This window comes from Salvia hispanica, chromosome 6, assembly GCF_023119035.1.
Source record: "Salvia hispanica cultivar TCC Black 2014 chromosome 6, UniMelb_Shisp_WGS_1.0, whole genome shotgun sequence".
Classification (NCBI taxonomy): domain Eukaryota; kingdom Viridiplantae; phylum Streptophyta; class Magnoliopsida; order Lamiales; family Lamiaceae; genus Salvia; species Salvia hispanica.
Genome location: NC_062970.1, coordinates 14,261,152 through 14,319,280, shown reverse-complemented (window position 1 = coordinate 14,319,280; position 58,129 = coordinate 14,261,152). Strand labels below are relative to the sequence as shown.

The window sequence follows — 58,129 nt, the reverse complement described above, 5'->3', positions numbered from 1 at the left end:
GCCGGGTCTGCCAGCCGCATCGTGCCTGAAGCGAAAACACAGATATTGACGTTCTAATGCCCCAACGATGCGCATAAACAACTCCCTGCGCATTCTAAAACGCCGCCGGAACATGTTGGCGGGAAACCGCGGGTTCTCGAAAAGTAGTCGTCGTATAGCCGCCGATGTGCGGCTACGTGATCCCGATCAATCACTGCTCGGCTGTGGACAACTCGTGGAGGGCGAGGTATCGCCTACTGTTCCACCCTACGCATGTACCGCTCCATCTCGCGGTTCATGTAGGCATTCATAGCCTCGTTCATCCTCCGTTCGTACTCCTCGGCATCCCCACCACTACCACCCGCGTTACTCATCGCGCGATGATGCTCTTGTACAGAAAGTTAGAGAAAGAGAAAACTCGTTAAAACAAGTGGTGCAAATGAAAATGAAACGAAAATTGCGTTTATATAGGTTTGTAAAAAAAATACAAAAATCGGCGCTGGCCAATCGCTGGCCGATCGGGCCGCCACAATGGCGGCTAGCCGATCGGCTAGCGCATCGGCCAGCGCCCACCAATCGGCCAGCCCACGCCGATCGGCTGGCCAAGTATACCGCTCGCCGCCTACAATGGTTCGGCTAGCCGACCGGCCAGCGCGAAGAATCGGCTAGCCGGTCGCTAGCCAACCATTGCGGATGCTCTAAGTTTCAGTTTCAGCTTTCTGCAATGTGGTTTACTGTGTGTGATTTGACTCCCTCCCCACCACACAAAGTTAGTAGTCATATTTTCTTCTCAAGAAATATTTGATTATTCTATCTGCTTCAAACTTAGTTTGGTTCTGAATTCTTTGTCAGTGATATTCCGTTATTCCCATATAAGTAGCATTCTGTATTTTATATTGAATGGAATCCCAAAGCTGCTATCCCCAGTACATACATAATTTATGATGATTCAAGAAAATGGTGTATTTTTTCCTTTTGAGCAAAATGATTATATGATCAAACCTGTTTCAGTTATGTCACAACTAACACGAGTGACTAGTGCTGGATCTGCAGCTATACCTATCGAGTTAGGTTGCTAGAAACTGAACAATATTGGAGAGGATGTTCTTCTCTAAATGCGGAGTAATTTTCAAATGTAATCTGTTAGCATTATTTGTTGAAGACTTCTATTCTTTACTTTTATCTAATTGTGGTTTTTCACTGTATCCACATTAGTACTTTGCTGAAGTTATTGGTTTCAGGTATGAAGGTCTTTTGGAAAAGTTTTTGGATAGTCATGTACCATATATTTGATGCCATACTGCAAGTGGTTACTTGTGAATGAGAAATCATTCAGACACCCGAAGAAATTTTTGATAGAAGAAATTTTTGATGCTTCATAAATCATAATCAAATCAGCCTTACTGAATAGGTAAATTGGAAGGTTGAGAACTTGAACTCATAGTAGTATTATTTTAACAGCTACACAATATTGACTTTTTGTTTAGCTTGAGATGAATGACAGACAAAAGTCTCATCCTAAAGAAATACTCCTAGAAAGGAATAAAAAGAAGAGGGTTAACTGTTCCAAAAAGTAGGAACTTTGGTATTTTCCATCAATTTCAAATGTTGCACCGAAAATCACGAACTTTGTCTAAGTGCTCCGATTTCCCAAGTCGGATTTTTCGGCTAAGTAGTGTGCTGACGTATGTATATATCTGACGTGGTGATGTGGATGGTGATGTGGATGGTGACGTGGAATAAAAATTAGAATAAAATTAACACATCAGTGTTACTCCATTACAGCAAATCACATTCGGCAAAATTACATTCGGCAATTAAAGCCGGCGGAACATCAGCGTTACTCCATTACGGCAATCTCGCGAAATCGGAATCAATCGATTCAGCAATGTCGAGAGTTGCGGTAGCGGAATCGGCAAAGAGACAGCCGCTGCTGACAACGGCGGCGGCGTCGCCGAGCCAGCGCGGCGGCGCGAAAATCAGAAGGAGGGAGAGCAAGATGGGGGAGACGGCGGGGGAGTGCGCGGCAGTGTGACGGGATTTTGGGGATTTCTCTGTTTGGTATCTCCGTCGGGCGAGGGAGATAGCGGAGAAGGGAGACTCTCGGTACTTCTCCGATGGCGGTGACGGGCCGGCGGTAGATGATGGTGGAGGTGGAAGGCGACGGAATTGGGTGAAGTGAAGTGAGGAGAGTGGAGAAGGGAGTTGACTGATTTTTTGAATTTTTTTTTTCAAAACACAAAACGACGTCGGCTGCCACGTAAGATAAGTTTACACCGGAAAACTATAGGGTCGGGTTGGATGGGAAATTTGCACAGCCTGGCAAAGTTCGTGATTTTTGGTGTAATATTTGAAGTTGATGGGAAATACCAAACTTTTTGCAAAGTTCATGCTTTTTGGAGCAGTTAACCCAAATGAAAATACTAAAATCGAACAGCTAATATTCGTCCGCTCCAAAAAGACGCGGCGACACGGATCCGATCACATCCATAGTTGGAATCTGGTATTCTCATTCCATCACTCCTTCATGTCACATCATGAACCAAATACTCGTTTGGCTGGTTTCTAGCAGAATTGGATTACTTAGAGCACGGAGGTGGGCCCAGACCCACTTTTACTCCTTGTCCTTAGGCAAGAGCACAACACCCACATCCGTGCTCTTCCGCAAGAACAAGCTCAAGGGTCTCATTATTCTATTATTCAATTTAAATACTTCAATTACTAAAAACATTTCTAAAATATAAAATTATATTAAAATATAAAAATTACATAATTAAATTCTAAAAAATAAAAATTACATAATTAAAATCCTAAAAAATAAAAATACATAATTAAAATGTGAATTTTGGGGGAAAATTTTGAAAAATAAATTAAAAGTGCGTAGAAGACGGATATAATTTATTGAAAAGTGGGAAAATATTTTTTTTTATTTAAAAATGATTTTTTAAATTAAATTCGAATTTTTTAAAAAAAATTACAAAAAAAACGAAATTATCGTTGGCCAATCGCGTGCCGCCACATAAGGCAACTCAGAGGCACGGACGGACGAACTGCAGTGGCGGACGGACGTGTCCTTACCAGCGGCACGGACGGACGAGCATGCCGCTGCGGATGCTCTTAGCATTATTTATATTTCAATTACTATTTTGAATTAAGATAATTTTTTCCCAGGTTAGGAATTTTTTTCTAGCAAAATTTCGTCTAGTCATTATTAAGTGTCCCATTTTACTTTTATCATAATACTAGTATTCAGTAAGTGGATTACATATTTCACTAACTTATTCCGCTCACAAATATTATAAAACCAATGGACTAATTTTATAAATAATTGCAAAACTATTGCACTTATAATATCATTATTAATTTGTATAATAAAAAAAGTATTATTACTTATTTATTTTCACTAATATTAAGTATAATTCATAATTTTAAAATTATATTTTTTAATCAGTAGTTATAAAAACCGGGAATAAGAATCTTGGAAAAATGAACTAGTATTATTTTATCGTTATTCGGATTTTGATTACTTTTATTGTTTGATTAAAAGTTAAACAAATATTGAAATTTAAAAATAAAATAATCAGACTACTTTCTAGATAAAATCCTACAAACAAATACATTACAAAAGATTTACTATCATTTATAAACACAAAAAAGTAGATGCAATAACTTATATTGGAAAATTTTGAAAAATGTTTATATAATTATGACGCAAAAGAAAGCCTCCATAATTTTAGTTGAACCACCATGAACACAAATTAGCATGTCTTAATGGCATGTCCAGCAATTTTTTTGATATTGAGATGACTTAGAAAGAATTTTATTGTAAAATAAAACTAGTAAATTACAAAATTAGAAGCTAAATTTCCATCCATGATGCCAACCCTAGTTATTTTTAAGGAGTCTATAAAACCCCCCCAAACCTTACACCATTGTTCTCTCTCCTCCTTTTTGTTTGGGTTGAAGAACAAAAAAAGCATTTATTTAGAGAGGCAAGATGAGCTGCAATGGGTGCCGAGTCCTTCGCAGAGGCTGCAGCGATGAATGCATCCTAAGGCCGTGTTTGGATTGGATCGAATCCCCTCAAGCCCAAGCCCAAGCCACCCTCTTCGTCTCCAAATTCTTCGGCCGCTCCGACCTCATGTCCCTCGTTGCCGCCGTCCCCCATTCCCAACGCTCCGGTAACTGCATGTTTGTTAGCTTAGCTCCCTTCTTTTACTAATATACTTATTTGTTTGCTAATCGATCAATCGGCAGTGCTCTTTCAATCGCTCCTCTTCGAGGCCTGCGGCCGCAAGGTCAATCCGGTCAACGGCGCCGTGGGGCTGCTCATCACCGGCAACTGGCACATTTGCCGGGCGGCGGTCGAGACCGTGCTCGCCGGCGGCGTCATCACCCCCATTTCCCCGCCGGATGGGGTCGTGAAGTGCATGGAGACGGAGGCGTCGGAGATATCGGAGGTGTCGCCGGAATCCGGTGAGAGTGACAAGGAGCCAAAGCTGCTCAACCTTTTTGCTTAATCATGGAAATGTATGGAAGGAGACTTGATTAGTTTTAATCATCCTTTTTCTTTTACTAAGTGGGAGTGGGACTAACCTTTTTTGGACCAAGTGACTAGAAAATTGACTTTTCTTTAGTCCATGTTTAAATCGGAAATTGTACTATCCCTTTTTCTAGGAGAGTGCTATTTTGATAAATTAATAAAAATATTTTCTCATATTTGTGTTTGAAAATGTTGTGATACATGTATAATTGTTTTGTTGTCATTGAATGTAACGAGAGTAGCCGAATCTTCAACTTTTCTCTATAGAAAAATAAAGTAAAAAACGTACTTACAACATGTGAAAGTGAAACCGAATCCCGTAGTTAAAGAATCACTATGTGTTTGTTGAATGAAATACCCATATTTTAGTTATTGTTTCTAGATTAATTATTTGCTTAAGTAATTAATTTAAAAAATTTGATAAATGGTGTGACAGACTACTCTTCCAACCTAAGACGACCAAATATCAGTGTAAGATTTGTAGTTAATTTAAAAGACAACATTGGAATATGTATGGAGATATTGAAGGGAGTGATGTCTTCTGTGGCAGAGTATTTGCTTTGGATTTTGTGGCCAGTATTCTATTCTAGCCCCCAAGTATATGAGAGTACTATATACTATATTCTTCATATGATATCTACTTTTACCATTTTTTAGGGGGGTGACAATTCTTTTATTGTAGTATATGTGGGATTGTAACAACTTACTTTTGTTCTCTAATTATTATTACAAGGCTACAAGGTTGGACGAATCAAAGTTAAAGGTTTGTATGTCAAAATTGAAAAAAAATACAAAATACAATATGAATAAAATAATTTTAATAAATTACCAGGGTGATCATCCGGCTGTACCCGGGCCGGGGGGATTATCTTTATCCCTGGTGAGTTTATACTATAATTAAGATTGCATAATTATTTCTCATCTAATATATGGAATCCAATTTTACAAGATTGTATTTTCTTTCAAAAGACTCATTTATACCTACCAATATATAGGGTTCAATCCAAATCAGAAGTGGGTGATTTTCTAAAAATAACGTATGTAATGTGGACAATGAAAGAAAGAAACTTACCATGGTTTTTCTATTGTTCTTCAAATTAAGGTGTGGTAACTCAATCTCTTCATCTTAATTATCTTATTGGATATTAAAGTATTAATGTTGCATTCTCAAACTTCCCCTGCAAAAGCGGGTGTTTTTATGTTTGAACGCAATAAGTGTTTCCTTACATATAAAATAATAGTAGTAAATAAAAGGGAGTAATTAATTGCTAACTCATTATTTAATTGTTAATTATAACTAATTTAAGGTCATAAGATTTTTGAAAATGTGTGGTCTACAATTTGCCATGTGTAATTTTTGTTTTTATTAATTAAATCGAAAAAGATATAAAAAAAACTCCAAATTAGGATTTTGGATGAAAATGTCAATATAGTGTTCCGAAAATATCAACACAATGCTTTGAGAATGTCAACACAATGCTTTGATTATATTAACACATTGCTTATATTGACATTCTACATGTATTATATTTACATACTCCTATTTTATATAGTATGTTGACATTTCTGTTGTATGAAAAAATTAAAAAAATTTGATTTTTTTTTCAAATTTTGACGTCGGAAGATATGCATGTAGGATATCGTTGGAATTCTTATAAAATTATCTTTAATTTGATATGTGTTATATGAATTTAAAGTTTTGGGATTTCTTTTAAAAGTTAGTTATAACTAATTTTTAGTTAATTGACATTAATACCCCTATTGATATTTTTTGGAATTAATAATATGGCCTTATTGACGTTTTTTGTTGATCGTATTGACATTTCAGAGTTGATGATCTAGGCCTTTAGTTTGAATATCTAATGGCTATTATTTAGTTGTAGTTAGCAATTAAGTATTGAGTTAGCAATATAACACTCCCCAACAAATAAATATATATTTTGTTCATAATTAAAAACAACACATACTACATAATTATATAATGATTTTTAAGAAAATTATGTCAATGTATATTATTAAAATAAATGTATAAATCAAATGTAATATTTACCTATATTGTTTTAATGAAAACAGATATATAAATATCTGTTGATTACATAAGACAAAAGCTCAGTTACATCCTTACATCCCATTTTATGCTTTAATATAATGAAAGGCGTGTGAAGGGATAACATTTTCCATCTGCATAATGAATGATAACAAAGAGTTACGACCTGAAAATTGAAAAAAAGTCGGTCTATTTTGCTCGTTAGAGTTTCTAATGGAATATGGCCTTAAATTAACATCAACTATTTGAGATGTCAAAACATACACATGAAATTTTACAAGAAAACATATCTCTTTTCCTCTCATGAGTTATATTTGCTTGACTGATAATTTCACATGAATTTTGAAAAAATTTAAAATACTAGTAGTAAAATTTTAAATAAACAATGTCCTAATATGTTTATTACTACTATTTGTTTTAACGACCAATTAATTCAGAACATAATTTTGCCTCAATTTTTTTTTAATCTGTCCATAATATGACATTTTTTGGGACAAATAAAATATTGCAATCTAGTGCAAGTGTAGATAAAATTTTAGTGGTATTGTTGTAATTAAGTGTAATTACTGGGGTGTGAAATGAGAGGAGGAAGAGGTTTGGGATCCACGTCATCAGGGCCCACAGAAATGAGGGCGTCCACTAGGAGTGGGATCCACGTCATCAGATGGGTATAATTTCATTCTTATAAATAATGAGGAGAATGGGTTTCATTGGTTCATTTATTTGTTCTTGTGGGGATTAAAAAGGAAGAGGGACCCGCTTATATTGTTGCGTTTCTCCGCATCTGCACTTTTTTTTTCACTTCATAAACTAAAAAGATTCCAATTTTTGTTTAATAGTAAGAAAAAGTATGAAATAGATATTTGTCAACAAATGTTACTACTGGAGTAGTTTTTTAAAATTATGTTCTTATATAAAAATTGTGGATTAGATAATGATGGACAAGAAGATTTTGAGAAGCTATCCAAATTATATTCCGTAGTACTACATAGATTGTGTAAATCTCTAATATAGTACTAGTACTAAATACTACTCCATAATCTCTATGATACTTTAATAATGTCTCAAAAGGTATAAATTAAAAGGATGCCACTTATTAAATCACTTGGAATTTTAGATATTATAAATAAAATAAGATCCACTTATTGAGTCACTTGAAATTTCAGATATTATAAATAAAATAAGATAACCCAAAAGTGATTTTAGGAACATTACAAGTTAGTTCTTGTTTATACTGAGGGAGTATATATTATTGTGATTAATATTATTATCATATTTATATATAATCATAATCAACTTTTTACAAACATCACATATTAAGAATTCTTAGATTAAAAGACAATTAATCTCAAATAATCTTAGCTCAATTCATTCTCAGAATAAATCATATATTGTTTTACTTGCGTCTCCTGATTTAACAAAGATGGTATTTTCAATATAGATGAGAACATGGCATTTATTCGACACATACTAGATAAATCACACCAACAAAGAAGCAATAAGCAGTTACTTCTTTTTGGAAAAAATCACCAAAGATATATGCTGATCTCTTCTATACTATTTTCTTGTCATATTTTGTGATTTAGACTATTATTGGATCTTGTATAGTTGTATTATATCCCATCAATTACTAAAAAAAATGATGGTTTAGGAAAAAAATACGGGTAGAACAACCTCAAAATTAACATAGCTAATTCGCCACTTCACATTTCGTATATAATTTTAAGAAGTTTGTATGCATAAAGTATTACATGAGAGAGTTCATTAGTGATTACCCTTTATAAATGAGATAATATACAAACTATTCCATACATTTAAAACCTCAAATTCATCAGGTCAATTAGCCAATAAGAATATTTTTTTTTTAAACCTCAAATTCAAAATTTTGTAAATTTAGCCTTAGAAATCTCATCAAATTTTGTTTTTTCGCCCACCCCTGCAGGCTGCATATAGGTGTGACTTATGATTTTCGGCATAATACAGCGTTAAAAAACTTTACAATGAACATATGCTTTTCTATTCCAAGCTTATCATTTGTATACCTAATTATGAAATCTAATTGTGTCACCTCACCTATATAGCAAGTCCACCACTTCAATTTGACTGCTGAGAAATGAGTGAGTCGTGTTTAACAATGCACTATTTTGGGTGGCTAAGCTTGAAAGAATTGTTCCCACTTCCCACTATACATCCATTTGCCGCAAAAGTTGGGATGGTCTTGTCTTATACTGTATGCACTTTCTTAACATATCATCTCACCTTTTTCATTTTCTCTGGCACAATTCATTGCTAGGACTTAGCTAATAATATGATGCATGCATCGTCTTAGATTTATGATCACGAATTTAGGTAAGACGTTTCCTCTCTAAGACTAAAAGGCTCAGGACCACGGTGATAAATAGGGAACCATTATCACTTAATGTAGTACTACTATATAATATATTCATGTCAAGATGGGTGAAACATTGTTCAGTACAGAGGATCTAAAAGATGGTCACTGTTACACATATTAGTGTGAAACAGATGTGCCCTGTACAAGGATTCCTACGAGATGATAAGCATCCGCATCAAAGTGTAATACCAAACTTATAGCATGCCTAATTATCCTTCATCTATAGAGGACATAGTCACTTAAGGAAACTCACCGTCCTTCGTTTCACTGGGAGGAGGAGAAGGCTCCGGGATGTAGGGCATCAGAGGAGTGCCGTGCTGGATAGGACCGTGTCTTATAGAAGCTGTTGAGCTTGGAGTTGGATCAATAGGGTGGTAGTCTTCCAAATGAGCACTGCCCTCAACGTCTGCCACTTTGCTAGGATGATCTATGCCTTGCTGCTGATCATAACCAGAAATGATATTAACATATTCTGAATCTACTTTTATTGGTTTATACCAGTATATTAAATAATTTGAATGATCTTGGCTTAAGCAATTGTACCTTGACCTTCCTTCTTTTCGTCGTCAAAGCCATGACATTCATGCTGCCTATTGAAACAATACCTAAACCCAGTGGGAGCAGTGTGAAGGAAACAAATTCTAGAATTCACCACTCAAATTAATTACATAAATATGCTGCATAAGAGTGCGAAAAATGAAAAGTGCATTTCTCTCTTTATGAAATCAGCTTATGCATCTAAGTGATTGACAGATCTAAGCATCCCAAAAAGAGAGTTGATATCTGGGTTAAGTTCAATCTTGTGATTATCTTTTCAAAATACAACGAGGCATCCCAAATAGTATAGTTAAAAATGTATATTCAAAATGAAGTTAGCAATCACCTCAGAATGAAATTTTAAGATTGGGATATAACAAGTATTGACATAGGAACTGCAGAAGCCACATATGAGCTTAGGAAGGGGTTTAGATAGGGAGGGAACATTCAAAATTGATCTGTATTCAGTATCATGCAACTGCATCTGCTAAGTCGAGTGGTTTGCCAAAGTTAAGCGTTCTTGATGTTTGTATAGAATCCAAAATACAGTTAAAGGTTTTCTTATGCTGAAATTTGCAAGGTAGTAATATGCAATGACATAACAAGTTTTTCAAGAAATTTATATTTCCATTTTTCACTCAAAATTATAGCTTCTCCCATGATCCAAGATGGCCTTATGAATAAGATATCAAAACCAAACATTTTAGAAACTCTTGAAGCGGCTAAACCAACAAAGACAAATTGATCTGTTCATAGTTCGAACCTTATATCAAAGAGGCCAATTACATGAACAATATACTAATATGATAGAGACATGGACCAAACTAATTACTCAAATTGCTCTGCTTAACAAACATGTTCATACACATTGATTTGTTCAATCTTTAAAAGCTCAAAATGACGAAAACAGTAGGTTTAGCTTACATGACAAAATTGTTAAATGGAATTGAATTCATGAATCTTTGTAGTATGCAGTATTTTTACCTCATTCTTCATAGATACTAGATTCTGCATTCACCCAAAAAAGGTTTACCTGGATCAATGATAGTTTTTTCTTTGCTGGGAAAACTAAGGTACAAAGAAGCAGCTGCTCCAATCAACAACAGCATGAACAAGAAGCCCAAATTCCTCATTATTACAGGAGTAAATGGCTTTCAATTTCTCTCTCAAAATCCAAATGTGAACTCAAGCTAGATGGGGAGAAATTGTGAAAAAAGGAAAAGGAATGGAAATATCCTCAGCAGCAGTGTTTCGTCACCGTTTCTAAAATTCAGAAATCCTACCCGAAAATCCGAGGAGATAACAAAATAAAAAATTGCTACAATCCCCAAATGCACGCATATATACAAACATAAAATACTGAGATGCACAATATAATAAATTAAATAGACGATCGGAACATAATAAAATAACATAATTTAGCTGAAAAATCTCATGTGCGATCGTTGTCATTGCGCCGTTGCTACAGTGAGGATGGTAAATTGAAGAGTAATTGTTGCTTAGCTGAAGAGGATGAGTAAATGCAGCAGAGAAAGAAATAAATGCAGAAGTTGCGGTGGAATGCGAGCTCTTGCTCTACGATTGTCGCCACTGCCTCCGCCAACACTGTTTCCTGTGTAATCCATTCCTCAACTTTTCACTTTAAAAAAACAAATTTAATCAACCACCATTTTTGAAATGTGGAGTAGGAGATCCATTCCGCCATTTTTGGGAGAACATATCTAATTAGGAGTAGTATTTGGTCAATTGCCATTTGCCACCGATAATAGTATTAGGAATTTAAGATAATAGCCATCTAAAATTATGGTTTGTCCTTGGAATATTAAATTATAAAGTTTAAATTTTTTTCAATTATTATATCTATGCATAAATCAAATTTTTTTATGTTGAAAATGAAAATATTTCAATAAAATAAAAGGAGAAATTAGAAAATACATTAATTTAAAAGAAAAATACTTATTTTAATGAACACGACGATTTGAATAACATTAATAGATGACATTTTATGCATGAAAGAGCCAGTTGAAAAAAATGAAACTTCGTGATTTAATATTTACATGAAACTGTGTGACTTAAATGACCATAGACACAATAATATTTTATCAACTTTATTAAGATTGAGATACACATTATCTAGTGATAAACAAAAAACATAATTCATGTTAATTAAGTTATTAAAAAAATTTATGACAAAACACAATTAAATGTCCTTGTATTAATATATTATTTCATTAGCTCATTCTAAAAAATTTTGGTTAATTAGGTCTTTGTACTGCTCAATTTTATTTCATTATGTTCTTTTATACAAATTTTTTATTTCAGTAGATCCTTATACTAATACATTTTTTAAGAGATTTTATATTTTTATATTAATTTAGTTAGATTTTTATTCAACAGACAATTATAGCCTTCATAATTTAATTAACTTTTATTCTACTTATATTTTTTGCCAGAATCTAAATTATTTTATGTCGTTCCATTAGAAAAAAAGGAATCGTAAAAAAACAATAGCTCCAAATATTAACTCGCACCGCGTTATTGGCCGGAAGGGATCACCTCATACATTTGCATACTACATTTTATAATACACCATTAAATAGTTGACAAATGGATCTTATTTTATGATTAAAAAAGTTATTCTACAAATTATTTCCTTCACTTTCTTATATACCATATTTAATTAAAATAATTTTGTTAACTCTTGTTAAAATAATATCATAGGTTAAATTTTACTTTTAAAAAAGATTTATATAAAATCAACGTCTCTCTTATATAAGATAAACTAAAGCTTTGACCAAATTTTATGTTTTATGTAGCTATTATCTCAATATAAATACAATTTTTTTTATTATATATATTCTATAAAAATAATTATAAAATTTTATTAAGTTAAAAAAGTTGGCATAATTAGTTGACTATATTTTTTTAAAACCCGGTCTCATTATAATAGAATCAACTAATTATGTCAAACTTTTTTTTAATTAAATTAAAATTTTGTAATTATTTTTATGGAGTACTATATTTTGTATATTATTTTGTTTATTGATAATAGCTATATAAAATATGAAATTTGGTCAAATTCTAGTTAAGTACATTTTTATATAAGATCGACATCTTTTACAGATATTAAAAATTAAACAATCTCAATAAAATTAGAAAAAGAAATTAAAAATAATTTTTTTAAAATTTTTTAGAATACATAAAAATTTAATCTTTTTATATAAATATTTTGAAGTAAATAAAATTTGACTTATTAAATATTTTTAACAACAGTTACGTAATATGATTACATATAATAAGCAAAATTGCATGAAATAACAAAACTATTTTGATTTACTGTAGTAATGAGAAAGTCCAGGAAAATTTTTAGAAATAACTTTTTACCATAACATGGGATCCACTTGTCAAATATTTAGTAGTGTATTATAAAATGTTGTATGCTTTGTATGAGGTGATCCCTTTCGGTTATCGGCTAATGTAGGAAGCCCATTTATGGGCCCACAATATAAGGGTGGAAGCCCGCCGCTTTTGCTTCTATGCAAACTCTTAAACAGATTTTATTTTTGAGCGCGCAGCAAATTCCGGTTTTCAGCTTTTCTGGCCAGGTTAACGATTTTTGACAATTGAAGCAGTATATTTATTTTTTCCGATTATTTTAGGTGTTTGGTTTATATAGTTATTGTGTTTCTCAGCTGTAAGCTAACATCAATTTTAGTGCCTCGTTCCCGTTTGTTTATGAGCTTGAATTTGTTTATTTGCTTGATTTAGTAGCTAGCTCGACTGAATTTCGGCGTTTTTTTGTGATGTCCTATTGGATTATCTCTGTTGCATGAATGGAATTGGTATCTTAAGTTGCCATTTTTGTTTGGACAAATAGTACTCTACTGAAGAATTTAGTGTAGCTAATCACAGTTTTTATGAACGGTTTAGGGCTCTGTGTGTTGAAGTGAGTGGTATGGTGTCTGTTGGTTTTAGAGCATTGGCATTGAGAAACCATAACTCACATAATTCATCTCAGAACGGCTTGATTACCGACCAAGGTAAAACTTCGTTTACGCGCAGGAAAATGGGCAGGAAAGGAAGCAAGAAAGATAGTGGATTTCATCGCAATGATTCAAACATGGATGAATCTGGCGGTGCAACGGGAAGAGCTCGGAATTTTTCACGGGACAAGGGAGGCGCAGCGCCTCACGCTGAGTCTCAGGCGTCGTTTGTTAGGTTGCTTTTCTTGTTTGGGGATTTATTCATGTGTGCTATTTTCATTGTGTGCGTGCCTCATTTAGATGCATTATTGTGAATGATTTTATTGTAGAAAGCAGGTTGATCCAGAGACAGCTAAGTACTTCTCGGAGATTACAAATGTTATAGAAGGTACAGAGGTGGACATGGAGGAGCGATCTGTTATATGCGGTACTGCATTGGAAGAAGCCAGAGGCAAAGAAGTGGAGCTTGCAACTGATTATATTATTAGCCACACTATGCAAACTCTTCTTGAAGGCTGCACGTTGGACTGCCTTTGTTCTTTTCTGCGCAGCTCAGCCGGTGAATTTTCCCAGATTTGTATGGATAGGTCCGGTTCCCATGTAGCTGAAACGGCTCTCAAGTCTTTGGCCAGGCACCTTGAGGATACCGAGAGCCACCCTATCATTGAAGAGACACTATCCGTATTGTGCGAGGTATTGCTACTGACATGAGTTCGGAGGAAATGCCCTATGCTTAAAATTTAATTCCTTTACTCTTGGGAGGCGGTTACTGTTAATACGAAGTAATAATCGTCTTGCATACAATTAGAGATGCATTTCCTGGTGAAATATAGAGCTAGCTGATAGCATTTGCAACATTAGTATCAAAGTATTTAAATGGTTTCTCATTTATATTTCTTCTTACCAGGCAATTGTGGCAAATCCCGTTGATATAATGTGCAATTGTTACGGATCTCATGTCCTTCGGAGACTTCTTTGTCTCTGTAAAGGAGTTCCCATGGACTCGTTGGAATTTCATAGCACAAACCCGTCTGCCGTGCTGGCAGAACGTTTGAATCTGCGATCATCTCATGCGGACAGTCATAACGCACCACAGAACCAGCCATTCCCGAATCAACTAAAATTTCTCATATCAGAGATGGTCGATCCTTCAAGGGCAGACATGGCAACCCTACAAGCTAATCAATATAGTAGTTTGGTTCTGCAGGCATGTGTTTTTTGCTAAGGTTCCGTTTTATTGCAGAGGAACGGTGTTGACACGTTAATGATTTGACCTTTTTTGTGCAATCACTTTGTTTCATATGCACCACCATGGCATCCACTGCTTTTATGTTATTTTTGTTCAATAGTTTCCAGATCAACTCGCTTAAATCTGATGAAATACAAATCTTCAAATGGCAGACTGCTTTGAAATTATTAGCTGGGCAAGAGGAGGAACTGTTCCGTTTGATTCCCATTCTCCTTGGCTGCCCTATCGATGCTGTATCAGAAGAAAGCTTCATTGAAGTTAAACGTTTAGTGGAAGAAAATGCATACAGTCATTTGATGGAGGTAAGAACTTTAACACAATTTACTTGTGGGACATGTCATTTTGCTCTGTACTAATGACCTCTCCTCCAAATTTTTTTATCACCCATATTTACAGGTCATCTTGGCAGTGGCACCTGATACAATTTACAATGGCATATTCACAAAAATCTTCAAGAATTCTTTATTTAGACTGTCATCGCATTTCTGTGGAAACTTTGTCATACAAGCATTGATATCTCATGCAAGAGGGCAAGAACATGTAAGTTGATTGGCTATTGAAGCTTCCTAACAAGTTTAGATTCTGTGAAGTTCTAAATCAACCAGCGTAGTTACTATATCACTCTAATCTAATTAATGTGCATGTCTAATCATTGTAAAATTTGTTACTGTGGCATCTTATTGTCTATTATCTATAAACAATGCCACACAGAATTCTTTAAGATACATAATGTAGGAATAAAAATACTCTAAAATCGGAAAAATTATTGACAATGTCAACGTAAAGTCTTTATATGGAAACCATCTCTACATTTAGCATTTCATTGATGTGACTTCACAAAGCATGCAATTTTTTTTATGTTTTTTATTTTTTAATTTTTATCATAGTCCTATTCCTTAACTTTCAGTTTTATTAGTATTGTAATCTAAATGAATGCTTATGGGTCCAGATAAAGTTGATATTTGAGGAACTGGGGCCGAAATTTAGAGATCTTCTTGAGTTGGGAAGGGCTGGAGTTGTGGCAGCTCTTCTTGCTTCCAGTCAAAGACTTCAGGGCAATCAGCATGAGGTATTCTTTTATATATGTATGTGCATAATTGTTCATTTCATTGAACACAGCTCTTTGCTACTCTCATTGTTCATTAATTTTGGTTCTGTTATTGATTCTGACAGTGTTGTCAAGCCCTTGCTGATGCTGTTTGTTTGAGTGCCGAGTCTTCTGTGTGCATTGTTCCGCGGCTATTATTTCTTGAAAATTACCTCTATTCTGTAGATAAAGACAACTGGGGTTGGCCAAGTGGTTTAAAAATGCATGTTTTGGGCTCTTTGATGCTGCAGTCGATTTTCAGATACCCCAGTGTAAGTGGCTTATCTCTAATAATATTTTCTGCTTTGAATTAACAGCCATCTTTGACTGTTTAAAGAAGCCTAACCAGCTAAATCAATATTTTCCTGATGAGATAAAACTTATAACATGACTAATAAGTAGCATTAAGATAGATTAATGACTAAAGAGCTAAGTTTTCTATATTTGTTGGCCCTAAAATTGGCTTGCTTGATTTTTTGTTGTCATCTTAAACGCCCCAAATGTAAATTTTTGTGTATATGGTTATTCGCACCTTGTATTAGTTCTTTGACTTTTTATATGTTTTCCTATGATTTTAAAAGGCAATACAATTGGTTGCTTCTGTATTACAGGAATTCGTAAAATCATATATCAACAGTATCACATCTTTAGAGGATAAACATGTTCTCGAAGTGTCAAAAGATCCTGCTGGGGCCCGTGTTATCGAGGCTTTTCTTGTTTCAAGCATTTCTGCTAAGCAAAAGTACAAGATAGTTGGCAAGTATGATGAGATTATGAGAAGCTGGATTATTTGTTTCCTTACCCTAACCCTAGCCTGTTTGTGCTGTTTTAATTCAATGCACGATCCTCACGGTGGTTAGACGTTTTTATTTTATGTGTGACATTAATCATATTTTTTTCTGCTTGTAATTGAAGGCTTCGAGGACATTTTGGAGAGCTCGCTGTGCTTCCATCAGGCGCATTTACCATCGAGAAATGCTTCCATGCCTGCAACTTGTCTATGAAGGAAACAATTGTGTCGGAACTATTATCTTTCAAAGCAGAGCTGTCTAAGAGTAGACAGGGCCCGTATCTCTTGAAGAAACTTGACATTGAGGGGTAAATATATATGTTAAGTACTTTTCTAGATTGCATGCTCCGTCTTGGTATATTTCGTCTTCATCGTTCGTGCTCTTATCTTCCTAACATTTTTTCCTGCTTCCTCGATTCACTGGATGTGAAATACCATGACAGCTTGTCTCGTTTTATATATATGACTACATTTTTTGAATTTGACAAACAAGTTACTTTGTTGGTATAATGAACCTTATTAAGTTGCTTTGTTAATAGATTTGCAAGACGACCAGAGCAATGGAGATCTAGGCTAACTTCCAAAGAATCCGTCTTCAACGAATTCTACGAAGCATTCGGACAAAAGGATGCCAAATCTTCTCGAGGCGGCAACTTTCTTTCGGATTCTTATAAAAACACTCAGGCGGAAAAGTTCAAGGGCATAAGGAAAGAGATAGATGATGGCCTTTCTTCCGGTTCTATTTCTAAATCAGGCACTCCCTTTCTGGCTCATCAGGGGTCAACTAAAGTGAAAAAATCAGGGGATAAGAAATCAAAAGTTCGAGGTTTCTCCCAAGACAATAACGATGAATTCTCAAAAAGCAAAAAGCATAAAACATCAAAAGATGGAGACAGTGCTAGGAATGAGAAGAAACGACGTAAAAAAGATGGATTGTCAGAAACTTCGAACAAGAAGCTCAAGGCTGGGATCAGTGATTAACTTAATCTACTCTCTACAGGTATTTATTTATTTATTGCATTTTGTAGCATATTTTTTGTCACATTGAAGAAACGGAATCAACTGGATGAAAAGCTCTTGTATTCACATGTTTAAGCTAAGAATTACTTCAGAAAAACATATTGCAGTTACAGCAAAACTGGTTGCAATCCGAAGTTGCAACAAAGTGGTCCTCTCCTAGAAGAAACGGCGAATCCTAATCTGTCAAAGACAGGTTCTATCTTCTCTACCCGATCCTTTGGACACTCATCCTATGGATGATTAGACCTGGCATAACAACACAACACATCTGAGTGAAACTCGGTGTGGAAAGGAAAATGCTTTTACTCTTTTGGAAGTTAGAAGTTACTTATTTTGTGTGGGATTTGATCTGCTAGGAGGTATTCTTCTGAAGCTCGACTTCTCGTTCTTGTATGGAATCTTCTGTTTTACATCCAATCCCTTTAAAGACTTTGTAGCCGAGGTAGATGCACTCTCTCTCTCCAGAAGGGTTCTCCTGGCTCGAGCTCCTTGCACGTTGGCATGCAAAATCAACACCAGTGCAAGAAGCAACGATGCCACCACACTCAGGTTGGACTTCATTGTGTTGCAGTGTTTGTTCGCGTGGATACAATAACGATGGAGTTTGGCTTTTGTAGTGAGATTTATAGTGTGGTTGAGCTCATCCAGTCCATTCAGTCATATATATGTGTGTGTGTGCAAGATCTTGTTGGAATCATATGCATGTTGGATCATGTGATGTTTGTTTGACTATGATGGTGTGAGTCTGACTTGCAGATTAGTTGTTGCAGTTTCGGTGTGACCATGTGACTTAAGCACGTGATCATATATTAATCCTGCCAAATTTAGTACTCTAATCTCTCTTTTTTTAATTTTTTAAAAGTATATTTAAACAAATTTGATTGAAAAACACAACTTCGTATTTGCTCCAATCTGTGGATTCTAAGATTTTTTATAAAGTAATCACAACTGGTACATCTTTCACAGTCGTTTTTTTAACGTGTCATTTGTAGTGGTATAGTATATTTATAAATTACTCCATAAGTAAGGTGTGACGTGCTTTTTTTTCAATGTCTTATCGATGATGATCTTTATAGATAAAATACAGTACTTGCAACTTGTATCGTAGATTTGTGGAGTAGTAACTATCGATTGGGAAAAGGAAGTTTTTTTAAAAATTTATCAATATTAAAAAGTGTCTGTGACACCTGTAAGAATTTAGTAGGCGGGAAGTTGGAAAAATTCAAAAAATGTTAGTAAGAGTTCACATAAAATTTATTTTGAAATATGCTTATACTCTCAGGCCTTTTTAATCTTTAATAGCGTCAAATAGTGGGCTTAAAATGATGAGTGCAATCTGAGTAGAAAAATAGTTGGTTCCTTGTTATGTTTTAGAATGCAGTGTTGGCTAAATGGAATACTACTATTTTCCATTAATCGTATGACGATTTTCTTCAAATTTTAATCGTAAAGATATTTTCATCGAAGTTTAAGACAGTTAATTCAAAAGTTGATTTCTATGACTAAAGTAAATCGTGGTGTACTGCGCTGAGGTTTACAAAATATGAGTAAAAATTAAATATTCAACTAACAAAAAGTGCAATCCATGTGCTTTTGATCTCGACCATTCATTTCAAAAATACAAACCAATCTTGGTCATCTATTAAAAGTATAAAACACAAAAGCACAATCCATGTGCTTTTGATCTCACTCATTCATAAAAAAAGGTACAAATTAATCTTAGTCGTCGATTCAAAAGCTCACAAATCATTTCCTATATCTATAAATACAAGAGCTCACAACATCATAGATTCACAAATACCTCAACTCCAACATTTTCACACAAAATGTCTTCTCGTCAAAAAAACTATGCAAATGACGAAGACATCCTTTTATGTCAAGTTTATATGCAAATTTTACAAGACCCAATTATAGGGACTTATGAATCATCAAATCTATTATGGAAGCGTGTGGAAGATGCATTCGTCAAAGATAAAGACCCGGCTTGGCCACGACGTACGCAAAGATCTATGCAGGCTCGTATTCAAACCATCGAGAAAGCAACAAAGAAATTCCGTGAATGTATTCAAGCAGCTGAAGCAAGAAATCAAAATGGAGCTTCATACGTAGACATAGTGAGTACTTAATCATATTTTAATGTATATTTTTCTTTTTTTCTGAGTTATTTATTCATTATAACTTCTTGTAGATGAAAGAAGCTGCACAAACACTCAAGGATGATCCAAATTCAAAATTGGATTGGAAATTTTCTCATGTTTGGGAAGTGATAAAAAATTTTGAAAAATTTCAAGATTGTGCAGAGAGCTCTAGACAACCATCACATGAAATTCAATCTTCTGATTCAGAAAGTCAGACTCATAATTCACAAGCCTTACTAGCTTTATCTTCATTTCCTATGTGTTTTGATAATGATGATGACGCACAAGCCCGTGATGGTTCCTCTTCATCAAAGTCCAAACGAGTAAAGAAAGCAAAACAGAAGACAAAAATATTTGAAGATACGACATCTGTGATCATGGCTCTAGAAAAACAAAATGAGCTTCTAAGGGATGGCATGGAAAAAGCAAACTCGCAAATGAATCTATTCTTGGAAAATCAAAAGGCGAGCATCAAACTCAAGCAAATGAAGGAAGAAAATAAAATATTATCTATGAATTTGAGCTCCATAACCGATCCCCAAAGTCGTGCATTTTTTCAGGCTGAAAAAGAACGCATTTTACGGAAAAAAGCTCAACAAGAAGATCAAACAAATGACTATGCAGTTAGAACATATTCTTCGGACTTCAATGATATTAGAGGAGATTTACCGGATTATTAGATTAGGTTTTTATTTAGTCACTTGTAATTTTATTTTTAGTACTCCTATTTGAAATGTGTTTTTTAATTTGTAGGTTTATGTATTATGCTCTGTGTTTTTTTTAATTATTTTTTTGTTAAGTACATATGTAATTATATATAAGTGAGGTTAATTAAATTCATTAGCTCAAACCCATTGATTGAATAATTTGAAACAAGTGCATCCGACCACAACCCAAACAATTCTAACGCGCTGCCATCTTCTTCGTCGCTGCAGTTCATTTTTCCTGGTAAATTTCCTTCTTTCTCTTTTCAAATTTATGTTTTTGGGTTTGGATTTGGCGCAAATTTGGTTTTGCGTATCTGTTGGAGATGGTCTGATGCCATGTTTAGAGTTAACGAAGGGAAATTATGGTTAATTCCCATCAAGTGTTCGACGAATTCAGAAGAAAAAGATTGTATTTTACAATTTCTATTGAAATTAGATTCGAGCATGTATATGACGAATTAGCTAGGTTTCGAATAAATGCAGGGAAACTGTGATTTTCTCTTTATACTCCAATCTTACAAACTCACAATATTACTAAAAAATAATTCTCTGTTTAGGGAAATTATGGTTAATCAGGGAGGAGGAGGAGCAGTAGCCGTTGCGCAAATACCAACGAGCTTTGGGCATGAGCTGAGAGCCTGCCTTCGCTGCCGGCTTGTCAAGACCTATGACCAGGTTGGCTTAACCTCCAAATGCAATCACTCCTTTTACTCTTTCTGTTGATTAATTGCTATTAATATGAGATATGCAGTTTAGGGAATCTGGGTGTGAGAACTGCCCCTTCTTTCAGATGGAAGACGATCATGAAAGAGTTGTTGACTGCACAACCCCCAATTTCACAGGGTTCTTACTCTAACTCTTTGCCTCAAAACAATAGCCTCACTCAAATTACAACCTCGTTTCTAAATCTAGTAGTATTAATTTTGACTGGGTACAGGTTAATCTCTGTCATGGACCCGACTAGAAGTTGGGCCGCGCGTTGGCTCCGTATTGGTATGCTTCTTTAATTGTTACTGCTCCCTTTCAACATTGCTAGTTCATTGTGTCCCTGTCATGAATGAAAATGATGATCATTCTGACTTCTAAATATGTAAAACTATGAATCTTATCATTCTTATGACATGAAATGTGTGCTTTATATTTGGAAATAAAAGGTCCTTTTCTGACTGATAATATTTCCTTGTCCAGTCATTTTTCGTGCTTGAGATTTTCATGTTTTTGCTACACCCTGCACGATCTACTATATAATACTCCCTCCGTCCACGATTAAGTCCCATTTTTAAATGGCGCGGGTATTAAGAAATGTTAAGAAAACTGGGTGGAAGAAAGTTAGTGGAATAAGGGTCCCACTTGTATATATTAGTTTTAATGATATGTGAGTGGAATTAGTTAGTGGAATGTGGGGTCTCTTCACCATTTATGGTAATTATGTACTGGGACTCTTATTCGTGGACGGACCAAAATGGAAAAACGGGACTCTTATTCGTGGACGGAGGGAGTAGTATATTGATTTTTTATGTTCGAGAATTTATTTTTACCTATTAGTTGAGCACCGTTATTGTTTTTAGCCCTTAGGAGCATTTCCAGAAACATTATCCCAAAACTGCAATTCAAGGGCAGGTATATGCCGTGTTTCCTGTTCGCATCTCTTAAGGTTGCAGCCCTTTCTCTATATTGCTAATGCTGGCTTCAATATGAAATTAGATAAGGCTCATAAGGGAATAAAAAACTGCTCTGGTTTTCTTTAGGCAGGGCTTTCATCTGATTTCAGTTGTATAGATTAGTAGACAAAATATGTTAATGTGTCTATGCTTGACTATCTACCCGCATGCAGCTTCTGTAGTTATTTGAACTGGCCAGTGGCATGCTTTGAATTATACAAATATTTACATTGTTAGAAGTCTTGGGTAACCAAGATAAACACAAGGTTATCAATAATTAATAACTTAAATAATGTGGCAGTAATAAAACTGTGCAGATGATGACGCAGTTCTAGTAAACTTGCTTGAAGGATTATCTCTGTGTAGACAGCTGTATTATTTGATAATCACTTAATTGTCAATAGACAAAAGGTGTTTTCATTGTTTGAGAACATGTGAAATTTTCTGAGTTCAGTTCTTTCATCCAAGATTCATTTTTCGTAGATTTTTAGACTTTGACTGCAGATAACATACTGACTCACAGATAATATTCTGAATATACACTTCCTTACGTGAAACGATTCTTTAAAAAAAGTGAATCCATTTTCATTTTACATGCCTATATGCTATAGTTCCATATGCATGAACGATATCGCAAAACACCATTTTAAACCCATTTCGGTTGATTCCTTGTTATTGCTCAAAGGGTCAGTAATAGGTAGGGAAGGCGGGATTTGAACCTGTGCTATTTTAATCCAAAACAAGTGCGCTACAGAGCTGTGCCACATCCCTTCAATTGTTCTACAGTGTGTTTTAAATATACCTGTCTAGTATTCTGTTGTTATTATTGAAGATAAAAAGTTTGGACTCTGATCGTCTCAATCAACATGTATCTGTTCCAACTTGTTCAGGAAAATTTGCTCCTGGTTGCTATACGCTTGCGGTCTCTGAAGCACTGAATCCCGACTTGCAGGTAAGCTATTTAACATCCACCTTCAAGAAAACTGAATCCCACTGCATTACGTTGTTGTTACCCTTCTATCTCTCTGTCTCATAAGCATCACAATTGGAATCCCCATGTTGAATCTGAAGCTCTTCATTGCAGCCTTAGCAGTGTGTTTTTTCTATATTGCCTGTCTCCATTAGTATGAATCTGCACCCAATTGTTTTCGATCTCTACTGTTCGCAGATTAATAACCAACTTCATGTCTATATGAAAGCGAGCATATTTCTGATAAGTAGTGTTTTATGGTGCAGAATATATGTGAAGAAGAGCACGTGCCTTACGTTCTTCCTAAACGTGTCTGACTCGCTACTTGATTGTGCGTCCAGCTGATCTTCCTTTCCCCTAGTCTGTCTACCTGTTTAATATGCCTTCCACCCTCTCCCTAGAAAACTCAACGTAGAATATGATAGACAGAGACCTGCTACAGTGTAAACATTTCACTATCGATGAATTTATCTTGTGATGTGTGGATTTGTAGTTTTTGCAGATTGAGGTAATTTGTGTCAAGTTTCAAGCATGATAGGTTGATACTGATCTCTTTTTGACCCTTACAAATGTTTCAGATGGTTCTATATATCCATGTTTCAGATGGGATATAGTCCATTTTTTATTACAAGTGTCATTTTTAGGCTGATTAACTAAAATTACCTATATTTATTGGGTACGAGCATTAAGGAAAAGATGAGCAGTATATTAATTATCAGAAAACTTAAACTTATACAATTAAAAGCTCTTTCTATTCTAAAATGAAATGAGACCTTGGAAATAGAACGACTCAATTGACTTAGTCTAAGTTTGTGTACCATACATGAAGGAATATAAAAACCATTTTGATACTACTAAGCTAAAAAATTGTGTACTAACGAACATAGTTAGTGCAGTGGTTTAGCAAATAAAAATAATTGCGTTTTGAGAAATTTTCCTGTATATCACTTCTTGAAATTTTTTGTAGTTGGAAGTTGAGAGTATAATCAAAATTTCAAAACTCCCATGATAAATATCTATATATTAAAGAAATCAGCAGGGAAAGTTGAGAGATGAGATGATTGAACATATACCAATACCATATAAAGTTTCAAGCCACTCAGTCAGTACAGTAATCTCAGAACCAACACCCAAATAGCTTCATACAAAACACATTGACAGAACATAAAAGGGTACCAAAACCCATCTTTGGTGATAAAATTAATAAGTTTTGCATCATTTCTTGAGGTGGGGAAAACAAGTGAAGAGGTCAGCTTTCGGATGCTTTGCTTCAGCATGCTCCTTGCATTTAACCTCCGACGTCGTGCAGATAAACGTTTGCATGCAAACCTTGCACTGCGAACAAGATTTGAACCGCAACAGTTTAGAAAAGACGGTTGCGACACAATACAAGCTTACAGAATAAAGCATAATAGGACACAACACTATCCGTACACCAAAGATGGACAATAAGTATGGGCGATGAGCTGCTCATTTTCAAGTACATGCCATTTCACATGGTAAAAGTAATGCTTGTTCTTTTTCTTTCCTGATTTTCAATCATTTGTTTGAGATATTTACATATTTCAATGAATCCCTAAAAGTCTTCTATGTGATCAAAGAAGAAATTATCACAAGCATAAATTTTCAAGACAAAGTGACTTTCATGATTCGTACTTATTCAACTAACTACATCAGATATCTGATTCAAAATAAAAGATCAGACTGATATTAATTATAATATCTGACTGACAAACATACTTCACATTGAAACCTAAAAATTTAATTCATTTCCGCAAGCAAAGTTCCACATGCACAGCTCGCTGATGACTGTTTATTAAGTATTAACAAAGTATTACTCAAGAGAGAAGGATGCGTTCCCTAGATAAGTAGTCAAGACTGGTGAAGAGCACACTTATTAGTATTCACATTATTAATGGGAAACACAGATCACAGACAATCGTGTTAACTCCATCATCACCAAGTCTAAGTAAAAGCTATGTGATGAAAAGCAGCTCCATTCCAAATGCACATAACACTGAATCCTTCTATTACTATTCAGGATCCTGTAATTTTTTCAACATATGGATTCTTCAAGCATAACCCTTTCAACAAGATATGAATCAAGAAAGTTATCTCAAACTGTAGAGATGATCAAGGGCTTTAATATGTGCCATGTTTTATCCCATCTTGCTAAACACCAAATTCAATCTATGTAGGGGCTATTCGGTTTGCAAGATTATATCTCGGGATTAAATATGTATTGTGTTTGGTTCATGAGATTGAATCTCATAACTCAAGCCTAAGTGGATAATACATAATTAGTCATAGCCACCCCTTCCAATTAAAATATCATAACTCAATCCTAGACTATATCTCGTGATTATTTTGTCTAACAAACTGAACAGCCACGTAGACTATTAATCTTAAATAGAAAATCAGGAGTGATGTTGACAAAACGCATGTTTGTTACTGTATGTTCTGAATAAAACCCCTCCCCAGAAGCAGTGAAATCACCACTTCATCTCCTTCAAATCACATCTCTATCATTGATCAAAATCACAAATTTACAATACTTTTATCTCTCCCAACCTTCTAACATTTCCTCTTGATAATCAGAATGAAAGTAACAACAGTCAGTTTGAATCACATGCTTTCATAATATTAAACCAAGTTTAGATGCTGAGCAAAACCGAAAGGGGAAGAACAAAACAAAACAGCCAATAACCCCAAAGCAACCCAAGTTCAAAACTGTATTAGAAAAATCTGGAAATTGGGGATTTAAACTTATAGGTGGAGATAAACAAAAGAAAACAACACAAAACATGAAGAGAGAGGAACCTGAATGCTCATGGCCTTCTTGTTGGCGTCAAGTTGACTTCCTGAACCTAAACCACAGACGGAAGTTTCAGTACATCCACCTAATCACCCCTTCCGATCAAACAATACATATCAACGAAACAGAAATTGGGGAAATAAATGGAAAATATACCCTTTGCGCCTTTCATTTTTTCCTGATTCTTTTCCCGAGCCATTTTGGTTTTCTGGGCATTGCCACCTCCCATCCTTTCTCCCTACTCTCTTGAAGCCTGCGCGGAGAAGCACGAAATTCTGGTAATTGGAAACCCTAATTGAATGAGAGAAAGGTAAGTGATTTGGGGAAGAAAAGTTACAGTGCAATACGCGTGAGCCACAAATCAACGTGCTGACTGCTGACGCAATACTTTCTTTTCAATTAATTTATCATGAATATATCATAATTAACTTAAATCCATCCTACTTCCTACATCTTGTAATTATTTTTTATTTGCTACACACCAATTTTTGGTGAATTACAAATAAAATGTTAAAAATGTGTATTTATTGAAAAAAATGATAAATTAATTTCATGAATATGGAAAATTATCTTTGATAGGCGATTAAGTTCTAACCTATGGTTGCTCCCCCTATCCCCATTATTTTCCATGTATATAGCTTGGTTTCAAACTTGTATTCACCAAATCCCTTCTACCATCCTTTAAGTAAACACAATTATTACATTTTGTATTTATTATTAGTTTAATCAATATTTTACGAGTAACTATTATAAATTGGATGGCTATAGTGTATATGTATAGCGATACAAAACATGCATATATTGTCATTATTTGTCATACTACATAATTGAGAGAGAGAGAGAGAGAGATTGATCATGGAGTTTTTGCAAGAACTGATTTTTACTGCTTTTTTAGCTCTTTTGTTATCTTATCTTGTTGCAAAGATTATAACTTTTGTCATTTCTAACACAAGCCCTGATGTTGATTCTGTTGCTAGTGAAGGTATAGCAGAAAAAGGTGTGATCTTGGAGAGAGGTTTAGAGGTGGTCAGTAGAGGGAAAGCCGAAAGGAGAAAAAATAGTGAAGTTTGTGGATGAGACTGTGATCAAGAGGGTTGATCGTTATGAGGGGTCGGAAAATCTTGTGTTGTTGGATGATGTTGAGGAGGTTATTGCTAAGGATGAAATGGTTGATCAATTTGGGGGTGATGTAGATTCTGGAGTGAGAGAGAGTGAGGAAGAATGTTGTGATGAGAGAGAATTGGATGAATATGATGCCAATGTTGAAGGTTGCGAGAAAATTGAAATGCTGCTTGAAACAGAGGGATTTGGAGGTGATAGGGATGGTGAGAATGTTGTGAAATGTGTGGGTGATGATATGGTGATTCATGAGAGAGAAGGGAATGAGGGGAAGAAAGTGAGATGTGAGAGTGATGATGATTGGGAGGGAGTGGAGAGGAGTGAGTTGGAGAAGAGCTTTGCAGAAGCTGTGAACTATGTGGAGTGTGGAGTAAGGGGAGAGAGGATGATCATTTAGTTGATCATTTGGTGAGATGGGGGGTGATATTCGGATGCAGCTCTATGGGCTGCACAAGGTTGCTCTCGAGGGGCCTTGCCTCGAACCTCAGCCTATGGCGCTCAAGGTCTCTGCTCGTACGAAATGGTACTTGATCTTTAAATGGATCTTATTTTACAAAATTATTTTGTAGTATGACTGTATCCATGTTCTTGAGCATTTCTTGTTTTCCATGTGTACAACTCTCACAATGCTAAGGACCTTTTAAGTAATGATCTATATTTGGAACTATGCTATTACTAGTTTTTAAGGCATTGATAAATACTGTAGGGCATAGCTATCTCGTGTTTCCCTTGTTGTCGTGAATATCATTGAGCACTATATACTATATAGTGCTCTTTCATTTCGTGGAACTGTGATTTCTTTGTTGGTTTCTGGATTTACAAGATATAAGCCGGGCGTAATACAACCCAAAAGAAGGAATACAAATGAACTAACTGAATCGAAATTACAACGGAAATTTCGAAACAAATAAACCGTAAAAGGAATTTAGCCGAGTCGAGGAGGCCTCTTTCCGCAAGACAAGATACGCCCCGGTAGTGCTCTTCGGATTGTCGCTTCGTCCCCAAAGATAAAATGACTGCGTCTGTCGGTGAAGCGAAGCACCGCTTATCAATGAGCTCCGCGAACTGGATGGAGGAGAGGGCAGAGCTTCGACAGAAGAACAATGCAGAGAGAGGAGAGAGTATATGATGCAGAGTGTGGATTCTAGTTTCTGGTGTGTAGAATGCTAGAATGACTAGCCTATTTATAGGCTCAGTCCACTGTAGGGGTCAACGCAGCCTTGATGGCCGTCATCAATGTCAGACCATAACGGTCGTCGTTTACGAGCTATAACGTTCGGGCGACACGCTCAGAGCTAGAGAGGTTGAATCTAGACGCTTCTAGATTCAGCTCATGACGTGGACTGTCACGTGTCAGCCACGTTGGCTTACCGCGTCATACTGACGAGGTGTCATCCCGCTTGGCTCGCTGACGTGGAAACGGTGGTGGTCTAAAAAAGAATTAGACCCTAGACCCACTAGCCCAAAGACCAATTGCCAAGATCCAAGTCCAAGGACAAGGGCACGGGCTCGAGGCTGGCAAGCAAACATCTATTGCTCTTTGGGGAATGGTAGAAAAATGCTCACAAATTTTCCTTAGCTTAGTTTTTCCATTGAACCAAATTCTTGGGGCTCATATCATGGTTGGGTTACCACTATGACAATTCTTTGTTTTTGGATTTCAAACCCCTTCCCCTAGCAACTTATTCGTCGATCACCGGTTAACCCTGGTTGTATCCGCTAGATTATCTATTGACTTCACATAGTCAATTGTAATCACCCGGATCAAAGTTTTGTTATGGCCCCAATATGTGAGACTTACCATTTATAATCAATTATTTGCCCCCCCGATAGCAAGCCCTTTTCAAAGAATAACTCGGAGGCCCCCTTAAACCCCCCGGAATATCCTCAAAGGAGTTTTTAAACCATTGGCTTTTCCCCCCCCTTATCTAAATAGTTTGATTCCATAGTTGAACGGGCATACATGTCTTTCATGGATTTCCCGGAAAAGACCACCCCCAATAGAAAGCGATCCCTTTTGAAAGTGAGTCCGTTTGATATCCCAAATTGATCCGACCCCCGAGGGGGATCTCAAAAAATGTAGCCCATGATTTTGAGTATGTTTTTGATATCTCAAAAATCTTAAAGAGCTCTCCAATGCTCTTTTTTTGGGTTCTGTAGCGACTAACTTTTTCCCGACAACGACATCAAACAAAGCCTGGCGTGGAAAGGCGAAGGTTCCGCAAAAATCCCTCGATGACTGGCCGTTCGACTCCGGGGACCCGGCATGCGTATTTGTTCGGTTCAACAACGACATCAACGTTCCGCTCGCCTATCTTCAATGATGAGTGGGGAAGAGGGTCGGAGATCTTTAAACAAAGGGCAGGTTTGGGGGAACTTTTTGGGGGAGGGAATATCCCCCTTTTGGCCGTTTGCCAAGACCCGGGCCCCCGGCGGGCAAAGAGACAATATTTTGGCGAAAAAAAGAGGCGCTAGAAAAGATGTTGAGCGAGTTTTTGGTGTGCTCCAACCGAGGGGTCATTTTTTGGGCCCGAAATTTGGCCGAAGATGATTTTGTATTATGGTAGCATGTATCTATTGAAACATGATAATAGAAGATGAAGGATTTCCCCGGAACGTTGGGCGCCGAAAGATGGGCAAGTCATGGCGTTCCTCCGCGTTTTGGATGGGTGTACCACGTAGTTGAATATCGTCACGTTTCGATTAGCGGGAGCCGGCCTGCCCAAACCGGGTCTTTTGTTTAAGAGTCGGCACGTGGAGGGGGGGTTTTTTGAAGAACATGTGTGATTTTCCGTAGATAAAATTTTCGTTGTAATTTCCCTACCCTTTTCGACGAAAAATTTTGTTTTATTTTTAAATTTTTTTACGCCGTTTTTTTTCTTTTATTTTTGTGATAATTTTAATTGTAATTGAATTAAAATATACAAAAAAAAAAAAAAGTGAAATTTGTCAAATAAAGTGCCCCTTATTCTGGGCCTTTTTTTTTGGTGAAATAAAATTGGGCTATGGACAAAAAATAAAGTTGTCCACCAACTCACACCGGTGATTCTACCACTAGCCAGAGCTCTACGGATAAGGTAACTACAGCTTACACTGTAACGACGTTCGCTTTAGGGTCTTCTTAATAAACATGCTACTACTGAAAATTTTTCTCTGATATCATCTTCATGTTTTTCTGATGTATTTCAAGCATAAGACTGATAATCTTTCATGTACAGTGAGAGTAAATTGTTTGTTAGTACTTATCAAATAATTTACTTTCGAATTCTCTTAGTATTATGTTTTGTATTCCATAAATTGAATGATTTCTACGGTATCAAACAATCAATAAACAGGGTGAAGGGCCCGAGATTTAGTGGTGGCCTTGAAGTATCTTCGTCTTTTGCTATATTTTCTTCCATGTAAACACTTGTGATATTGCCAATCATAATTAGACACACGCTTAAGCCATAACACAAGTCATAATGAATTTCAAAGACTCATTATTAGAAATTCATTTTCCCACATCACATAAACACAACCAAAAAGATATGGTCAACAGTTCCAATCCGCAGATGACTCTCGATATTTTAAACACATTTCATGTCTCTATTCAACAATGTCATTTCTATATTTCTATAATATCCAAGAATCCAAACTATCTATATAAAAATAAAAATAAAATAAGAAACAATTTTACAGTGTCATAAAAATCATTCAAGTGTCATCCACGAAATATTATATTAAAGTAAATCGGAAAAAACCCCACAAAGATACAGAAGAAAACAATTAAAATAGATAGTACTCCCTATAATGGAGTGTATAAACAGAGCAAAGGAAAATCGCAATCAAGTAATTTCAGCATGAACAAAACTGCTCAAAAAAGGGAAAAGGGTTTCATTCTATTTTATCTTTTTCCTCCACAAATCAACAACGACATAGTCAATTTCCACACAAAATGCCGAGTAAAAATTGACACACCGAAATGCAGGAAAAGAAAACCCTGAAAACAACAAAAAAATGTTCAATTTAAAAAAAAACAGGGAGAGGAAACTAACAATAGGAGTATCTTTAATAGAGAGGTGCGGCAGAGGTTCGTTGTTGCTAACGTGCACCGGCGCCAGCGGGGCGCCAAGCACACCGAGGAGCAGGCGCAGATCGGACTTCGAGCAGCCCGAGCCGGAATTGGAAAGCGTCGGAGCCCTACAGAGCCAATTCGCCCAGCTATCAGCCCTCGGATCACCCGAATCATCCGGACCCTCCCTCAGCGGCGACAGAGCCTCCGCCCCAGGCCTCACACTACTCGATCTCGACACATACATTTCCGGAGGCGCGACGCTGCTTCCCCTCCTCCGACGCATTAATCCCGACCGCGACGGCGACTGGCTCCGCCCCCTCCTGGACCGCGATGGAGACAGTCCCCGCGCCATTTCCTCCTTCAAAGCCGCGAAAAAACCTTGCTTCCGCTCCATCACTGTGGAGGGGAAGAATTAACTCAAAATTGAATCAAATTGGGGACAATTGATGAGAACGTTGGATGAATTGAATTGAACTCGAAATCGGAGAGGCGAAGAGATAACCAAAAATTGATTAAAATTTGGTGAAAATTGATGAGAATGTAGGAGGAATTGAAGTGGAAATCGGATAGGCGAAGAGTTGCTTGAAAGTTAAAACTGAAATTGATCCGAATGAGGTAGAATTGGTGAGAATGTGGAGGAAATGGAGATGGAAATCGAAGCGGCGGCGAGCAGAATCGGCAGTGAGCTGCTGTTGGAGGATGGGAGGAGACAAGAGAGAGAGAAGAGCATGACGTTAAGTTGAAGCAAACTTTTTCATTATACATAGATCGAATTAAATTTATAAGCCATGTTAATGATTTAAAAACTTATGTGATTCATTTTTTTTCATTTAATATGTAAGTAAATAAAAAAGGGTTAAAATTAGTAATCTACACTTTATTCCTCTAGAAATAAATGCTTGTATGAATTTTGTAGTTACGACAACCAAATAAAGTAAAATTTTCTCATAAAAACTAAATTTAAGGCATCTTAATTTTTTTTTGTTTTTCAATTTCTCAATCAATATCATTACTAAATAGGAGTACTGCATTAGGCTATGAATGCATTAATTTGTAATACGGAGTATTAAAATTTTTTAAGTGCACTAATAAATTTATGGTAATACAGCTAAACTGTAATCAATCTGTATATGCGAGTAAATAAATATTTGTATTATATTTACTACTATGTGTGTGTTCTTGGTAACATAATTTGGGTATTTTGCCTTGGAAATTAATTAAATTGTGAGTATCGTTAGAGACTTAGAGTACGACCACAGGCAAATGTGGTTGTTGAGTATTTTGCTTTCGAAAATTGTTAATGCAAATTTCTTCTCATTACTTGCAACTTACTTTGATTTAATTTCACCTAATTTTCATTTCACAAAAATGCACTCAGTTATTTCGGTAGTTGTGTAGTTAATTAATGTCCAATGAAAATTATTGTACTAATTCAATCAGTTTTCATTATCAGTTGAGCTTAATAAAATTCATTGACTTGGACATATATAAATTGTGAGAGAATATCAATAACAAACTGAATTGCAGTGTCGTGAAAGACTCCATAGCATTCCATAAATGATTATCATAATTCATTCATAGATAATGTTTTCAAATATTTTATCATACTCACAAATATTTCCTTTGAAAAAACAATTCATATGGTCGAAGGGACGAAAATATTTTATCATTCTCATAAATAGTTATTATTTAAATCCATCTACAATCAGGAGTCTTGATTTAGTTTTATTATACTAAATGATAAATAGATTTTACATTTTTACTCAAACATCCATTTATTAAGTACTCCTTCCGTCACATTAAAAATGACCCACTTTCCTTTTTAGTTTGTCCCAATTAAGATGACCCATTTGAAAACATCTTTATCTCTACTTTATTCTCTCTCTCTTATTTTACTCTCTCATCTCAACACACAAAATGAATTTGCATAAAATCTCGTGCCGTCCAAGAAATGAGTCATTTTTCTTGGGACGGAGGGAGTAAGAAATTCAAAGTGTGTACTATGTACTAGTGATACTAGTAGTATGGAAATAGCACTATACCAAATTCGGGTCATTTGATACGTTCATAAAATTCAGTTAACTTTTTTATAGGCACTATCCGCAATATTATTTCTAAGAAATAAATTATTTATATTTTCTATTATTTGATTCACGACTATCTCTACAGTGTATTTATTACTCCAAAAGGTTAAAATAAGGAGGGGAGAATGAAGAAAGACAAAAGTTAATTATGCAAAAAGAGAGCCAGTGGGCAAAATATATAAATTTCCTGTGTTGGACCCTTGTTAATTGAGTCTGCATTGACCACAAGTGACCACTGTCCCATTTCGAATTTTACACCAATATATTTTCCTTTTTCTGATTTCAATTAAATTGTTCGTTTGAATACAAGTTTTATGAAATTATTAATATGTCATGAAGACACCTTTCTCTATATTCATCATATCCGACTGGAATACATTAGAAAATATAAATAATTTATATGATTCATACGTAGATTCATACGTAGATTTATAAACAATATTATTTCATAGACGCCTTGCGTGTGGAGTTCAATAAATAAATGTGATGGAAAAATGGCTCCAACCATTTCCCCACATCCCATTTTATTTAATAGAACTCGACTGATTTTTTCTTACTTTTCTCTAACTATATTCCAGCAACATATATTCCATTTCATTTTAAAGGAAAAACACATTAACAAAGTAAAATGTTGTTGTTTTATATTTGAAATAATTATAGTCGCAATTTATTGGATAGATAGTGGAGAAAACACTGCAGCTAGTTGTATCCGTTAATTGTTGCGCCTATCACGTCCCTCGTTTATATAGTAGCCGCTTACCTAATTTTAAAAATATGTGTATGAATATTCGAATGTATTCAATTATGAGTTGCTAACACATTCTATCATCTTAATTAAAAAAATACTGTGATACAATTCTTGAAGGCCTTGCTCCAGATGATATTTTCGTTTGGGTTGTTTGATTTTTTTAAGTTCGCTTTCTCTTAATGTTTTTTTGTGTTGGTGTGATGTCTTGGTAGCTTTTGGATATTCTCTAGTTGCTCATTTTATTGCTTCCACTGATGAAGTTTTGCTAAGTTGGATAGCCTTTATACTTAGACTTACTGCTTCGTGAACTTAAACTCTTCATTCATTCCTTTTATGAAAAAATATTAGCAATTCATATTTATGGGGGATCCAAGATCCAGTTAGACCGATTACAACATGGGCAAGAAATCAATAGACATAGGCTCAAGATATGCAAGCAAGCCCATTTAAGATATATTTGTCGCCCACGGTTCCTCATTGACTACTTGGTCCAATTAAGGCCTTCGTTTAAAAATATTAGTAGTATGAAATTTATGCCTTATTAGATTGTGGACTGTTTCCTTTATGTATAGGAATATTTCATTATTGATAAATGATAATGAATAAATAGAGATTAATTTTCATAAATGAACTTAATGAAAGGATGTGACTATTTTTAATGGTAAGTTGTGTTGATAGTTTATAACTGTTCGACCTTTTAAATTAATTGTTAGAATATTTATGAATTTTAATTAACTCTATTTTTGCATTTTTATAATTGCTGCAATAACAACTCCACTACTTGATTAGTATCAAAATAGACATTTCAATCTAAATCTTCTTGAGTGACGTTCGGTTTAATGAGCAAGATAATAATAAGATACTGAGATAAATGTAAGATGGATAATGGAACTGAATAAGAAATAATAATAGGCATGACCTCTAGTCACTAGTAAACACGATAATTTTATACCCCCTATAAGTCTTTAACGTCGTCCAACTCATGTTCAATTCAACTATTCAGTTTGTTCGAATGAAAACTCAAGTGCGGACGTCTAAAATAAAACTCTATGTTTCAATACATTTTTCCATTGTATTGAATGTGATGTGTAATCTAATGAGTACATTAAATTTTAATTTTATAAACAATCAGCAGTGGTCGAATGTAGTAATCAACTTCCCGCAGGTTCTGGAGATAAAATTCCTCCAAATGATGTAATTTCCCAAATCATGGGGAAGGACAAACCAAGTCATGTAAGGATGATGGGTAAAGGAATCTGCCCCACAGATGTATGGAATGAAACACCTAGAAGCACATCGAACCTTCTACTAATAGAATATAAAGAAAAAAAATTCACGACTAAAAGCAATGCTTGCAACACAACAAAGACCTCATGCTTCACAAGTAGACACAAGACGAGATGTGATAAGGGTGTTAAATTGTTATTGTTTACTCGTGACTAAAAGTCATTAATATATCATGGCAATTGAACCCCCCTATTACATCTCGCCTTGTATCTACTTGCGAAGAATGAGAACTTTGTTGTGTTGTACCATTGCTTCTAGTCGTGATTTTTTTTCTTTATATTCTATTAGTAGAAGGTCCGATGTGCTTCTAAGTGTTCCATTCCATACATCTGTGGGGGCACACTCCTTGACCCATCATCATCACATGACCAGGTTTGTCTTTCCCCATGATTTGGGCGAATACATTATTTGGAGCAATTTCATCTTTAGAGTCGTCGAAAAGTTTATTATTGCATTCAAGATTGTTGGATGTCTATAAATTTATAAATTAATGTACACATTGAAATGGCATATTACATTTAATACAAATGGAAAATGTATTGAAACATACAATTTTACTTTAGACATCCTTACTTGAGTTTCCATTCGGATAAAAAAACACGACCTAAATAGTTGAACGTCCCTGTTTCTCTTTGTCTATGAATATGTATATTGATTGGTTACTAATATGTCATAAAATAATGAAGAGCTTAAACATATAACAAACAAGCATTACCCAAATGATCTATACAAGAGGCAATCTAGAAAAGACCTTTGCATCTTCTATTCTCTAATAAGCAAGAAGTTTGATTACTATTCTTCTAAAACTCTATCATCAAGTAATAAATACTCAGCCAGCTACAATATTTTGTTTCAAGCAATGCTGCCAATTTCTCCATTTAAGTCCGATGAAATCCAAAACTCACTTCACAACAATGCTAGGGACATTAAATCATAACTACATAATACATAGCCCGACAATATTGTAAATACATATATATGATTGTCAATGACTAGAATAATAATAAAATTGGTCCAGAAGCATCAAATGTATAAAAACAAGATTAATTAAATAACCTTAACTCTTTTCATATGTAATAATCTTTATGACTAAGCATCTCAGTTTTTTTCACCTTTCTCATAGCATGCCAATTATTAAAATTTATTGGGCAATATTTACTATTTCTTTGCTACAGAACCTTAGAAATGGCCCAGCTTGCTATTTTCACCAATTATAGGTTGACCAACCTCATTGTATTCAATATAGACGAGTGGTAGGTTTGGAGAGCGGCACCCAAATATTAGTTATAAAGGTAGGGCCTCAACTTTCCATTTCAATATTTTTACCTCTTAGCAAAAAAATAAAAATAAATATATAATTGGTCTATTATTTAAAATATTATGCAACTTATTATAATGTTTGATTGTCCATTACCTTTTCCATCTTGTTTGGTGCCAACTCTCATCTCCTCATTTTACAATGGTCCGAATGTGTGACCATGTATATTTATGCTATAAATTCTTCTACTCAATTATAGTTCTAGGTGTGAAACTTGTAAGTCATTATAAAATTTATATTAAAATACATAATACTTTACTGTAGTATGCTATATGTAACTCATATAACAGCCTGAGTGTTGGCTTTATTTTAAATATTCATAAGTTATGGGATGAATTGGATATTTATAAATATTAAGCCTAATCAATGTACAAAATTTTGTTAAGAATAAATAAGATGTAAATGGAGGTTACAAATCTTTACGATTATAAGAGGACTATGAATCAATGTACAATATTTTTTTAAGACCAAATAAGATTAAAATGGAGGTTACAAATCTTTATGATTATAAGAGGACTATGATTTGTAACTTCCAATCATATCCATTCATTTTTTTTCAAATGCGTAACTGTCAAAAAGAATTAGGTTATTGACAATAATAAATGTAAACCAAAATTTTCATATTGGTGAATGTGTGGAATATTAAGCTTTCTATGATGTATACTCCTCATGTTATCTTTTAAGATTGTTAATAGTTGTGTTCACTTTGACGGGAGGTTGGATTGATAATAGGTTGAACACAGTCACTATCTGTGTAATAATGCCTAGTCAAGTGTAATAATGCATAGTCAATAAACTCTTTTATGTCGTGCCACTATTTAATTTGTATTTCATAAATATTATATATTTTTATAAAGTTTATATAATTTTATTTGCTTCATAAACCATGAAATTCAAAAATATTATGGGACATATTTGAGGAAGTATGTAAGTTGAGGAAGTGCGTATATTGTAATGATACATGTCGTAATTAACAAATATTTTTATGTTGTTCAATTTAAAATTTATTTATATCTATAATTATTTAACATATTATTCTATATAGTACTATATTTTTTTTATTTTTTACTCTTATGTAATGATGATATTTTAAATTTATTTAATTTATTCAAAATATCTAATTAATAGAACAAAAATATTATGTGTTGCGCATAGCGCATGGGCTAACACTAGTATATATAAAAATCGACTCAATCTTTTATTATAGAGAAACCTTAACAACTAAAATACCTACTCCTAATTATGAAGTCTTCTTGTTCAAAATGAAAATTCTAATATACGATTAAGTATCAAGAAACATAACATGATTTCCCTTTCCTACAATCATCTAGAAATCGAGCATTTTTTACCTTCACTAGTTGTCAATCATCTTGCAAACGAGCACTTTTTTTTACGTTGCTTCTCTTATTTAGAAACCATATATAACTGCACACATTGGAGTGAAAATAAGGGATATTTTTTGGATAAAACAAAAAATGATATGGTAAAACTTGAGATCATTTCATCAAAGGGATAAAACAAAAATTACTTCAAACTTGAGCACATCGCATATTTAAATTCAATTAAAACCTATATTTTGTAAGTGATTAATTTTTTTTTTGAGATTTAGGATAAAGAAAAGATGATGATGTGTTGACCTGAGAGAGAGGAGACAAAGCACTATTGTTGGGTGGCGGCACGACAACCCTTCGAAGAGAGGAATTGGTTTCATTTGGAGTCAAATAGAATGATAGATAGAGAATGATATAGAGCAGTCGGCAGAGTGGGTTAAGCCTAATTTAGCGGCTTCTGTTAGGGTGATTACGTTAGGGCTCACGTAATTAATGTAACTTTGACAATTTGCTATGAAGCCCAATATTCAGAGTAAAAATTAACATACCAAGTGGCAATATGACTTGGTATGTCCAACTAATAAAATTTTGACAACTTGAACTCTAAAAATGTTATATTTCATATGCATATGGTAAGTATTGGGTGGGATGCTAATTAGAGCTATTGTCTTAAATTATGGAAATTTCTCCAAGATTTTCTAAACCTTCCTCATATACACGTATATAATAATATCCTCCTCTACACATTATGCTCCATATAAACTAAAAATCTACACAGTTAATTAAATATGACCGTAAATTAAATTTTATAGTATTTACTAATATTTATTAGAAAAATGTTTTATAGACATAATATCTTCAACCCATAATGTCATAATGAGGTTAAAATAGTCATTTTAGATTGTATTATATTTTTATTTAAATTTATGTTTTATACATATACCATACTACCCTTATGCATATAAAACATTTATTTGTATTTAAGAATTAATTATTTAGAAAAATTGGGATCGTGATTTCTCCTTCCTCCACATTAACCAACCTCTCATCATCCGTCACCCACCTTTTTTTTTAGACTCAACTTCATTATTTCTCTCTCATCTCTACCATTTCTCTTTACAAAATTGATGCTCCAGATCTCATTCTCTTCTTTTTTCCTTTTCCCTCTATCTTTCTTCTCACTTAATCATTTGCTTTGTCATTCTTATTGTGAATTTCCAATAATTGTATACCTATCCTTTAGCACACTTTAGCACACTTCCAATCATTGTGAATTTCCTTTTCCCTCTTTCTATGTGAATTTTAAGCTTTTCTATTTTAATCCTTTAGCACACTTCCATATCTCCATATTATGTTTCCTGGAGTACTTTTTTTTTTTTTACGACAACCTTCAACTGCTACCTCTCTCGCTTTCTCTTGATGAATTGTGGTTTAAGAATTAATAAGAAAAATTGGAATTCAAATAGAAAGATGAGTGATAGGAATTGTGATTCAGTGAAAGTTTGTCTATTTGCCATATTTTGCATCTTTTGAATTCGGATTTCAATGGAGTAGTAGCCTGAACTTGGAGATTTGGTGAGATTTGTAAGACAATTATGTTATATTTCTGCTAACTGTGGAATGGAAGGATAAAATCTTCAATTTTGTAGAAGAATGGTGGAGATAGATTATGAAGAAAAATGAAGATTGCGTTTCTTGATTGAATAAAATAACAGTAGTGGAACGGTGTTGACGGAAGGTGAGGTAATTTGACGGAAGAGTGGCGCTCACAGTCACTCAAAACTTTTCCCTCAACATATCAAATCTAAGTAAATATATACTCAAATCTTCAAACAAAAGTATTGACTTTAATTTTACTTTTTATTTAGGAAGTGTACATAAATTTTGAAATTTTAATTACTTCAATAATGCTAAATTTTGAATTATTCTTTATTTTTTGTTTAGGAAGTGTACATAAACTTCAATCACGTAATATTAGTTTATTTAAATATAATTTAATATAATGAATTAACCTTTATTCAAGGTAAAAGAGTGTAATTTAATATGAGTTTGACTTTTGATAATAATTTGATTGATGTATATTTAGATAAAAGATATTAATTTGATATGAATTATCTTTCCTTTTTATGATTAATTGATATATATTCATTTATTTAATTATTATTTAATTTAAAATAAGGGTATATTAATTCATATTATAATTGGATTATGGCAAAGTGACATAATACCCTTATGGCTTGGAGACATTATGTCTCTAAACCACTACTCTATTTATTAATTAATTTCAGTTTTTGGCTTTTTCATAGCTCTAAATATGACTGTAAATTAAATTTTATAGCTCTAATTAGCTTCCCACCCGATACTTACCATATGCACATGAAATATAACATTTTTAATACATTTTCAGTAGCATGTCAAAAATTCAAAAAATATTCAAAAAAAGAAAATAAAATCATCGAAGGCATGGAATATTCATAAAGTCTTTATTGTAGAATAGCTAGTATATACAAATAATTAATTTGATTGATAATGATGAGATGGTTTGATACCTTGTTGGAGTACGTAATATTTAAAAAAAAAAACAAAACAAGAAAAACCTTAGTACATAATATTTCAAGTTATGGCCACATGTATTTTTCATTCATATATATATAACACATAATAAAAAAAAATAAAGGTACGCATAAGATCCCAAATTAAGAGTGTATAATTGCATATCAGTATAAAAATTGTACTCCCTCCGTCCCAAGATAAGTGACCTATTTCTTTTGGGCACGAGATTTAAGGAATGGTATTTAAATAAGTTAAAGTGGAGAGAGTAAAGTATGAGAGAGGGAAAAGTAGAGGAGAGAAGAGAGAATAAAGTAGTGGAAAATAAAGTAAGAGAGATGACTTTTTGCTAAAAATGGAAATAGGTCACTTATAGTGGGACACCCCAAAAAGGAATACAAGTCACTTATCTTGGGACGGAGGGAGTATAAGGAAGACCCGGCAATTTTGGGAGAAGTTTCCATATTAAAAAATAATGAATCTATTTATATTTACACTAATTAGTTTCTAATTCACATAATACTTTCATAATTCCATTGGTCAAAATGTTATTAGTTGGACATACCAAAATCATATTGCCACTTGGTATGTAGGACCATGGAATTTTTATTCCAATATTCAATTCAAATGAAAAAACCTGCAAATTAATTTAGACGAGTGAATTTAATATCAACTCAACCAAATCAATGACGGAATCATGGACGACTGAATCGAATCATGTACTCCATAATAAGTACTAATGAATTTAATATCTTATGGAGTATAAATTTAGGCTTAAATATTCAGTATTATAATTATCAATATACTAAAGTCTCATTTTGGTCCTTAACACATTGTGATTTTATGATTTTGATCCAAAACATTATCTTTTGAATTATTCGGTCTCTTACAAATTAAAACGGGTCACATTTGGTCCAAATTTGACGGAACTGTTAAAAGTTAACATTCAACGTGAATTAAGATCCATTTTGACTGAATTAGCTTAAGAAATCCATGATTAATTAATAACTTCAAGAATAGTCTTAATCTACGACGGTGAAGCTCACGCTCGCGACGAAATCGCAGAAATTCGAGGTAATGTTACTCTGCGTGTCGCATTTTCGCAAAACCTTGGCCGTGAAATTGGATTTGTGGTAGTTATTGGTGACATCGGCGAGCTTCGGTGAAGAAGAAGAAGAAGAAGAAGAAGAAGAAGAAGAAGAAGAAGAAGAAGAAGAAGAAGAAGAAGAAGAAGAAGAAGAAGGCATCATTTCCTCGTGCTCGGCGACCGCCCGTTTAATATCGCACAATTCGGCCTGCATGTATTTGATCTTCTCTTCATATTTCTGATTCTGGTTGGTCAATTCCATGTGCAAAAACTCGTTCTTGTTCCTCAGCCGCTCATTCTCCACCTCCAAGCACTCGATCTTCTTCCTAAACCACAATTTCACAATTCTCCACCTCCAGCGTTTGCTCCACGACGACGACAGCGGAAGACGACCCATCGCCATTGTAATTTCCTCCGCCGCCAAGATTGAGCTGCGTGCGAGAGTTGCAGAGAATGAAGGTGGAGAAGGTCTGAAATTGCAACGCTGCTCATGGTGAGTGGTCGCCGAGAGCAACGAGAAAATAAAATCAAAGAATTTTGTTTTCTAGAGAGAGATCTCCATTGTTAGATGAGTTTCAGTCTTATCCAATTTGAAGAAAATGAAACCCAAAACTCAAATGACGAGGAAATATCGAATCTTTATGAGCACAGAAATTTGAAATTGAGAAGACGAAGCTGTTCATACCCTAATAAGCAAAAAATTTCATCTTCTTCCACAAATTGGAGCGATGGGGATTATTTCAATGATTTTCATGTCGATTCAAGCCGGAGCTCAGATTTGGTGGAGCTTCACCACCGCTGCCACCACTGGAGCTTGGAGCAAGTTGAAATTCCGATTTCACCGTCGTAGATTAAGACTATTCTTGAAGTTGTTAATTAATCACGGATTTCTTAAGCTAATTTAGTCAAAATGGATCTTAATTCACGTTGACTGTTAAATTTTAACAGTTCCGTCATATTCAGACCAAATGTGACCCGTTTTAATTTGTGAGGGACCGAATAATTCAAAAGATAAAGTTTTGGACTAAAATTGTAAAATCGCGATATGTTAAGGACCAAAATGAGACTTTAGTCTTATCAATACACAGTTTTTAAAAAGTTAAATATATTATTTTTGTAACAAAAAATAAAAGTTACTAGTACTATTTTGGTTGTCTAGTCTCATGTTCAAATCCTCTAAATGCGGTCTTTAAATTTAAATTTTTTATCCATTTAAAAAAAAAAGTTATTTAGGTATCTTATTTAAACAATATGCCATTTGTCATATTTTTTTTAAGAAATTGTAAACTAAAATAAATATAATAATTACAGATAAAAATTATCACATTATCTTTTATTTTATTTTTTACTATTAAATGTACATTTACAAAACTATAGCCAAATTAGGCGTTTAAATAAATAGTATCACGCCTGTGCACAGATTAATATATTTTTAAAATATTAATTTTTAATTTTAAATTAATTAAACAAATTAGAATCAATATTAACAATGAACAATATGAGTAACAATTTTAGTTATATGAGAATAAAAAATTTATACAAATCAACATTGGAGCATAATAAATTTGAAACAAATCACATAATATAATGTTTATACAATAAATCATGGAGTAGGAAGATAAAATACAATGGATAATTACTCATCATTTTTAAAACTTCTTTATACACTACATTAACTTTAAAATTAAAATCAATCTCATCATTATAAATTAATTAAAACCTTCAATTCTTCACACTTCGTCACTCTTCAACAGAACTCGTAGGTAAAGCCGTCTGCCTCGCCTAAAATTATAATAAAATAAAGAACAAAATCAATTTGCAATGCACAAAATCAATAATCAATATGTATTGAAATGATCATCCGTAGAGCAAAACATAAGATGTATGAGACCCATGAAAGTACACAATCGAACAATTCACACCACATAATTTTGTGGAGGCTTCCCTAGCCATCCAAATCAAGAAGAGAAAGCTATAGTAACTACAAATTAACATCAATCAAAGTGACAAATAGAGAATAAAAGTATTTATTTACCTGGGAATGGGGAAGGGAGATGAATAGGTATACTGGGTGAGAATATATATATATATATATATATATATATATATAGGGATGTATTCAGGTCAGAACGCTAAGTATAAGTAAAACTCAAAACACTTGCAGTCCATTGGATCTTATGATCTAATAGTTAGATTAATGCCACGTGTCATCTAATGATGTAGAATTTTAGACTAATAATGTAGCTCGGATAATAATGTAGCATTTTAGTTTAATAATGTACAGTTTTAGTCTTACAATGTACATTTCTAGTCTAATAATGTACCTCGGCTAATAATGTAGATTTTTAGTATGATAATGTAACTAATCACAACCATCCAATCTAATGATCCAAGGGCTGTGATTAGTGCTGTATTTTACACTAAGATGCTGTAAGGACCCTAACACACCCCTATATATATATATATATATATATATATATATATATATATGATTTTGATCAAAACAAAAATGGCTTTAAATAAAGAAATACAGGCCAACTTTCAGCCTTAGGATCTGGCGAGATCATCTTATAATTAAAACATCTAATGGCTCAATTAATTCACTAAATCTTATTACTTTATTCACTAAAAATCCAATAAGGTTACTAAAGTCATTAGCTACCTCTCGATTGTTATGGCAACTCCTATAATCTTGCAATTTCTCTTTCCACTAACAAATCATATGCGTGAATTATGATTTAACATTCCTCAACTTCATCTCCTTCGTATCTTCATCTTCTTCAGCCACTGTACCATCAAACTTCCATTATACTTGTTCCAGATTAATTTGTTCCATTCTCAATTCTATATCATCATCGTTGGCAAATCCAAACTCCAAGCGTGTTCCATATTAATCTGTTCCATTTTCAATTCTATATCATCGTCGTTGGCAGATCCTAACACCAAAAATGGAATCCGACACACATTCTACTTCGCACGTAGATAATCAATCATACTCCGATGACGTTCTTGAGAATACAGGTTATGGTTATTGTTTTCTACTTCATTTGTTTGTTATGCTCCAATTCATATATTTGTATCTGTGTTTGTCATGGTCTTCTGTTGTATGAATATTTTCACCAATACTATTTGATTGATTTTTCCTATGCTTCGATTTGTGTTTAGTATGACCCATTTCCGTATAAAATAGTTATAATTGTTGTATGCCGCGATTTCATCCTATTATGACCTATTATCATTCTAAATCCAGTAGATGAAAACTTGTCTTTACTTCATCATCGTTAGTTTTTAGGTGTGTTCTGATTATTAATTCTTACAGATTTAAATACACCAGAATGCCCTATAGAGCTTAAACCTTTTGTTGGTCGTAGTTTCTCCACATTAGACAACGCCATTGAATTTTACGAGAACTATGGTTGCCGTGTTGGTTTTGACACAAGGAAGAACGGTTCAAAGAAGGTTGATGATCTCACCATATGGTTTTACATGGTGTGTAACAGAGAAGGTGAACAAAACTTTAGCGATCAAAAACTCAAACGACGACGTAAATCGAAAAAATGTGGATGTTGGTTTATTATGACACAAATTAACCATACGATGCTATGACCCAAATATTCATTTATTATGACCCAATGTATGAATTCTCAGATACTATTATTTTTTTTGCCTAATTATGCTCATTATAACTCTTACATGCATATATTATGATATGAACTGCTAATTTACATAATCAATTTTTTCTCACAAGTTGCTTAGTTACTTTACAAATATTGCCACAACAAATTAATGATTTTATTTTTATCTTTTTTGCACAAAATGACTCTAACATCTACGAAATATGACACGGAGTCATCTTATACTATGTTTTTACTTTTCAGAAGAGATCAAACAACTAGCACATTTTATCTTAGTCATAGAGTCTGAAAAATAATTCATATTAAAATCTAATTTGAAGAAACAATAAAATCCAATGTCATTTTAAAGTATCACCCATTGACAAAATGTTTGAAAATCCATATGTTAAATACGCATATAATTATATCAATGAAACATACTTTAAATCCAAAATTTATTACATGGCCATTACAAAAGCTTTGTAGCTTGCTACCATCTTTTCAACATCGATCATCATTTTCTTGTTGTCCGTTGCATAATTTTTGGATGTCAATGTTTTATTGGAAAGGGAGCTGTGATTATTTTCAGCTAACTTCAACACAATAGTTTTTAGCTCTTAAATACTGAAGCACGCCCTTATATCTAGTCGATAGTCCACAATTCCAATGGTCTTCTCTCACCCATGTTGACTTCCATCTGAGAAAATAAACATTGCAGTCACTTATGACATAAAAGTGATACAAACATGACCCAATTCATATATTTCATTTATGACATAAAAGTGATACAAACATGATCTAATTCATATATTGCTATACTACGTAACCCATAAAACTATTCCAATGCTAATCAGTGACCATACATTTATTTTAGGTGATTCCAAATTGAATACAACTTATAGAAACAATAACAGTTTGTAAACATGACACAAAACTGTTACATATATGACCTAATATGTTTCATGTATATGAAATGAAATTTTGAGAGACATTCTGAGTTTTCTCTGTAAATCTATTACCCATTTCCAACAAAAAATATTAAAGTTTAGTTCACATTTCTCCATTACTGAAAAAGACATCTCGGTAAGTACCTTTTTCAGGACCATTCATATTTGCTTAGGCCTCGCCTTTGCCATTAATGATTCCCTCTCAATTGTTCTTCAAAGTTCGCCAACCAGATTGAGCGGCTATTCGAAACACAACAAAGGTTAGAAAATTAGGGCAAAATTTAAACATCCAAACAATCGACACCGAAATGACCCAAATCTAGGTGGCCAAATACCATTTTTCGGAGGTTGGTTTTGTGTTTCTTTCTTGTTCACCTTCATCCTTTCATACACTTATGGATAGCGAATAAAAATACCAGAAATCGTGAATTAATTTTGACCCAAAACTAAAAATAGAAATTATTAGAAAGTTTAATTAACCTTTACCGTCCACGATCCTTGCTCCGGCAGAGCGAGTGGTCGTCGTCGCTAAAGAAGCGTCGCTGTTGAGAGATATCGCCGATTTCGTTGAAGCGTGTGAAATAAATTACTAGGGTTTTTTTGTTTAGGAGTGAATGATTTTGTGTTATTTGGTTTGAAGAAATGATAAACCTTTTCTCTCTCTCACCTAATATCTAGCGTAGGAAATGAAAATGTAAGTTGTTGTCAATATTAATAAATCCCATAAAATCCGCCCATTAAAACAGTAGGTGACGGTTCCTAATTTTTTTGATTCCTAATTTGCCCCTCACATGACACAAATCCGTCTTATTATGATCCAACAAAAACGATGAGTCATTCCAGATCGTGGCCATTAATCTCCAAATCTAACGGTTCATATATGGTCTGTATTTCTATACTTAGGGACTTCTTTTGGTAGATGAAAACCCTATATATATATATATATATATATATATATATATATAGGAGTGCGTTAAAATGACAACACTCTTAAAATGACTTTGTGACACCACGCTAGACTCGCAATATTATGTATGCTAGGACTGCAATAGTATAAATGCTACACTGCAATCTATAAATTGCAGTCTAGCGTATTGGATATTGCAGTCGGGAAAAATTGCAGTCTAGTGTATTGGATATTGCAGTCCGTGAAAATTTATCCTTGAACAATTTTTATGATTGCCACATGGCAGCTTATTATTCGTCCACATGTACAAATGATTGGCTAGGAATGGTGGTATGGTGTTACTTTAAGAGATGTTGTCATTTTAACACAATCCTATATATATATATATATATATATATATATATATATATATAGTCCCATTATCCACAAATCCACTCTTAAAGACCGAACCACCGAACCCTACCAAATTAGGGCTTTTAGATCTAGTTTTTTATGGATAAGATACAGAAATTTATAAATTATTTTCGCCTTCATCACGAGCCTATTTTAATTCATCCGAAGGTAAATAAGTCATACTAACATGTTACGAAGATTTAACTTCGTTCCAGAATATATTACTTCATTCTAGTAGGTTTTTACTTCATTCCAATACGTAAATGTGGTTTCGCCATCGCGTGCCGTTCTTTCTCTCTACAATATCCATCACATATATATATATATATATATATATATATAGGGGAGCATTAAGCTCCTTTTACCCCTTTAGATACTATTTCCTTCTTAATATCATCCATTAGATTGATAAAATGGATGGACTAGATTAAAAGGGGAAAATTGATCCCGTGTTGCATTATTAGGTTCATTCTATGCATTATATGGGTATAATTGTAAAACAACAATGAATAAAAACGGAAAAAGCGAGAATTCAGCGCCATTTTCCATCTACTCACTCTCTCTCTCACTCCAACCGCCTCACTCCTCAAACCCACGATTAAATTTCGTTTCCTCTAATTCCCCCCATTTCCAAACCCTAGCCGCTACTCCAAGCCACCGGAAATCAACACTACCGTCGATTTTCGCCGTTAAATCAAGCTTCTGCCGCCGTTTCACAGTCGAAACCTCACTCCCTTCGCGCGCGACCTTCCAGTTCAAGTCGACAACAAGGTAGGGCTTTAATGATTCAATTTTTCGTAATACCCACTCTTAATCGCCTATTTTCACCGCCGACACACCACCTAATCGTCGATTCAATGTTTTCTCCCAAATAGTTTCAGGTTTTTCGCACTTGTTTTGGTCGATTTTTTTGTAAATCGTAAAATTGTGTTATTTTGTGTTAGGTTTCTGTCCATTATTGAAGTTTGTAGTTAATAACTGGTTTACAATTGTGTATTGGGCGATTTTGGAGAGAAGATTGTATCCCGATTTGATTTTTGGTTTGTGTCACAGATCTAGGATGACGAAACGAGGAAGGCCCTTCAGATGCCAACCAACCCAGACTGCAGGTGAGCAATGTGGACAGCCTGTAATTGAGTGTATCTTGTATTTATTTGTGCATTATTTGATGCAATGTGTACATTATTGTATGAATTGTTGTGTATTATGTTTTTGTTTGAAGCTACATAAACCAGTTTGATAAAATGCATGTAAATGAGTGAATGTTGTTATCGTCGGTGCATTGTATGGTCCTATTTGTTCAGTATTGTAGGGAGTTGTTAACAAAATTTGTTATTGGTTTAATATTCATTTGTGCATAACTAGGTATACATTATGGATTTTTGTTGAGTGAATGTTATATTATGTCGTGCATTATTTGATGGAATGTATACATTATTGTAGGAAGTTCTGTGCATTAAGTTTTAGATTGAAGCTACATCCGTCTGTTTAATTCAGATGTTAAATGTACATTATGATTTTAATTTGTGCATTATTTGATGCTATATGTACATTATTGTAGGGACTGATATACATTATGAATTTAGTTTTAATTCAGATGCATTATTTGATTATCTTTGTACATTATACAGTTAGTGTTGTGCATTAATGCGATACATTAATTCACAAATGCGATACATTAATTCATTGGTGAATTATTTGATTACCTTTGTACATTATACAGTTAGTGTTGTGCATTAATGCGATACATTACTGATTTTTGGACAGCAGCGAAGCTGCCAAGGTTGGATATTGACGAAGCAGTGGATGATCTTCTTGCAATTGCAATTGCCCAAATGTTCAGGGAGAGATTGGCTGAACAGCAAAGGGCCGAGGCTAGTTCGTCTCATGAAGACGCAGAGAAGAGGAAGCCGAGGGGAAAGAAAGTCGATCACCTCTACTGTCGACAAACCCCCACCGAGTTCATTGCCTGTATAAAAAGCCTAACTCCACGGCAGAAGGAAGCCGTGAATGAACTGGATTGATCGTATGGATAATCATTGGAAATGCTATTTATATTACTTTTAGCACTATGTTTTTTTTGGATAACTAATTTTGGTAGGGAAAAAAATGACTTGTTGCCATGTCTGTTTTGATCCATACATAGTATGCGGAACTACTTGCTAACAGAAGCATATTTTGGTACTAGTATCTGATGTCGTAAACACAACATATATAATGGATGTAATGAACCGAGTAATGCACATAATAGCATTATTAATGCAAGGCTATTATTCGATAATGCACATTAACAAAGTAATGGAATAATGGTATAAATAAAGGGAGTAATGCACAGAAAATCATTATTAATGCAAGGCTATTATTCGATAATGCACGTTAACAAAGTAATGGAATAATGGTATAAATAAAGGGAGTAATGCACAGAAAATCATTATTAATGCAAGGCTATTATTCGATAATGCACGTTAACAAAGTAATGGAATAATGGTATAAATAAAGGGAGTAATGCACAGAAAATCATTATTAATGCAAGGCTATTATTCGATAATGCACGTTAACTCCCGAAAAATGCAAATTTATTATGCATAAAATGTTCACAGCGCTAGAAATAATAAAACTAAGACAACGAAACAAATAATAAAACTGAATACAAGACGAAAACTAATTTTTTAGGTACAAAACACATCAAGCTTTCCTCTTGCCTTTACTAAGCTCTTTCTCCTTCGCCATCTCTTTAAGCATTGGACAGTTTCTAGAGTCGTGATGGCCCAACTCATCGCACGCCTTACAACGTCTAAGAGGCCTAATAGCCTCCTTTACAGCCTTTTCTCTCTTTGAAATCAGTCGGCTCGCGGAGCTGCTAGCATGACCCTTGGTCTTTACAACATCCGAAGGATGGACCTCTACTACTTCAGGCCTTGGTATTCCATAAAACTCTTCAATCATGCGCCTCTTTTCAAAGGCCGACGTTGGAGGAGTTCCAGCTTGAAGAGAATTACAAAGTTCTTCCAAACCACCTACGAATGCACGAAGCACGTCAATGTCCGTTTCAAACCAACGAATAAAACTATAGAAAAGCGATATCCCTTGATTTGAAACAGTATAACGAACACTATACATAAATAAAAGCATATCAGAATTTATTTTCATTATATGATATCAACCATACATTACATATAAGAAAGAATGCATTATACACTGCTATTCGTACATTATATAAATCCAGAATTACAACATAACAGAGGCGAGAAAACAAAATAAACACTAAACCCTAATACATGAGACTTGTCGCCTAAGCAAAATACTAAACCACATCCACCAATTACTGCTAAAGCCTACTGGACTAACTTCTTCCATTGTTGAACAACACGAATTCGATAATATGGCACGATACGGGGCTGCTCCAATACAGAAAAGACTACTATTTGTACATCATAACACAGCAGCCGAGAAAACAAAATAAACACTAAACCATAAACCACATCCACCAATTACCGGTAAAGCCTACTGGATAGTTTCAAGTTACATAATCAATTTAATAACAACTTACCTTCTTCCATTGTTGAAGAACATGAAAACGATAATATGGCACGATACGGGGCTGCTCCAATATGGCGACGATGAGAAGTATAAAAAAAAGAAAAAATCGACATCAATTCTAACACAATGATTTTCGTAACTGGGAGAATAATGGAAGAATAGAGGTAAAAGAGAAGAAATATTTTCTAGAATCAACATAAGAATTACTTAAATTACCTTCTTCCATTGTTGAAGAATACACGCTTGCTCCAATAAAAGCGAATTTGACAGAACAACGGCTTTGACAGAAGGAGGAAGGACGGCGGCTTTGAGAGAAGGAGGCAGAACGGCGGCTTTGTGCAATGGAGAATGTTAGGAGAAAAAACGATGAAAGAGAAGAAAGATTTGTGAAATCGTAGAAAATAACCGCTGCAATCTTTTGATGGAGATAATTAAGCAAGTTACCATAACCAACTCCAATAAGAATACCATTTAGGCCCTTTTCGATTTTTTTAATGATTAAAATTGAATTAATCAGCCTCTATTTTGGGCCATCAGATCTATAAAATGGAGGGTCAAGATTAAAAAGGAGAATAAAACAAAAGATGAGAAAAGGATATGAATACATCCCTATATTACTAATTATGAAAATGGCCGAGGGGCCTAAGGGTCCCCTGGCCCACCATGGCTCCGCCCCTGCCTTGGTCCATCGTTGATCTGCAATAAGAATAGAATAGAGAGAAAACAAATCAAAGGTTTAACAACTGAAATATAAAATATTCTTCCATGCAAGTGGAATATTGCCTTGATAGTGTTTATTCCAGAAAATAGGACTGGAGACAGAGATAGCGTCCGTTGACAGCAGATTATGAAGATTTTCGACTACACCTTGGTCTGTCACTTATCTGCAATAAGAATAGAGAAAAGACAAATAAAATGTTAAATAAATGAACTATAATATATTCTTCCAGGCAAGTGAAATATTGCCTTTATAGTGTTTATTCTAGAAAATTGGACGATCAACTTTGGATGTACAATTCCAATTCGAAAGTAGTATTTATAGTTGAAAAAAGTATTCAGATTATACTTCATAATCTTTTCACATTCTTCCTCCTAAATCTTTTCATTTTCCACAACCTAATTATTTTCATCTCTAATGCAGTATTAATTTCAACGTAACCTAAGAATTAATGCATATAGTTAATTAGAATTAAACTTTTCAGGCTGGTGGAATATTGTCTCGATAGTGTTTATTCTAGACAATTGGACGATCAACTAGGGATGTACAATTCCGACTCGAAAGTAGTATTTATAGTTAAAAAAAGTATTAAGAAATACTTTATAATCTTTTCACATTCTTCTTCCTAAATCTTTTCATTTTCCACAGCCTAATTATTTTCATCTCTAATGCAGTATTGATTTCAATGTAACCTAAGAATTAATTCATAATTCATATAATTAATTAGAATTAAACAGTGTTAATTATGTTATGTCAACTAACGCATAGTATTTACGCTAAATTTGTTATTGGATACATAATGCTTATTATATGATAATTAGTATAATGCATTAAATATTATTAATAAAATTCTAAGAGTTATAAAAATAATTATATTTACATCCCTTGCATAAAATAATTATACAAAACTTCCCAAAACTCGCCATTTATATAGTTATAGATATAGATAGATGTGTTGAAAATGTCAAAATGACAGTGAGAAGTGATACGCTCAGATTTTGCACTGTTTTAAGGCCATTATTTGGTCCGTTTTTTATGTCAAAGTCACTCTACACGTCCATTATTTGCATATTTTGTCTATTTTGGTATTTTGACGTGTTTTGTGAGAACTGTGCATAATTGAGCCGAAAAAGGGAGCCAAAACGCCAAGTTTGGGAATCTGGAGTCAGACAGCGACCGGCGACCGCCGCAGACGTGTGCGGTGACCGCCGGCGCCCGGCGGGCAGATCAATGCAGCGGTCCGCCTCGGAAAAATGTGCTTGGAAGAGAAGTCTCGCCCAGCGACCGCCGGAGGATGTGCGGCGGTCCGCCGCCGAGGGAACAGACTCTCTGGAATCCGACGCGGCGACCGCCGGCCAAGGTGCGGCGGTCCGCCGGAAAAAGGCGGCGAATCCGAGAAGCCCTAGATTTGCGCCCAGTTTTACCATATTTTGGAGATTTTTTCCTTCTACAACAAGGCAAGGCTTTTCCCTATAAATAAGGCCTCAAGCTTCATCAAAAAAGAGAGAACTTCTACTTGCAAAATAATTCATAGAGATCAAGACCTAGAGTACTTCATTGGTGCAAGGAGTTGGAGAAGGATTTCAAGAACATCAAGAACGACATGGATTCAACCCACGGGTTTTATTTGCTTTATTTTTATGTTCAAATTGACTTCCCTTCAATCTATGTTTTTAGCTTATTCAATTATGTGTAACTAAACTCATAGGAATCTAGGGATGTGTTAGTAACGACTTTGGTCATACAAGTTTCGTTTTCTATTTAATATCCGTTTTATTTTTATTTTATTTCTTCCCTAAGTAGTTTTGATGCTGCATGATTGAGTGACACAATCGTGTATGATTTAATATAACTTGCTTCATAACTGTGACAGAGTTCTAGCGAGTTAGATCCACTTAGTAGACACTACAGTTAGCTTCCTTTAAAACAACACTGTTAATTGAGAGTGAGGACTTTTTAAGGGTCTTAGGAGCTTTTTGGAGTTACGTGTTAGGATCGACAACCCTAATCTTGTAATCAACGTTTGTTTCGCATGAGCATAACCTAGGTGACTCGTTCTATCAAAGTAATAACTGTGCTAGGGTATTGTAGTTGGAATTTTGTATAACCATAACTGTGAACACACATCCCTGAGATTCCCTTATCTCTATTGTCTTTCTCTTGATTTATCTGCTATTAGTTGATCTGTGCTTTCTATTGTTTTCCATTTTTCAAAATTTTTCAAAACAAAATGTTTTTCCAAATAGTGATTGAGTCTCAGTAGAGGATAGACACTTTGTGTTAGTCTTCCCCGTGTTCGATATCCGGTACTAACCTTTAGCTATACTATATATACTTTGTATACTTGCAGGTTTATTTAGTGCTAATAAAAAGTGCATCATGTTTTTGGCGCCGTTGCCGGGGAAGACAATTCACTTTGGAGTGATATCTTCAAACGGATAATTTTGCTACTTTGGATTTTAACCGCTTTTATTTTAATTCCTTTTTTTTTTTTTATTCTATGATGGATTTTCCTGTAGGGATGGAGGATCCATATGGCAACGAACATCAGTGGGGGTTAAGCAATGAATACTATAACTCCGACCATGGGGGATCATACTACGACCCAAACTGCTCTGAATTTTCCTATGATGCACAAGATTACTGCTCTGATAACTCGTCTGAATTATGTGCAGGTATGGAAGATCAACCCCGCTCTACTTGGGAGAATATGCTGGAAATCTGCATCGCAGAAGTTTTCGAACATAGAAATGTGACGAACCAGCGGTTGGAAAATCTAGAAAGAAACACAAGCACTTTGGAAAGAGGGTTGGCACCCCTAGTTGCTCAAGTTGAGATGCTGGAAATTAATCTTAGGATCATAGCCACAACCATAGGAAGCAGGCACACCCCAGGTACCCTTCCTAGCCTGCCAGAGATTAATCCGAGAGGAGGATGCCACGCCATACAGCTGCGCAGTGGAACTACATATCAGCCGCCAGAGGCAGGAGATCTAGGAATGAGGAGAAGAGAAGCAGAGAAGCCGCCTGGGAATGAATCTGACGAAGCAGTGCGGCGGTCCGCTGCACCCCAACACGGCGGTCCGCCATCTATACCTCAGCAGGTCGAGGAGAATTTAGGCTTGGCCACTGGCGGAAGCCCGGCGACCGCCACACCTCATCGCGGCGGCCCGCCGGCTGGATAGCAGCAGCCAAACAGTCCCGCACAGAACAGTATCGTTGTTCCGTATCCTCAACGGCTGCAGAGCAAGAAGCTTGATGTTAGTTTGCCAAATTCTTGGAAGCAATGAGTAAAGTCCACATCAACATTCCACTAGTAGAAGCCCTGCAACAAATGCCCAATTACGCCAAATTTCTGAAAGATGTGGTGGCAAGAAAAAGGAAATGGGGGAAATACGAGACAGTAGGCCTAACAGAGAATTGCAGTGCTATCGTCCAGAATGGATTACCCACTAAGCACAAAGATCCAGGGAGTTTTACTTTATCTTGTGTTTTGGGGAATGATGTAAAGGGTAGGGCGTTATGTGATCTAGGCTCTAGCATTAACCTGATGCCTTTGTCTTTTTACAGGAAACTTGATATTGAAAGCATCCGTCCCACCTCAATCACGCTGCAAATGACAGATCGGAGTACAACAACACCAATGGGGATAGTAGAAGATGTCTTGGTAAGAGTTGGAGAATTTATTTTTCCAGCTGATTTTGTTGTTCTTGACATGCAGGAGGACAAGAAGGTTCCCTTGATACTTGGAAGACCGTTTTTAGCTACTGGGGGAGACATGATAGATGTACAAAAGGGAGAGCTTACATTAAAGCTACATGATGAGAGCATTACTTTCAACATCTACGACGCCCTGAAATTTCATGGAAAAGAAGGGGCAGAAGGCTACCAAGAATGCAGTGTCATCCAAGTCGTCACCGATTGTGTTGGAGAAGTGGAAGTCACTTATCTCCAAAACCAGGACCCTCTTGAAACTTGTCTCACAAATTCTTTTACTCCTAACACTGATTTATCTTCTTGTGATGCTAACGTATGTGCCATCATTGCAGAATTGGAAGTGCTACCAGAAAGAATCCCCCAAATGGGGAATGCATTTTTGCCGTTACGCACTCCCGAAGAAGAGGCAGAAAAGAGAAGAACGGTGGGAAAGCCACGGGGACCGCCCAAAGTAGAGCTTAAACCTCTTCCCGACCATCTCAAGTACGCTTTCCTACGGCCAAAAAACACTTACCCTGTTGTTGTATCCGCTGCAATAAGTGAGCAAGAGTGTGAGAAGCTTTTATGCATTTTGAACAAGTATAGGTCTGCCATAGGATGGTCTATTAGTGATCTAAAAGGAATTAGCCCTACCACATGCATGCATAGAATTTTACTTGAGGAAGGGTATAAACCTCGTGTGCAAAACCAACGTACACTTAACCCTATTATGCAAGATGTAGTAAGAAAAGAGGTGATAAAGTTACTAGACGCAGGGATTATTTATGCAATATATGATAGTGAGTGGGTAAGTCCTACGCAAGTAGTAGCTAAAAAAGGGGGGATGACAGTAGTACCCGGCCAGGATGGAGAAATGATAGCCACTAGGGTAGCTACAGGATGGAGAGTATGCATTGATTATAGGATGTTAAATGCAGCCACTAGGAAAGATCATTTCCCTCTACCTTTTATTGATCAAATGCTTGATAGACTAGGGGGATATGATTATTACTGTTTTCTTGATGGCTATTCTGGGTATAATCAAATTGCAATTGCCCCCGAAGACCAACATAAGTCTGCTTTTACATGTCCTTATGGTATTTATGCTTATAGAAAAATGTCTTTTGGTTTGTGTAATGCCCCTGCCACTTTCCAGAGATGTATGATGGCCATATTACATGATTTGATTGAAAAGGTGATGGAAGTTTTTATGGATGATTTTTCTGTGTTTGGTAAATCTTGTGATCATTGTCTTGACAATCTAGCTAAGGTTTTGCAGAGATGTGTAGAAACTAACCTTGTTCTTAATTGGGAAAATTGTCATTTATGGTGAAAGAAGGTATAGTTCTGGGGCATAAAGTGTCTTCTGCAGGGATAGAGGTAGACAGGGCAAAGATTGCAACCATCGAGAAACTCCCACCGCCATCCAATGAAAAGGGAGTAAGAAGTTTTCTAGGACATGCAGGCTTCTACCGAAGATTCATCAAGGATTTTTCTAAGATCTCTAAACCTCTTTGTAAATTGCTTGAGAAGGATGTGAAATTTAATTTTACTTCCGATTGTTTGCAGGCTTTTGAGACTTTGAAGAAAGCTCTAGTCAGCGCTCCCATCCTCATCACGCCAGATTGGAGCCAACCATTTGAAATCATGTGCGACGCAAGGGATATTGCAGTCGGCTCAGCTTTAGGGCAGAAGAGGGAAAAGATTTTTAGAGTCATATATTATGCTAGTAGAACTTTAGATTATGCCCAAGCTAATTACACGACTACTGAAAGGGAGATGCTTGCTATTGTCTATTCCTTTGATAAATTTAGGGCCTATCTTGTTGGAACTAAGACTATTGTTTACACTGACCATGCAGCTATTAGGCATTTGTTTGCAAAGAAGGATGCAAAACCAAGACTTATCCGATGGATCTTGCTACTCTAGGAGTTTGACGTGGAAATCAAAGACAGAAAAGGGTGCGAGAATGTGGTAGCAGACTGATACGCCCGGATTTTGCACTGTTTTAAGGCCATTATTTGGTCCGTTTTTGTTATCAAAATCACTCTACATGTCCATTATTTGCATATTCTATACATTTTGGTATTTTGACGTGTTTTGTGAGAAATGTGCATATTTGAGCCGAAAAGGGGAGTAAAAACGCATAGTCTGGAAATGCTGGAGTGGAGACGGCGACCGGCGACCGCCGCTTGAAGTTGTGCGGCGACCGCCGGCGCCCGCGCGGTCAGAGCTATGTGGCGGCCCGCCTCGGAAATTTACGCTAGGAGAAGAGTCTCGCCCGGCGACCGCCGGAAAGGACATGTGGCGGTCCGCCACCGAAAGATCGAGTCTCTGGACTCCAACGCGGCGACCGCCGGCCAAGGTGCGCGGCCACCAGCCGGAGAAAGCGGTGAATCCGACCAGTCCTAGATTTGCTCCAAGATTTACCAAATTTTGAAGATCTTTTCCTTCTATGATGAGGAATAATCTTCCCCTATAAATAGGACCTCAAGCTTCATCAAAAGAGTTTTTTACACACAACAAGAACACATTCATAGAGATCAAAAGCTAGAGTACTTCAATTGTGCAAGGAGTTGAAGAAGGATTTCAAGAACATCAAGAACGACAAGGATTCAACCTACGGGTTTTATTTGCTTTAGTTTTATGTTCAAATTGCTTTCCCTTCAATCTATGTTTTTATTTATTCAGTCATGTGTAACTAAACTCATAGGATTCTAGGGATGTGTTAGTAGCAACTTTGGTTATACAATTCCGTTTTCTATTTAATATCCGTTTTGTTTTTACTTTGTTTCTTCCCTAAGTTAATCATGATG

At 35.0% G+C, this 58,129-nt stretch overlaps 6 protein-coding genes, 2 long non-coding RNA genes and 1 pseudogene across 15 annotated transcripts; 5 read left to right on the top strand and 4 right to left on the bottom strand.

The window, feature by feature from the left end:
• Positions 1-3,913: 3,913 nt before the first annotated feature.
• LOC125197438 (LOB domain-containing protein 39-like) lies at positions 3,914-4,690 on the top strand. Its single transcript, XM_048096177.1, has 2 exons — positions 3,914-4,160; positions 4,237-4,690. Exons 1-2 carry the CDS (start codon positions 3,977-3,979, stop codon positions 4,497-4,499), a joined length of 447 nt encoding a protein of 148 aa, XP_047952134.1. The 5' UTR covers positions 3,914-3,976; the 3' UTR covers positions 4,500-4,690.
• A 4,300-nt stretch (positions 4,691-8,990) lies between these two features.
• On the bottom strand, positions 8,991-10,778 carry LOC125197465. Of its 4 annotated transcripts, none has more exons than XM_048096204.1 (3): positions 10,532-10,778; positions 9,505-9,566; positions 8,991-9,401 (listed from the first exon to the last, which is right to left on the bottom strand). In XM_048096204.1, the coding sequence occupies exons 1-3, from the start codon at positions 10,629-10,631 to the stop codon at positions 9,201-9,203; spliced, it is 363 nt and encodes a 120-aa protein (XP_047952161.1). In that variant the 5' UTR covers positions 10,632-10,778; the 3' UTR covers positions 8,991-9,200. The 4 variants fall into 4 exon arrangements, with proteins under 4 accessions (XP_047952161.1, XP_047952162.1, XP_047952163.1 ...); XM_048096205.1 differs by having other exon boundaries at positions 8,991-9,398; XM_048096206.1 differs by having other exon boundaries at positions 9,505-9,551.
• Positions 10,779-13,041: 2,263 nt separating this feature from the next.
• LOC125192487 (pumilio homolog 23-like) lies at positions 13,042-18,359 on the top strand. 4 transcript variants are annotated; one of them, XR_007171407.1, is made up of 12 exons: positions 13,315-13,716; positions 13,811-14,174; positions 14,389-14,688; positions 14,883-15,032; positions 15,127-15,270; positions 15,680-15,799; positions 15,904-16,089; positions 16,429-16,577; positions 16,733-16,915; positions 17,147-17,607; positions 17,735-17,820; positions 17,984-18,359. XR_007171407.1 is itself a non-coding variant. In XM_048090080.1 (11 exons), exons 2-11 carry the CDS (start codon positions 13,565-13,567, stop codon positions 17,586-17,588), a joined length of 2,190 nt encoding a protein of 729 aa, XP_047946037.1. In that variant the 5' UTR covers positions 13,042-13,103; positions 13,561-13,564; the 3' UTR covers positions 17,589-17,607. The 4 variants fall into 4 exon arrangements, 3 of the variants coding, with proteins under 3 accessions (XP_047946037.1, XP_047946038.1, XP_047946036.1); XM_048090080.1 differs by lacking the exons at positions 17,735-17,820; positions 17,984-18,359 and adding an exon at positions 13,042-13,103 and having other exon boundaries at positions 13,561-13,716; XM_048090081.1 differs by lacking the exons at positions 17,735-17,820; positions 17,984-18,359 and adding an exon at positions 13,089-13,103 and having other exon boundaries at positions 13,573-13,716.
• Positions 17,759-18,091, bottom strand: LOC125192488. The gene is made up of 2 exons (XR_007171408.1): positions 17,956-18,091; positions 17,759-17,873 (listed from the first exon to the last, which is right to left on the bottom strand). It is a non-coding gene; the product is annotated as an uncharacterized LOC125192488 (long non-coding RNA).
• Positions 18,360-19,442: 1,083 nt separating the features above from the next.
• LOC125192112 (glutathione S-transferase T3-like) lies at positions 19,443-20,549 on the top strand. Its single transcript, XM_048089568.1, has 2 exons — positions 19,443-19,741; positions 19,816-20,549. Exons 1-2 carry the CDS (start codon positions 19,454-19,456, stop codon positions 20,443-20,445), a joined length of 918 nt encoding a protein of 305 aa, XP_047945525.1. The 5' UTR covers positions 19,443-19,453; the 3' UTR covers positions 20,446-20,549.
• Positions 20,550-20,616: 67 nt separating this feature from the next.
• On the top strand, positions 20,617-23,604 carry LOC125192113 (transcription elongation factor SPT4 homolog 2-like). Its single transcript, XM_048089569.1, has 6 exons — positions 20,617-20,713; positions 21,030-21,147; positions 21,224-21,315; positions 21,410-21,465; positions 23,024-23,085; positions 23,370-23,604. Exons 2-6 carry the CDS (start codon positions 21,037-21,039, stop codon positions 23,418-23,420), a joined length of 372 nt encoding a protein of 123 aa, XP_047945526.1. The 5' UTR covers positions 20,617-20,713; positions 21,030-21,036; the 3' UTR covers positions 23,421-23,604.
• A 557-nt stretch (positions 23,605-24,161) lies between these two features.
• LOC125192575 (uncharacterized protein At2g23090-like) lies at positions 24,162-26,347 on the bottom strand. Of its 2 annotated transcripts, XM_048090190.1 has the most exons (4): positions 26,256-26,347; positions 26,075-26,171; positions 25,924-25,970; positions 24,162-24,438 (listed from the first exon to the last, which is right to left on the bottom strand). In XM_048090190.1, exons 2-4 carry the CDS (start codon positions 26,145-26,147, stop codon positions 24,319-24,321), a joined length of 240 nt encoding a protein of 79 aa, XP_047946147.1. In that variant the 5' UTR covers positions 26,148-26,171; positions 26,256-26,347; the 3' UTR covers positions 24,162-24,318. The 2 variants fall into 2 exon arrangements, with proteins under 2 accessions (XP_047946147.1, XP_047946146.1); XM_048090189.1 differs by lacking the exon at positions 26,256-26,347 and having other exon boundaries at positions 26,075-26,247.
• A 426-nt stretch (positions 26,348-26,773) lies between these two features.
• On the top strand, positions 26,774-27,434 carry LOC125194759 (annotated as a pseudogene).
• Positions 27,435-45,603: 18,169 nt separating this feature from the next.
• On the bottom strand, positions 45,604-46,440 carry LOC125192811. The gene is made up of 3 exons (XR_007171474.1): positions 46,396-46,440; positions 46,205-46,300; positions 45,604-45,810 (listed from the first exon to the last, which is right to left on the bottom strand). It is a non-coding gene; the product is annotated as an uncharacterized LOC125192811 (long non-coding RNA).
• Between the last annotated feature and the right edge of the window lie 11,689 nt (positions 46,441-58,129).

What these genes read in the sequence shown, in the direction of transcription:
- LOC125197438 (XM_048096177.1), top strand. Translation starts at nt 3,977, where the DNA reads ATGAGCTGCAATGGGTGCCGAGTCCTTCGCAGAGGCTGCAGCGATGAA. An exon ending in CCCCCATTCCCAACGCTCCG is followed by an intron (nt 4,161 to 4,236) that starts GTAACTGCATGT and finishes ATCAATCGGCAG; the next exon opens with TGCTCTTTCAATCGCTCCTC.
- LOC125197465 (XM_048096204.1), bottom strand. Translation starts at nt 10,631, where the DNA reads ATGAGGAATTTGGGCTTCTTGTTCATGCTGTTGTTGATTGGAGCAGCT. An exon ending in AAAAACTATCATTGATCCAG is followed by an intron (nt 9,567 to 10,531) that starts GTAAACCTTTTT and finishes CACTGGGTTTAG; the next exon opens with GTATTGTTTCAATAGGCAGC. An exon ending in CGAAAAGAAGGAAGGTCAAG is followed by an intron (nt 9,402 to 9,504) that starts GTACAATTGCTT and finishes GGTTATGATCAG; the next exon opens with CAGCAAGGCATAGATCATCC.
- LOC125192487 (XM_048090079.1), top strand. Translation starts at nt 13,454, where the DNA reads ATGGTGTCTGTTGGTTTTAGAGCATTGGCATTGAGAAACCATAACTCA. An exon ending in ATGCAAGAGGGCAAGAACAT is followed by an intron (nt 15,271 to 15,679) that starts GTAAGTTGATTG and finishes TTATGGGTCCAG; the next exon opens with ATAAAGTTGATATTTGAGGA. An exon ending in CGATTTTCAGATACCCCAGT is followed by an intron (nt 16,090 to 16,428) that starts GTAAGTGGCTTA and finishes TCTGTATTACAG; the next exon opens with GAATTCGTAAAATCATATAT.
- LOC125192112 (XM_048089568.1), top strand. Translation starts at nt 19,454, where the DNA reads ATGTCTTCTCGTCAAAAAAACTATGCAAATGACGAAGACATCCTTTTA. An exon ending in GAGCTTCATACGTAGACATA is followed by an intron (nt 19,742 to 19,815) that starts GTGAGTACTTAA and finishes AACTTCTTGTAG; the next exon opens with ATGAAAGAAGCTGCACAAAC.
- LOC125192113 (XM_048089569.1), top strand. Translation starts at nt 21,037, where the DNA reads ATGGTTAATCAGGGAGGAGGAGGAGCAGTAGCCGTTGCGCAAATACCA. An exon ending in CGCGCGTTGGCTCCGTATTG is followed by an intron (nt 21,466 to 23,023) that starts GTATGCTTCTTT and finishes CAACTTGTTCAG; the next exon opens with GAAAATTTGCTCCTGGTTGC. An exon ending in CACTGAATCCCGACTTGCAG is followed by an intron (nt 23,086 to 23,369) that starts GTAAGCTATTTA and finishes TTTATGGTGCAG; the next exon opens with AATATATGTGAAGAAGAGCA.
- LOC125192575 (XM_048090190.1), bottom strand. Translation starts at nt 26,147, where the DNA reads ATGGGAGGTGGCAATGCCCAGAAAACCAAAATGGCTCGGGAAAAGAAT. An exon ending in AAAAATGAAAGGCGCAAAGG is followed by an intron (nt 25,971 to 26,074) that starts GTATATTTTCCA and finishes TCTGTGGTTTAG; the next exon opens with GTTCAGGAAGTCAACTTGAC. An exon ending in AGAAGGCCATGAGCATTCAG is followed by an intron (nt 24,439 to 25,923) that starts GTTCCTCTCTCT and finishes TCTTGTTCGCAG; the next exon opens with TGCAAGGTTTGCATGCAAAC.